At 36.3% G+C, this 72,089-nt stretch overlaps 1 protein-coding gene and 1 pseudogene across 1 annotated transcript; both read left to right on the top strand.

Moving 5' to 3' along the window:
- The first annotated feature begins 28,544 nt into the window (after positions 1-28,544).
- On the top strand, positions 28,545-31,466 carry LOC132270391 (receptor-like protein EIX2). Its single transcript, XM_059771577.1, has one exon. It carries the CDS (start codon positions 28,545-28,547, stop codon positions 31,464-31,466), a length of 2,922 nt encoding a protein of 973 aa, XP_059627560.1.
- Positions 31,467-35,679: 4,213 nt separating this feature from the next.
- On the top strand, positions 35,680-38,243 carry LOC132270392 (receptor-like protein EIX2; annotated as a pseudogene).
- Positions 38,244-72,089: the final 33,846 nt, after the last annotated feature.

Consider the following 72,089-nt stretch of genomic DNA (forward strand, 5'->3'; position numbering starts at 1 on the left):
AGGGATAGTATGTTCCTGGTGTTTAGTACTAGCAGTGATGGCTAGGAAATGTGTCGTGAACGACAGTTTGAGGGTGGTTAAGTGATGTGATGTGAGTCATGTACTCAGGTGTTTTTATAGATGTTTAATTTGAGCAGCGCTTTGAGGGCAAGTGTCGATATTGTCGTGGAATTACGTGATTAGGGAAAGTGAATGTGGGACTCCATTAAGGAATAAAGGGATGATTGACTTGGTTTTGAGGTCTTAGGCATGCGATGGTCGTAGTGTTTATTTTGACGAAGTAAGACTTGGATCAAGTAATATTATGAGTTGTTTACCTGGTATGGGTGTTATGAGGAATTTAGAGATCTCTCGTGCTGGTCGAGGTTTATGACGTTTGGTGCCGTGTTGTTTTTACCTTGTTACGAGTTGTATGATTGAGGAATGATTGAGATTCTTAGTACTAGTATGTGATTGTATAGTTGTTGAGGTTATGTATAGCGATGGATGGATAATGAATGGATCTCATGGTTGTTTTGTATACTGTGTGAGACTATGTTTTAGGTTTGGACCTGAGGATAGGAACGATGTCTGTGTTGAGGTCAAATTGAGGATGAGAATGGCCTAGCCAACCATTTCTCCTGAATCAATCCCTCTTAGCACGATGTTGGGTCAAAGGTCAATGGTTGTTTCGAGTTATCATAAATAGTAAGAGTATGGTATTGGGTGTTGTGTCAGTGTCATGGTGTGGATTCAGATGGTTTGTCTCGGGTGACGAGGTGTGTTAGGTGGGACCAAGTATCCAATCCATTTGATTATTGAAGATCTTGTTTTGAGGATTTGAGTCCTAGGTACAGGTTAGTACGTTTTATTGTTCTGGTGACTCGTGATTATATAGTCATTGGGAGATTCATTGTTTAGTCCTCTTGAGGTTCTTAAGTGTAATGATTGCCGAATAGTGCGGTTGGTGGTCACTTGTGCCGTTATGTGGTAGTGTAGCTATGTGGTGGATAGCTAGTGCTTGGCCTGATAGGGACGCGTAGATTTGAGTTGAGCTTGATTGTGTGGTGGACGGGGTTCCTCATTTGGGGTCTAGTGTGTCATTTGAAGGATGAGTTGAGATAGGATGTTGTCATGTTCAGGGGTCTTGTGACCATTCTACTTTCGACTCCGAAGCCTTGTGTAACAGTGTGGAGGGGACCGGTGTTGGTTTTAAGTTGAGTGTATAATTCAGCGGGTTTTGTGTATGATGTTGTGAGTGATGGAGTATCCTTATAGGGTGGTGAGCATTAGATTTTTCTAACTATAATGTGTGATTGCCTATTGGCTTCTGGTGTCAAAGGCAATAAGATTGTGGAGTTCTTAGTCTTGGGGTTTTGTGAGGTGTTCTCGGAAGTGTGTGGCTGTGGGTTTCCATCATTAAGGAGGGTAGATTTCGAGGACGAAATCTTTTAAGGAGGGTAGAATGTAATGTTTTCGATTTTCGCCATTTTTTACTTTTATTTTTTTGAATTTTTTTTTATTTTTTGAAGCTATTTTCATCATTCCTTATTTTGCATGCCAGACACTGTAGAGTGTGTTGGGTATGTCTGAGAGTTGGTTGGGGCATTTCTTTAAGTTTAAAACTCTTGGAAATGCAAGGGTTGCCATTTCGGCATTTTTTCAGTTTTTCGGATCGGAAAGTCTCGTGTGGGACCCGCTACCAGAATTTTTGCATACAGGAGTTTTGTTTGGGTCCAGTTGCACCTCATTTATTTTATTTTATGTGTATATCTGGTTGTGAATTGTTAAGTGTATATATGTATATATATTTGTGGTGAAAAAATAAAGTAAAAAGAAAATTTTATTAAAAGGAAGTGGGACCCACCATTTTAGATTTTCTTAGCCATGAGACCATCTTTTTGGTCTCATTCTTCTCTTCCTCTCCCGACACTACCTCTCTCTCCCTCTTTTCTTTTCTTTTTTGTTTTCTTTTTGCTTCAGGCTTCAATCTTCAATTACCTTTTCATCTTTTGGAATTTTTTTATGCCGTTTACGGAAAATTGAAGAGCACGACGAGATCTACGGTTTGATTGAAGCAATTCTTCATTTGGTGCACCTTGGAATTTCAAATTTGGGGCTAGGAATTGGGCAATTTTTGGGGGTTTTCTCTCATTTGAGGTAAGGGTGTTCTAATACATGATTTCTTATGCTTTTTGTGAGTTAATTCTTTATAAATTGTTGAATTGCATGCTTAATAAGTTTAAATTCTTACAAATGATTTAAATACTAAATTTGGAAGGTGTGCCTATATGAAAGTTGATACAATGTGTATAAGTATGCCTATGTGTAATGGAATTTGTGTTTTGTATCCATAATTAGCTTGAATATTTGCAAGTTACTTATGTGTTGTGACGATGGCCGTTCCTGTACGCCAAAATAATATAGTGAATGTGCGGTTCAAGAAAAGCCTTTTAGGTCAAGTTTAAATTTATAAAAACCACTACTACTAACGTAGCAAGAGTGAGTAGAGATCGTCCCAAGGGATTATACGTGTTGGAATTTAACTTTGGCTCTAGTGGATCACAAGATTGCAAGGGAGAGATTGATTATTTAACTACACTAAAATTCATTTAATTAAAATGCAATTAAAATAAAACTAAGTTGAGACAGGGATTTAAGAGATGAGAAGTGAGGTCTTGGGTCTATTGGAATTGCCACCAAGCTTGTTCACCAAATCACACACTTTCAACTAATTTGGGGAAAACATTATTGTGAACAAAATGCGACTATCAATTGTAATATTAAGCATGGACAATCAAATTCAATAATGTATTGTCTACCTAACCAACAAATAAACCAAGTGCAGAACAACCCATTAATTCTAAGCGTGACACATCAAACTAGTCACAATTGTAGCACACATCAATCTAGAGAATCATAGAATTTGCCACAATAAGCCATGGAATATCAACTCAAGTATAGATTATCTACCTACCTACAAGCATAAATTAAATTATAGAACAACCCATCAAGTATAAGAATAATCCATCAAATTAATTGACAAACTCATCTAATAAAACCCATGTCTAGCCTTCACTAGATTCTCAATCAACCACACATAGACATGCAATTAATATAGAAAAACTAGTGTAGAGATCAATTCCCAAATAATCACACATAAGACAATATGTAATCACAAAGAGAATCAATAGGAAAAATTAAACCATATGAATCATGTGAGACATAATTCCCAATTTAATCACACATAGACATGTAAATAAACTAGAGAATTAATAGGAACAATTAAACCATAGAAATTTACTAAGATTCATTAAATTCACAAGGCTAGAACATTAATCACGAGATATTATTCCCCAAAAAGTATAAAAAGATAGAGATTTAGATTACAAACTTGGGGCTCATCCAAGCCCCAAGGAGAAGTTTAGCCAATCATGGAGGAGGTAGATGTGATCTTGGAACCCTCAAGGGCAATCCCCAAATATGGCTCCATCTTCTTCCTCTTCTTCTTTGTTGAATTCTAGAGAGAGAGTGTGTGTAGATGTTGAGATGTGTTCTTGGAGCCTCCACTCTTCTCTTTTCTTCTAACCCTAATCTCTAACTTTTTTAGAGAGAGAAAATAAAATTACAATGTATAAAATTGAAGATAAAAAGATTTATTACAAAATGGTTCAATTCCCTTTAAATACAAGGTCCTTTTCTTAGTCACTAAGTCAGAAATATAGCCCAAAAATATCTAATCCCGCAACTATGTGGTAGGTAGAAATCGGCGCGCTTGGGAATTAGAAAGCTCACTGCCAGCATATTTTTGATCAATCAGACTTTTCTTCGATCGATCAGAGTTTATTCGATCGATCCAACTTTTGATCAATCTGGGCTCAGTTTTCTCAAATCTATCAGACTTTTCTCAAATCTGTCCAACTTGGCAGTTTTTCAGCATTAGCCTCTTTTTGCTCCAAATTCTTATAAAGACATAGTTTAACTCCAAAAAGGCCTTAAGAAACCATTTCTAGCACGTTTTAACATTACTGGCCTAAAAAGGGAAATAACACGAAATTAGTCTAAAACGGAAAAATAAGATAGATTAAAGTCCTAAAATACTCGAGCTTAAGGGGTTTAAAAGCGCACTTTTTAGAACTTATCATGTTGTATATGTGAATTATGGGACAATGTGCTAGTTGATAAATTGTGTAATAACATGTTTATGTGAGATGGATTTACGCTTTGCATGCTTGATATGCTAAAACAATGTTGAAGGGAAGCACGAGTTACCTATTTTAGAGATTTAAATTGCAAAGCATGTGTGAAATTATATGGTTGAATTTATGATTAGAAGCATGAGGCATTCATGCATCCATTGGGATAAGAGAAAGGGAAAAATGTTTTGAAAGCAAATGAAATGATTTTTGGGAAGATGGTTTGAAAAGTGTTGAGAAAATTGGACGCCTAGGAGGCGCCTAGTGATCCGTTGTATTAATGTAATCCAGAGAAAAGATGATTTGAAAAGTGTTGAGAAAACTGGATGCCTAGGAGGTGCCTAGTAGTCCGTGGTGTTAATGTAATCTAGAGGGAGGTTGAGCTACCTAGGCCCAGACGACGGCATAGAGGTGCCATGTGGTCAGTGATTGTTAGCCAACCCTCTCCTCGTCATGCCATAGAGGTGCTATGGGTCGGGTTGCATTACGATTAGTATAATAAAACGGATTTGTTTTGGGAATAGGAGCGACATTGTATGCCATGGCATTTCATTGACATATATTGTACACTTGGTGATTGGATGACTTGTGCATGTATCTGTTGATGTTATCGTTGCTTTGCTTATTTCCCCGAGATAGGATCCTGTTCTCTCGTATCCTATTCATTTTATGGATTCACGGGGTTATAAGAAGTGTGTCTGAGACACTTCCTACTAAGCTTTATGCTTACCCCTTTATTATTAACATTTTTCAGGTTTGGGCAAAGAAGTGGCGGACGACAATCCACCACCTGTTCAGTCGGGTTGACGGACTTGGGCTTTTGTAGTTGATGTGTATTTTACTCCTATTTGTTGTATATAATATTGAGGAACATTTTGTATCATCTACATGGTTGGAGAAGGTCTTGAGACCATTCATTTGTATTTTGCGGTCTCCTTATGATTTCAAGAACCGTGTAAGGCCTTAACGCCATATTTTTGATGTATGACGGATTTGCTTAATTTTAATAGTGTATTGGACTCATGGATGGCCTTATTTTATTTTAGTACTACTTAGTTGTGATAGGTTTATCATCAAATGGAAGAATTGGGACAGGTTTGGGCTTTGAGTCTGGTCACTAAAGGACCAAAGTAGTGTCAAGGAGCATAAGATTTCAATTTTGAGTTTTCTCGGGCATTTTCAGGGTTCTGAGCATCCTGAACCGGTTCAGCCCCATTCAACCTGTTCAAGGGGATACAATGGTTATCAAATGGGCATACTACCCATCTTGAACAAGTTCAAGACCCTTGAACTAGTTTAAGTCCTCCAATGAGTGTATTTTGGTTGTCAGCTTATCAGCCTTGATCACTTGGCTTCAGATGGTCAAAACTTCTTTGTTCAAAACCCAAATAGGGTCATTCTTGAGTCCATTTTCAAGGATTTTGAGTTAGCTTTCCAATGAGACCAACCTAATCCTCAAATTCCATCCATGTTGAGAGTTATGGTCATTTTAGTGGGACAGTGTCAGAAATTCCCTTGAATCGGGTAAGGGTACTTTTGGGAACTCATATCCGGTGACAGTGGAACCTCACCGAGCATCGTGGAATGACTAGAATAGTTGTTTTAAACCTCATTTGACTAGTTTAAGGATAGGTTATCCTTTCATATTATACAAAGACCATTTTACCCCTAGTATATCCTCGGGTTCGGGTAAGGACCCTGTTAGCAATCCGGATCCCTGGTTTGGGTCTTTACACTAAGTGTATGGTTATAAGCCTTGGTCAAAAAGGTTTGGTCCTTACTTGACTAAACGAAGTCTAAAAATGTCCCTTTTTGCATATATACACCACAAACATGTCACAATGATATAATTAAGCACATAACCACATAAATATACACCACATAATAAATATGAAATGTAATGATCCTGAAAAATAGTCCTGAGAACAAAAAATCCGAGTGCGGGACCCACCTGGGACTTCCCGGCCCACAAATCTGAAAAATGCCAAAATGACTCAAAATACATTCCTAAGTCTAAAATCAAAGAAATTCCCCAAATCACTCTCGGAATGTAACAACCCAAACCCAGGGGTCCAGATCATTATCCTGGTCCTTGACTAAACCCAAGTCATCTAAGGGCAATACGGTCATTTTAAATATCAAGTAATAACACTCCGAAATTAGCGGCTATGACCAAACAAGTTTAAAAAAAAAAAAAAAAAAACATCCGAATAAAATCAGATCATTCTTGGTCCTACTTCACCCCCAAATAACCACAAACAAACTCCGACTGCGCTACTCTGATAAACAGCAAACAAAACAGATCAAAACTACCTCAAAATCTACATAATAGGTACTCAAAATTTTGTAAAAGATTCATCAAGACAGCAATGCTGAGTTAGAGGTAAAAAATTCTGGCAGCAGTTAATAGAAAATTTGTTTAAAGTCGAAACGGAGCAAATCAAAATGTTTTGGAAATTAGACTCGGCGTATAACATGATTAAAGCATTCTCAGAAGATATTGCTTGTAACAATTTGAAAGGAAGTATACAAAAATGTTTTATATATTTTAGTGACATGACTATACAACAAAACTCAATTGGTCAAATGTTATATGCCCTGGTACATTCATTGACAACTCTTTCACAGGCATTTGGAAGAATGCATTGATTGTAATGAAAGGAGAATTGGTTGGATATAACACTATACTTCACTTGGTAAGGTGCATGGACCTTTCAGACAACAATCTATCATAAGAGATCTCTATGGAATTGATAAGTCTCCTAGGGCTTCAATCATTGAATTTGTCATATAATCTTTTGACAGGAAGGATTCCTAAGAATATAGGTGCTTACTTGAATTTATTGATTTCTCTATAAACTATATTTCTGGTGAAATCCCAACAAGCATTTCAAGTTTGAAATTCTCAAGTCACTTGAATTTATCTAATAACTATTTGATCGGAAAAATACCTTCTACCACTCAGTTTCAGAGCTTCGATGCATCTAGCTTTATGGGCAACAATTTGTGTGGACCTCCACTTATCGACAATTGCAGTGTAGTGTTGTGAAATTACCCCAATCACAACACACAAATATAAAATAATGATGACAAGAAAAACAAGATATGTGAGTAATGAGAGCAAGCTTTCTACTAGAGATTGTAAAATTGTACAATATAGAGGATTACAAAGAGATGTCACTCACAAACCCTCAACCCTTTTGTACCCAATCACTCATATGGAAAATAATAATTCTCTCACACTACATAAGTGACCTCTCAAATACAATGAGAGTAACCTCTTCCCAAAGAGTTATTGCGCTGCTCGAATATCTTGTGTTGTTGATCCATGCTTTGATCAACCATGTATTTATAGGATTCTGCACCTCCTTTGTACCTCCTTCTCCAAGTTTCTAGTGTTTTCTAGCATGTGACTAGAGTACAAAGTCAAATTTTGCTTGCATACCATTTAATCACATTTCCACATCTTACACCATTCTTCTATTACCTTCCAGCTGTTTCTAGAAGCACCTTTATTTTTCCTTGGTCTACAAAGATTGCTCAATGTGTCTTTATATAACCAAATGTAGCAATTAAATAATTCTTAGCCATAAGTCCAAAAAATCTCCCCCTTGGCTAGAATTTCATAAGTCTTCAAATGCACAAGACTCCTACTTGTAAATCCACAAGTAGTCAATTGGCCTTCTGTATACCAGCTATACATAACCCAAACCAAGTAATAACAAACCCCACCTTAATTCCACGGCCAATACATACATGCAGCTGTACCAAGTCAACATGATCAAATGACTCTGAAAGAGAACCTCGATGAGACCCCTTCACAAGCAGGAATTTCATTCTCACCCTCATTTGTTTGGGAACACATCTCTTTCATCTTTATTGCGTCCACCAATGAGACCTGTCACAAGATCATGCTTTCACATGCCCGTATCCATTTAACAATCGAAGTTTGAGTATCATTAGTACCCTTCACCAAATGATATAATCCATCACTCTGTTCAACTCACATCAACACTATGCAGCCCTTCAAAACTTTCATGACTCCCCCTGCAATGGAGCACTTGCAGTCTTTGGAATCCAACCCGCTCAAGGATATTAAATTACACCGCTTCCATGGCACGTAAGCAACGTCTCCCAAGGTGCGTTCCACTCCATCAAACATCTTGATTTTCACCGTTCCCACACCCTTTATGGTACAAGTATCACCATTGGGCATAGTCAAAGAACTACTCTCAAGTCCTTGAAACGAATCAAAATATTCTTTTACAGAGCAAATATGATTTGTAGAACCCGAATCTAATATCCAATCATATCGAGTTAGAGTGACACCTTTGGAAATTGTGAGAAGATCTCCAAAGTCTTCTTCTAAAGCATATGCAGTAGATCTATCATTCTTGCCGCTATCTTCCTTTCCCTTTTTAAGTGGACAGTCTTTCTTGATATGGCCCCATTCACGGCATCTATGGCACTGCTTGCCCATTTCCTACCGATGATCTAAACATGTTGTTGTTAGATCTACGGTGATTGGCGTGTCGTTGGACAAATACTCAAAGATGTGGAAAAAATGCAGTGTGGCCAAGTTTAAATTTATAGAATGCCACTACCACTACTAACTATTAATGTAGCTAGAGTAAGTAGGTATTATCCCAAGGGAAATGAGCGTTATTCTTGGAATCAATGTTGGATTAGTTGGTCGAATGATCAAAAGAGAGTTGTTTGGTTGAATTATACTACACTTTAAACTAAAGAAATACAATGTAAAACAACTAAAACAAATGAGGTGTAGAGAATATGAGAGAGGAGTCTTGGGACATAGAGTTCACCATTAAGCATTACCTTCCTAGACATTCAATATTTAATGGATTAAGGGGATTGTGTGTTGTAAATGAACGTGTGTGCCATTAATTGAAATATTAAACATAGATAGCCAAGTAAGCATACATGTGTAGTCAATCTAGTGAGTAGCACAACATATCAAATTAAGCCATTAATCCTTCTACAAGTCCACAATTAATGCACATTCATTAAATTAGAGAAATATACTACTTGCATTCATAAGCATGGAACATCAAACAATAAAAATGAATTATTCACCTATCTAAGAAAGTAAGGCAATTACACTACAATTAAGCTAGTGACATGAAAATTAAACTAATTAAACTAAGGAGGTGGCACAATCCATCAAGAAATAAGTATGAACCATTAAATAAACCACAAGAGTAATCTATTTAAACACCATACCTTGACCATCACTAAATTCATAATATCAACACACATAGAAATGCATCAATGTCACAAAATCTAGAGATAAACACATAAACATTCATTTTAGCATACATAGACATATGGATAATATTAAATGATCAATTGGAAGTATTAAACTACACAAATCATTGTAGGAATAAGATTTATATATATATGATGTCAAGACATGAAATATAACACAAATCCCCATTAATTACAAAATATCAAAGTCTAAGAGGCATGCTTAGGGCTATCTCTAGCCCCAAGAGAATGGTTTAGCCACTCGTTGATGTTGTCATCTAACCCTTAAGGGCTATCTCTATGGTAGAATTCATCTTCATCCTCTTATGTTCTTGGCAGAAACCCTAGATAAGTGGAAGAACTTTCCCAAATTGTATATTTCTCTCTCTAATCTCTTGCCAAGTCTCTCTCTAAAAACTCTAACCTAGTTTCTAAAAATAGCTCAAAATCCTTATATAGGTAGCTTAAATGTATTACCTAATGGTCAGACCTCGTGCATTAGGACCTCCAAATGATTGCACTACGAGCACACCTTTAATTTGGCTTGAACTCTGTTTTTCACTCAACTTGCAGTAATTCGATCGATCACATGGTTGCTCGGATCGAACGAACCATGGCAGCACACTTTTTGAACAAGGACAAGGCTGAGATATTTTTGGGAAAAGGACAAAAGTGATAGGTGAGGATAAGATCAAAAGGGTTCGATCGATTGAAGTAAAGGTTGGATCAATCGAATAAGAAATTTTCCTGAAGATAAGGACAAAAGGCTTGATCCGTCGTGGCATGGTTAGAACGATCACAGTGTGATCGATCGTATATTGGTTTGATCAATCGGAGAAGGCTTTTTCACCACTTTGCTTCCACTTTGCTCCTTTATTCCATTAGGCTTGGATTGCTTCTTTTAATGTTCTAATTCAGCTGAATTGACTTATTTTGGAGATAAGTGCCTAAAAAGGAAAATAACATAAAATTAGACTAAAATGGGAAAATAAGATAGAATAAGGTCCTAGAATATTCAAGCTTAAGGAGTTTAAATGCGCACTTTTCAATGCTTATCACACCCCCAAACTTAAATATTGCTAGTCCCTAGCAAGGAACTACAAAGAAAACAAGGAAATGAACAACTATACAACTATGAACTAGAAAGTAATAAATGGATAATACCACTTTCGTAGGCAACACGATTGCATTTAGCATATGCAACAAGCCTTTTAAACCCCTAGGTTACCCCTAATGGACGAGTGAAGTCTCGTGAGGGTTTCCAGAAATGATACTCACAAACATTAAGCTCTTTTTCACTAAAGAGGCACCAATATTCCAAACAAGCATTGGGAGAAAACTACCTCAAGTATGCAATTTTTCATCCATTTCCAAGCAATCTCCCAAAATTTCAACATTAAGCAAGCAAGTATGGTCCTCTACACATCAAGACAATGACCATGTAAGTCAAAACAACTCTAGAATCCTTTTTAAGTGAACCGACATCAAATATATTGCTATCTAAGCCAACTAAAGAAATGATCACATCCGGCGTCAAACTAGCACACAAATCTAGTACCGATCATCAAGACAAAGAATGGACCTTTTATTAAAGCTTTATATAACTAGGTGCACTTATTCTTTCCAATCGATTTTTTTTTTCCTAACCCTAAGGATCAAAGATGGAAGCATAGTGCAATGTGTTGATTTATTAAGCTTTCTAGCGATCCATGAGATCGAGCGTTAGATCAATGACTCCCAAACCTGACGGCTTTAGGGCATTAGGTGTTTAAACACTCCTAAGGACTTATAAACTCAAATCAACTAGGTTACAAATCAAAACAACCTCCATCTAATCATTTCCCACTTCTCATCTTTGGGAGAAGTCCTCATTTTTTTATTTGCTTTTGCAACAACTTTTTTTTTTTTTTTTTTTTTAACCTAGAGTTTAGGCCCTCCACCTTTCGACGCAAGAAATTCAGTGCTTGATGAGGCTAGAATCCCGGCTACTTAGTGAAAAGGGGTTGTTATTCACCTTTGTCAAAAATGAAAGCTTTCAATGCACTACTAGCTCAATTGGGATATAACCAAATCAATAATCAACAAAGCTTGTACCCCACAAATGAATGCTAGTGTGCGCCTGTGCTAGTGTAGAATTCTAGAGTGAATCTCAAAAGAATCACAAAATTAAGATGAAGTGGACCACAAATGCAAGCAAGATATCAATCTTTTAAAAAAATTACTCCTAAATGGCATCCACAAAGCATACAAGGAGTATTGCACTCTCAAGTTAAGCAATTTTTAAATTATAAACAATATTATCCCCAAAAGATCAAAATTATCATTAAATTAGATCTCAAACTCAATCATGCATTTAAATCTCAAACTTAAGTAGAATACAATAAAGACATCTTACCCCCAAACTTAAACCACACATTGTCCTCAATGTGCAATCAGAACAATGGAAAAGATGGAAAAAGTATACCGTATTGGCGAAAGCATGAAGCCAGGCAAGGATCCAATATGAAAAAGGGTCTCCCCCAAACTTGGAATCAACAACCTATTTGAATAACCACACTAGCAAACTCATGTCAAATATCAAACAGGATAAGAATAATCAAATCATGCATTCTAAGGAAATATAACACAAGATAAAAGTGAGATATGAGATTAAGCTCAATAGAAAATATGAAAGTAGCATGACTACACATAAGGGCACAATGGTGAAAAGTTTTTATATTTTTCTTTTTATGAAAGTATGTACAATGAAACAAAATGCAAGAAAAATAAAGAAATAAAAATGAAAACGAACATGTACTATACAAGAGATAAAAGATACAATGTCTTATGTGGATGCTAAGTTTAACATCTCTAGAAAAAACAAATATGCACACAAACAGAAATAAAAAGGCAAGTAAATAAAAATGCAAGAAGTAAAAATGCAAGGAAATAAAGAATGCAAAGAAATAAATTTTTTTTTTTTTTTTTAAAAAAAGAGAAAAGTAACAAAATAAAATAAAAGAAAATGATAAATGTAAAAGAAAATGAAAAATAAAAATAGAAAGAGAAAAGACTCAAAAAGTCAAAGGGGCAAAGCTATGATCGATCCTGACTTGGATCGATTTCGATCTCTATCTCGCACGATAGGACAGAGGCATGAAATTTGCACAGGTTTAAAAAAATTTCAAAGTTTGAAAGTGAGATCGATCACAAGGACAATCAGATCGATCGAAATGCACTTGGAACGATCGAATAGAAAGTTTGTACGATGGACAGAGACCTAAAATTCTACAGAGAATGTTAAACGATGGAATAGAGACATGAAAATCTACAGAGAATTGACTACGGAGATGTTCAATAGATCCAGGGTACACTTGTGATCAATCGAACTGGCACCAAATGCCTAATTTTGAGCTAAAAGTGCAAAAAATCCTATACTAAGCCCCAATGATGGTAACAAGAATGGAGAATGAAAAATGGATAGAAGAATGTACACAAGAATGAAAAATAAAAAGAAATAATGGAGGAATAGAGTTTTAAAACTCTACAAAAAACTAGTGTTTAACGTCTTTAGCAAGACATTGGGTCAACTAACTAATCAAAAGAATAAAAAACCGAATATAAAACATCCTCATTGATCCTTTTTTTTTTTTCATTTTCTCATTTAATACCTCACTTACAACAATGAAGTCATCCTCCAAAAGAATGACTTGAAAAGAAAATAAAGGGATGATTTCTTTCCTTTCATCCACGGTTTTGAAAACAAAAATAATTATGGTTGGCCTTGCCTGATTTTTGTGCTCTTGAAGTGCATTCAAATAATTACTTCCTTTGCAAATTGGTAAGTCAATGTCTTTCAAAGACTCAATTGGAATTTGAAGAAATACCTTCTCTTAATCCTTTTTCTTTCCTCAAAAAATCACCATCTCTACACCTTCCAAGTTAACTAATGAGTCCATTGGAGAGTTTATTTCATTTTTGGAGCTTTCAAGGTCAACACCACAATTTTTATACATTTCAAAAAGGTATGTCTCAAGAGGGTCTTTGGAGATAAAAGAAAGAAGACCCTCTTCAACAAGTTCTTCCACCTGTTCTCCTACCTCTATAGTGGTCACTGTCTCCTCGCTCTCTAAAGTATCAAAGGCCGAGATAAAATCATGATCAAAACAAAGAAAGTCCTCATTAATCATGTTATGCTCTATTAGACTAACCATTGGTGGACTCATTAACTCCTCAAATTGCTCACTTGCTACTTCTTCCTCTTTACTCTCATCATCCTCATCTATATAAATTGAAGTTCTTGATGAGAAAGAGTACTTGCAATTTGCTCAACTTGAGCTTCAAGCTTGGCTAAGATTTGAGAATGTGAAAGAATAAGTCAAGTTTGTGAATTAAGAACATCAAGTAAAACTAACACTTTTTCTTGAAATTCAGGAAAGTACCTTGAAGGTGGTGGAGTTGGTTCATCATAAAATGGTGAGGGAGGGCAATAGTCATAAGAAGAATTAAAAGAGTGATCAAGTCCATGATAAAATGATGCATGTTGAACATTGGACTCAATCTTAGAAGGATTAAAATATAATGGAGGGGCATAAGGTGAAGGGAAGAAATTCCCCCCCCCCCCCCCCCCCCAAACTTGGATCAAACAATGGCTCCATTCACATTAAAAATCCAAATGCAAGAAAAACTTTTGGCCTCCACACGGGCCAATGCTTGGACTTAAAATAAAGAAATGAAATTAGCCTCAACAAAGGCTATCACAAACATGCAAAGAAGTGCACAATTAAAATACAAGAGTTCCAAGAATTGCTCACAAAGGTCCTTAAGTAACTTCAAATTTTAATGTTAGTTTAAACTCCAATGATTGCTTCAAGTTCCAAAGTTTGCCTTTCTTGTAGTTAAGTACCTAATTAACAAATAATATCAACAATGAAAAATGAATATACAATGGAAAATAAAATAAAAATAGAAGCAATCAAATGAACACTATTGTCTAGTCTAATTCCAACAAAACCGTTAATCCCTGGCAATGGCGCCAAAACTTGGCGTGTTGTCAGACCAATGCTCAAAGATGTGGTAAAAATGTAGTGTGACCAAGTTTGAACTTATAGAATGTCACTACCACTACTAACTTTAATGTAGCGAGAGTAAGTAGGGATCGTCCCAAGGGAAAGGAGCGGTATTCTTGGAATCAACATTGGATTAGTAGATCAAATGATCAAAAGAGAGTTTGTTAGCTGAATTATACTACATTTTAAACTAAAGAAATGCAATGTAAAACAACTAAAACAAATGAGGTGTAGAGAATATGAGAGAGGAGTCGTGGGACATAGAGTTCACCACTAAGCATTACCTTCCTAGACATTCAATATTTGATGGATTAGGGGGATTGTGTGTTGTAAATAAAAGTGTGTGCCATTAATTGAAATATTAAACATGGATAGCCAAGTAAGCATACATTGTGTAGTCAATCTAGTGAGTAGCATAAAATATCAAATAACTTAGATTAGAGAAATATACTACTTACATAAATCCATTAATCCTTCCATAAGTCCACAATTAATGCACACTCATTAAATTAGAGAAATATACTACTTGCATTCATATGTATGAAACATCAAACAACAAGAATGGATTGTCCACCTATCTAAGAAAGTAAGGCAACTACACTACAACTAAGCTAATGACATAAAAATTAAACTAATTAAACTAAGGAGATGGCACAATCTATTAAGAAATAAGTATGAACCATCAAATAAACCAGAACAGTAATCTATTTAAGTACCATGCATTGACCATCACTAGATTCATAATATCAACACACATAGAAAAACATCAATGTCACAAAATATAGAGATAAACACATAAACATTTATTCTAGCATACATAGACAAATAGATAGAATTAAATGATCAATTGGAAACATTAAATTACACAAATCATAGTAGGAACAAGATTTATATATATATGATGTCAAAACAAGAAATACAACACAAATTCCCATTAATTACAAAACATCAAAGTCTAGGAGGCATGCTTAGGGCAATCTCTAACCCCAAGAGAATGGTTTAGCCACTCATTGATGTTGTCATCCAACCCTCAAGGGCTATCTCCATGGTAGAATTCATCCCCGTCTTCTTGTGTTCTTAGTAGAAACCTTAGATGAGTGGAAGAACTTTCCCAAATTGTATGTTTCTCTCTCTAATCTCTAGCCAAGTCTCTTTCTAAAAACTCTAACCTCTTTTCTAAAAATAGCTCAAAATCCTTATATAGGTAGCTCAAATGTCACACCCAATAGTCAGACCTCGTGTACTAGGACCTCCAAATGATTACACCGCGAGTACACCTTCAATTGGGCTTGAACTCCATTTTTCACGCAACTTGAGGCAGTTCAATCGATCACATGGTTGCTCGGATCAATCGAACCATGGCAGCGCACTTTTTGATTAAGGACAAGGCTGAGATATTTTTATGAAAAGGACAAAAGTGGAAAGTGAGGATAAGATCAAAAGGGTTCGATCGATTGAAGTAAAGGTTGGATTGATCGAATAGGAAATTTTCCTAAGGATAAAGACAAAAGGCTCGATCCATCATGGCATGGTTGGAACGATCACAGTGTGATCGATTGTAACTTGGTTCGATTGATCGGAGAAGGCTTTTTCACCACTTTGCTTTCACTTTGCTCCTTTCTTCCACTAGGCTTGAGACTGCTTCTTTTAATGCTCTAATTCAACTGAATTGACTTATTTTGGGGATAAGTGCTTGAAAAGGGAAATAACATGAAATTAGACAAAAATGGGAAAATAAGAAAGGATAAAGTCCTAGAATATTCAAGCTTAAGGGGTTTAAATACTCACTTTTTAGCGCTTATCAGTGATCTGCCATCTTTTCCCGTTTTTCATCCTTTCCCGGTAAAGATGTCCTTCATTCTACTCTGTCAAAGAGTGAAGCTACCTTTGGCATCAAACCTCTTTACCTTATATTGTGAAGCAATATTACTGACCATGATCATCACAAGTGCCCAAGACAAACAACACCAGTGTTATGACAAAAAATCTAAATCAAGAATTTTTTATCAAACAACTTGTGTAAGCCTATGGCTCTGATACCAATTATTGTGAAATTACCCCAATCACGACACACAAATATAAAATATTGATGACAAGAAAAACAAGATATGCGAGTAATGAGAGCAAGCTTTCCACTAGAGATTGTGAAATTGTACAATATAGAGAATTACAAAGAACGACGACAATGATGATAATAAGGAATAAGAACGATGATGATGATAATAAGGAAAAAGAACGACGACGATGATAATAAGGAATTGCATACAAAATTCTCATTTAACATCCACCATGGGATTTGAATGTTAGAGTTTCTTGCACTAAGCTGCAATGATTTTTGAGGGATTTAAGTTTCAGGTTTAATAAGATATGTGAGAAATATAAGTAAAATGTGGCTTTCAAGGTACAATTTTAAATTATTTATGGGAGATGTCTGATTTTAGAAGTCGTTATTTGTCTTAAAACCATGGATATTTGACCCCATCTGCAATTACGGAATTTTCATCTTTTTCATAGCCACAACCACTACATATAGATGTGGATTTGTAGAGGTTGAGAATTGAATCTGCAACTTTGGCTAATGAGGGTTCAGAGGGCCTTAGTCTGCATGCTTTGAAACCAAATGCAATAAGAGATTATCAATTCGATAATATAAACAAGAGAGAGCAAAGTTTGGCTGTGGGGATCCAACACAGAAGAATCCATAATGGATTTGAATTAAAAATTTGAGGATTCTGATGTTTTTTTAACAATAAAGAGATCATAACATGCAATGTCAAAACATCTGTCTAAGCATTTGTATTGGTTCTCATAGAAGAAGTTTGAGCAGCCGGAAAGCCAGAGGAATTGAAGAAGATTTTTTCGGAGATGAAAATTTTGAAGTGTTCAACAAAAAAGGTGGATTCTTTCTTTTGTGAAAGAGATTTCCTTTCTCTTTCGAGTTCGAGAACTCGGAGAAGTGACCGCCCAACTAGGGGATTACCCGTTCCAGAAAATATCAGAAGACTTGAATAATTCTCTCCATCAATAATCTGTTGAGACTCTTTACTGAAATAGCAATCCTCATATTAACGTTTGACTCTTTACTGGAATTTCTTATTATAAAATAGTTTTCTCCAAGATTAATCAATGCAAACAATTACTCTATATGGTCTAATAGCTCTTCATATCTTCAATGCCCGGAATGAACATTTAAGTAGTTTATTATTTTTTTATCAATGGAATGTAGAAAAATAATATTTTCTATGTTTTTATTTTACTTTTCCTTTATATTCTCTTATTTTTTCTTTTATTGAACAATTATTAAATAGTCACCAGATAAAAAAATAAAATAAAATAAAAAAATCATTAATTCTAATTGTCATTCAGCCATTGGACATTAATACCCAAACTTGCACGGTGGGCTATGATGACTCGAAGTGTGTCACTAACACAAACATCAATGACTCCAGAGTAGATTTAGTCATTCCACAAGACAAAGAATTTATGGAATTGCGAAGTTTGGTGTAACTAGGAAGATAGTAGTGAGTGAGATGGATCCCATTATGATATTGATATATCGATTGTTGGATGACAAGCACGTCCCTAACACCCGTCAATAGGGAATGGGTTCTATTTCATTAATAATATTTGACTTTTACATAGAAGATTGATCCCGGAAACTTAAGTCCACACTCTTACAATAAAGCATTTGGTTGTAGTGGGGTATGGCTTTGGCACAACTTGCCCATGGATAAATTTAATAGCTTAATATACTGGAAATTAGAAAATTAAATTATTAAGTGGTTCGAGATCATGTGGTCCTAGTCAATCAAGAGATGCTTGTATATACCTAATCTTGCACCTATGAATCCAAGTTTATCACAAAACATAACATAATAATAGAATTAGCAATTTGCCAGCCAAGTCAATGTTGTCATACACTTGTATCATTATCTCATTTTACTTTGGTCAACGAAGCTCAATATCAAACTAAGAAATCATAATTAAGACCCAATGGAGACTTAAAATATATATTCCCCCTAACAATGGGGACTTAAAATGGAATTATGAAAGCATTTTGCCCGGGTCACACGTAAAGACTTTTGACAAAGCAGTCATGTCTAACTTATATGGACAGACTTTGTAATTGTGAAGACCTTAGTGCAATTGGAAAGAACGTAGCCAATGAATGAGATGAATCCTATTGGGAGTCGAAATTAACATGTCTTAGTTTATGGTGTTAGGCGCTGAATGTAATATATTTTAACCCCTTTACTTGCATGTTTATTCTCTTAATAATAGTTTATGTGTGATTTTACATTGTTTTTATTTATTTCACGGCTTTAATTGTAAAATCAGTCAAGACCAGTGATTCTGAACTTTAAAAGATGATATTTCGTGGGACTGAGCAATGTTAAAGATCTAAGTCTAATTAGACTTAGAAAATAGTCCAAAAGAAGCCACAAGTGGATGAGAATGGAAAGAAGAAGAAAAGGAAAAATCCTTCTTCAAAAAGAAAACTTTCGCCAAAGTGGGTAACTTGAACTCGTTTTGGTAATCTGGCTGTATCTCTTTCCTTAAGTGTCAAAACAGCTAAACTTTTTGCTTAGATTGAAAGGAAATTCGAAGAGCTTCAATTTTGTATTTCACGAGAATTCCATAAAACAGCTATTTACCTTGTCAAAATTGGCCTGGAAGTTTATACAAATTTTGGAGTCCTTATTTGATAGAATTTCTATATATATCTTCTATATGAAAAAGGAAACTTTAGGGCTGATCTTTTATTATTTAAAAGGAGTTCTTTACAGCATTGAAGGATGTACAATGAAGCTTATGGCTGAGATCAGAGGAGACGCATTCAGAAGAAAGAAAAGATCAATTCATGGCGGTGAAGATGTCTTCCTCACCATGAAGAATTCCACTCCAGTCATGCTTGGCTAAACGCTTTGCTAGGGTTATGATGTAGCCCTAACTTAGCACACTGGTTTGATTGTATTTAATTATTGGAGAAACAATTTTTATCATACATGATTGTGTAATCTATAGGATTTTTAATTGACTTTTCAATAAGAATCAGTTTTAGAGTTTTAATTCAATTACAAATATTTTTTTATCTTGTCTTAGATGTTTTAATCTTGTGATTGAATACAACTCATTCACTTCTTGTAGTTATGAATAAGATGATTACACAATGGTATTCCCCTGAATATAATGTTAGAGATTTGATGAATTATGCTTAGAAAAGATAGACCATGCTATACCCTAGAGTAAGTAGATAGGTAGATAGTTTATACTAATCGAAGATAATCCATGCTTAGCTTTAAATTATAGTATTTTCTAGCTCAATTAATATGTGCTTATAGCCATGATTAATTCCCTGTGCATATTATATGGTATATCTCCAATAAATTGATGCAATTAACTGGTGGTGCGATGTTAGTGGTGAAGTCATACCCCTAGTTTTCTCTCCTCTATTTTCTACATCCTATTTAATCATTGTTCTTTAGTTTATTTTATTTTCTATTTAGTTAATTTAGAATAAATCATCACAATTCGATTATCCTACTTTCAAGTTAATTTAGAATTTAAGAAATCTGTTGACAAACTTATTTTACACAAGTTTCTTGGGTACGACACCCTTACAAGTAAACCCTATCTGTATAGATTCGTACACTTGCGAGTGGTACATATAAATCTCACGACAAGTTTTTGGCGCCGTTGCCGGGGACCTATTTTAGTTCTTGACAGATAATATTAAATTCTACAATTAATTTCAACTAGGATCTTAGTTTAGGATTTTAATTTTATTTAATTTATTTTTTTTTATTTTGATACTGTTTTCTTTTAATTATTGCAGGTGACATTATATGCTTGGAAGACGTTCTTTGTCACTCCCTTAGCTTCCGTTAGACCTAAAAATTGAAAGGACTCTCAGAAACTTGAAGAAAGATTTTGAAGGCTTTAGAAAGGAAAAGATGGCGGATGATCCACCAGCTGCAGAAGCAGTTCACTGTTTAAAGGATCACTACGAACCAGGTGCATACAACTCTTCATCTGCAGTTTGGTATCCTCAAGTGAGGGCCCCTCACTATAAAATTAAGGCAGTACTCTTCAATTACTGCCTTCTTTTTACGACCTATCAAAAGAGGATCCATACCGGCACTTGGATGACTTTGCAGAGGTGTGCAGAACATTAAAGATACAAAGCTTTGACAATGATGTGCTCAAGCTACACCTTTTCTCCTTTAAGGACTGGTTTAATTCATTGCCAACAGACTCCATCACTACGTGGGCTGAATTGTAACAAAAGTTTTTGAACAAGTACTTATCCATGGTGAGAACTACTCAATATCTAGATGCTATTACTCATTTTGCTCAAGGGCTTAACGAGCCTTTTCATGAGACTTGGGAAAGATTCAGAGACCTCCTTCGAAAGTGTCATCATCATGACATGCCAAAATGGTAGCTTGTCAACTTCTTTTTTAAGGGGCTCAATGAGGCACAAAGGTATATGGTGGATGCCTATTGTGGAAATTTTATGCTAAAGAGTGTAAAGGAGGTATGGCAGCTTTTTAAAAATATATCTGATAATTCTACACAACATGTCTTACCTCCAGTAGCAAGACCTCATACCATCTTGAGGAGAGCAGAAAGTGTGAATGAAACAAGAATAAATTAAGGGATAGTGAGCCAAATGGAGGCATTAAGCAAGAGGGTGGATCAATTGATGACTTCACAGTCAAATTTTATTCCTCTTTCAACTAATGCTCAAGGCTTTGAAGTGTGTTCTTTTTGTTCCAGTCCAACTCACTATGTGTCCAATTGTCCAAGTGCAGCTCAGTATTCAGAAATTCCACAAAAGCAAGTTAATGTTACCTATGGAAGGCCAGAGGTAATATGTTTTCAAACACTTATAATCCGGCTTGGAGAAACCATGCAAACTTCTTATGGAGAAATCCAGCCACAGGGACATCAGCTCTTCCACCTCAAGTACCTCAAGTATAAGGCAATTTTCAAACTCCAGTTCAGACTTCAAATCCTCTGGGATTCACTCCTATGAATGCCTTTAGTCAACCTCAACAATTCTTACCAATGCTCGAGAAAATGATGGCAAAGCAGTTAGAGCCAACTAATCAGCTTGTGCAGTCTCATTCTCAATCCCTTGCCAAGTTAGAGACTCAAGTTGGCCAACTAGCTCAAGCCTTGAACAGAAGAGAGGATGGCAAGCTCCTAGTCAACTAATGGCTAATCCAAGAAGTGTGCGTATAATTGATGACATTAATGGCCAAGAAGTCCACCATGAACAAGTGCAAACAATTACTACTCTGAGAAGTGGTAAGAGAGTTGAAAACAATGTGAAAGAAGAGGAAGCAAAGAAAGATGAAAATTCAAAGAAAAAACTTGAAAAGAAAAAGGAGCGTAATGAAAAAGCACAAGAAGTACCTCCAACTACTAAACCATCTCTCGAGCAGAGGCATGTAGTTGTGCCATTCCCTCAGAGACTACAAGAAACATCAAAGGCAGCGAAGCAAGCAAGCAAACTTCAGGACATAATGGAGATGTTCAAACAGGTGAAGATTAATCTCCCATTGCTTGATGCAATTCAGCAAATTCCAGCTTATGCCAAATTTCTAGAAGATATGTGTACTCAGAAGAGGCATTCAAATAGCCATGTTCCTAAGAAGGTGCTACTAACTGAGTAAGTCAGTTCCATAATTTAGCATTACACTGCTCCAAAATTCAAAGATCCATGCGCTCCAACAGTTTCATGCACAATAAGGAACCATCAAGTAGAGCGAGCTTTCCTAGATTTGGGTGAAAGTGTAAGCCTTCTCCCTTATTCGGTTTACTTGCAACTCGGATTAGGAGAATTGAAACCTACCTCAATTATTCTCTAATTGGCAAATAGGTCAACCAAGTAACCCTGTGGTGTCATCGAAGATGTGATCATCAAACTAGATAAATTTTACTTCCCAATTGACTTTATTGTGCTAGATACCGAGCCAGTTCCGGAGCTAGGGAGTTACATTCCAGTGATCCTTGGTCGTCTTTTCCTTGCGACAGCAAATGCAAGCATAAATTGTAGGAATGGCATCATGGACTTATCTTTTGGCAATATGAAGATGCGCTTAAATATTTTTAATGCCAGTCAATGTCCTTCAGAGATGGCCCCATTTGCTTTGACAAAAGATCCACTAGAAGCATGCATATCTTACCTTGATGCTGAGTCATTTAATATTGACAAAAGCATTGAAGAGGTGAATTTCATTCTTGATATGGCCAATATCCATAATATTCCACCATGGAAAATTCCTATTGAGCCACTTCTACCATTGTCAAGTGAACCACCTATGCCATCTGTAAAGTCTCCACCAGTGCTAGAGCTGAAGTCGTTACCTTCTCATTTGAAGTATGCATATCTTGGCCAGAAAACACTCTTCCATTGCATAATTCATTCCCAAATAAGTAGTTATTTCAACTTCAGAAGGAGACTCCACCATGGTATACTGATATTATGAATTGGAAGGCGTCAAGAAAGAAGACCATTCGGCTAGATCGAAAGGATTAGTACACTGAGAATTTTGTGGCCACGGAAGTAGTTGAGTCCGTCACTTGGATGGATCCCATATACTCTACCTAAACATCTAAGTATCACATCGCCTATCGATGTTAAATGTAGGAATTGTGGATAGGATTTTTTTTTCATTTATGTATTTTTTTTTTCTCTTTAATTTTATCTTTTGTTTTAGTAGATTAGGACGATTTAATGTGTTTCGTAGGATTTTTAGTTACTTGTGCAGGATTATAAGTCGTGCTTGTTTTGAAGAAAAAAAAATATATATATATGGCATACAAAGAAATTTTTTTTGATTGGAGTAGAACAGAGCATTTTTTTGAGTCAAAACGTCAACCAAACCGCCTACGTCTTTTAAATCGTGTAGATCTCGAAAAAAATACCCAAAAAAAAAAAAAAAATTCGTCCAAAACAGACCTCCGATGCCGAAGTTATGGCCATTTGAAATTATTGTTAAAAAAAAAAGGAACCAGCACCGGGCAACCATGGCCCGAAATAACAATGATCGTCGTCTGGTGAATTTTTTCAGTGCGGTAAGACGATGACCGTCACCCATGGCGATGCAGCAGCAACCAGCAAATATATATATATATATATATATATATATATATATATATATATATATATATATGGCATTTCCAGCGATCCCCATTGCCGCGCTGCCAATCTCTTTTCCGGCAACACACCCAGGTGGAATAATGGTGTTTCAGGTAGCCCGGAAGAAGAAGAAAAAAAAAAGGTAGTTTTACAAGCTGCAGGCAATAAATTTTTCAAGGGGCAGTTTTGGCTTTGCTTAACACTTTCCCTAATTTCCTTCTCTCACCCACTGCCCATCATCTTCAATTCCACCATTCCTTGCACAATTCCATCATTCCATCTTATCAAATTTAATAAATTTCCTTTCCATTCCTACTCCTTTTCTACAACAATCTATACATAACCCACCATTAATTTACCTCATTTCATTCAATCCTTACATTCCATATTACCACAATCCATCATCCTTATAAAATTCAAAACCCAAACATCAATCTTCATAAATTTCTCTACACCACCTTTCCTACCCACATTAAAAATCCTTCACCATACCCACTTCCATTACCATTACTTGATTGCCCATATTGTTTGCACAAATTTGGAGAAAAATAAGAGATTCAAGGCACATTATCAAGAAATGGGTGAGATGTCCCAACTCAGAGCTGAAATTCAAGAAATTCGTCAGGATCAAAGGTCAAAGATGGCCATGATGCGTGCATTTATGATTCACTACAGGCTTAATCCCGATGCTCCACTGGCTCCATTTTAGCTATCATGTTAAGTGCTTTCGTTCTTTGTTTTTATTTTCTTTTTAGTTCTTATTTTTCTTGCTTTTGATTTTTGCCTAGTGAGGACACTGTTCAATTCAAGTTTGGGGGCATAGCGTACTCTACTAATTCAAAAAATAAATAAATAAATAAATTCAATTCTTTTTCTTTGGCATATTAACTTTAATTCAAGTATTTGAGAATTGTTGGGGGGATTAAGACACTTAAGTACTTTTTTAAATTGTTTCTGAGATTGTCTTGAATCCCTAATTTTTGTGCTTTATTTTATGTGGGTTCCATTATCTAGTATAATAGGAATTTTAGTAACTGTCGGTCCTGATGGATTTCACATACACACTAGAATTTTATCTACGGGTATTTGTATTTTTGGTTGAATTCTAATGACTATGGATGGATATGAATTGGTGAACTTTGAAGGTTATTACTATGGCATAGATATTTTAAAAAAAAGAATCATAATTTCGTAACCCTTTCATGGAGTAATCGGGGCTCAAGTCTCATATACACAGAGCGTTCGCATGAAGAAGTGAGGGTAAGGATAAGTGAAAAAAAATAAATCAAGAAATAAAGAAATAAATAATATTTTGCTATAGAAAATAACTTGAGAAAAGATCTGAGAAATTGAAGTTATAGAAGTTGGGTTCAATTGAAAAAACATTACTACATAGGTGATTTGCTAGTTCACAAATTTCACAACATTGGGGACTTATTTTGCTATTGTTCTTGTTAGATAAGTGTGTGGGAAACATTGAGATGAAGTATGAAAATATGGATTAAGGAGTACAGTCAGATGATAATTTTTAAAGTACTTTTGTGTAATCTTCCCCTTAGATTATTGTGATGATATGAGAATAAGTTGATTGCCAGAGGATTGAATTTTGTTGTATATTTGTGGGTATCATCTCTGGAAACCCTCACAAGACTTCACTCATCCACTAGGGGTAACCTAGAGGTTTAAAAGGCTTGTTGCATACGCTAAATGCAATCGTGATTCCCACGAAAGCGGCATTTATATTTTCTTTAGTTTTATTGCTATGGGACAAGCAATAAGTAAGTTTGGGGGTGTGTTAGGCGCTGAATGTTATACATTTTAGCCCCTTTACTTGTATATTTTATTCTCTTAATAATACTTTATTTGTGATTTTACATTGTTTATTGTTTTTATTTATTTCAGGGCTTTAATTGTAAAATCAGTCAAGACCAGTGATTTTGAGCTTTAAAAGATGACATTTCATGGGACCAAGCAATGTTAAAGATCCAAGTCTAATTATACTTAGAAAATAGTCCAAAAGAAGCCACAAGTGGATGAGAATGGAAAGAAGAAGAAAAGGAAAAACCCTTCTCCAAAAAGGAAACTTTCGCCAAAGTTGGTAACTTGAACCCGTTTTGGTAATCTGGTTGTTTCTCTCTACTCGAGTGTCAAAACAGCTACATTCTTATGTGAATTGAACGAAAATTCGAAGAGCTACAATTTTGTATTTCACGAGAATTCCATAAAACAGCTTTTTACCATATCAAAATTGGCGTGGAAGTCTATACGAATTTTGGAGTCCTTATTTGATAGAATTTCTGTGTATGTGTTCTACGTGAAAAAGGAAAATTTAGGGCTGATTTTTTATTATTTAAAGGGAGTCCTCTACAGCATTGAAGGTTATACAGAGGAGCTTGAGGCTGAGATCAGAAGAGAAGCATTCAGAAGAAAGAAAAGATCAATCCATGGCGGTGAAGATGTCGTCCTCAACCATGAAGAATTCCACTCCAGTCACGCTTGGCAAAACCCTTTGCTAGGGTTGTGATGTAGCCCTAACTTAGCACACTGGTTTGATTGTATTTAATTATTAGAGAAATAATTTTATCATGCATGATTGTGTAATCTATAGGATTTTTAATTGACTTTTCAATAAAAATCAGTTTTAGAGTTTTAATTCAATTACAAATATTTTTCTATCTTGTCTTAGTTAGATATTTTAATCTTGTGATTGAACATAACTCATTCACTTCTTGTAGTTGTGAATGAGATGATTACACAATGGTATTCCCCTGAATATAATGTTAGAGATTCGATGGATTATGCCTAGAAAAGATAGACCATGCTACACCCTAGAGTAAAGTAGATAGGTAGATGGTTTATACTAATCGAAGATAATCCATGCTTAGCTTTAAATTATATTATTTTCTAGCTGAATTAATATGTGTTTATAGCCATGATTAATTCCATGTGCATATTATATGGTATATCTCCAATAAATTGATGCAATTAACTGGTGGTGCGATGTTAGTGGTGAAGTCATACCCCTAGTTTTCTCTCCTCTATTTTCTACATCCTATTTAATCATTGTTCTTTAGTTTATTTTATTTTCTATTTAGTTGGTTTAGAATAAATCATCACAATTCGATTATCCTACTTTCAAGTTAATTTGGAATTTAAGAAATCTGTTGACAAACTTATTTTACACAAGTTTCTTGGGTATGACACCCTTACAAGTAAATCCTATCTGTATAGATTCGTACACTTGCGAGTAGTACATATAAATCTCACAACATATAGTTTACTTTATTTTATATTTTTAAATACGCGCAACCGGATCGTCCGCAAATCACGTGTATCATTCAAGTTCAGATATTTTGCTCTCTGTTAAAGTCAAAATTAACAAATTGGGAGTTTACGATTGACACGTCGAAGTTTAGAGTCGAAATTAACATGTTGATGTTTACGCTATATCCCAAAAGATCACTTATCTATTTAGTTATTCGTGCGGGCTGTGGTGGTGTGGTGGTGTTTAATTCTCTAGTCTAAGCAAATGATAATTCAAATACCCACTAAAATAATAGCATGTCTCATACATCCCCTCACCCCAACCTAAAAAAAATAAAAAAATACAACAATAAATTATTAATTTTAGAATGAACTTCATATACAAAATTGAAAATGGACCCAAAAACACCATTGTGATTTAATTACTGGCGCCCAACAAACCCTACTGTTCGATGGAACCACCTACTTATACATATAATAAATAATCAGGATAGATTCCCGTTAAGTGCAAATAATTCTTTAGACGGGTGTAGGGAAAAAAAATAAAATAAAAATACAATTTAAAATTTTAGAACATATAAATAAAATTTGAGGGCCCTAAATGAACATTTAAGTAGTTTATTATTAGCTTTTCAACAAAATATAGAAAAATATTTTTTATGCAAAAATCTAAAAACTTAAAATGAAATTATGGAAGCGTTTTGCCCAAACAACACGCAAAGACTTTCTGCAAAGCCTATAATGTATTTGTTATGAAAAGATTAGTGAAGCTTGTGTGATAACAAAATTTAAACATTTTAATTGGTCAATTCCTATTAGTTAGTTAGTGATGGGTCTAAGTGGAACTCATATCACGTGTCATGCACTCTCAATTTTATCCAATTTTTCTCGACAGAAGTGTTAGACAACATACTCTAACAAGAAGAATCAGGGAGATTTCACATGACTTTGTAAAAGGTTGATGGTTTCAGAATCATCACCTTAATCATCAAATGTTGACAACACCTCAACTACTTACCTGATACGGTGATTTGTAGGTTGTTAAAAATAATTAATTCCTTTCTTTGAAGTTGGTAAAAAGAAAATTATTAGTGATGGGGATATCCTTGTGCCCTTGTATTAAAATGAAGCGTGTATGATAACAAAATTTAAACATCATTTAAAAGAATAAGTTTCGATTATAAATAATTCGGTAAACATTTTAATTGATCAATTCCAATTAGTTAGCTTCTACGGTAGTAAGTGTACTGCAATTTATATTGTACATTCTTAGAAAAGTCTTGTTAGTGTTCATGCTCGATCATTTCCCAAGCAAAGGTCTAATCACCATGAACTCTTTGAATTTCGAAGTCGTTGCCCCCACAAACAGACTAGACCGACACGTAATATGCTTCGCGAGCGATAGGATCTGGCACCTGCTGCTATAAATACATTGGAAACAACAACTCTGATCATGTGGTTTGCGTGGAGAGTGAAAGACAAGCCCTTCTGAGATTCAAGCAAGATCTAAGCGATCCGTCAAATCGCCTCTTCTCATGGGGTGCTGATCAATCAGGAGGGGATTGTTGTGAATGGGTTGGAGTTGTCTGTAACAATCTAACAGGCGATGTTGAGGAGCTCCACCTTTGAAATCCTCTGTTCATGTATAATGATGAATATGAATTTGAAGCTCTTCAGAGGTCTGTGCTGGTTGGTAAGCTAAACCCATCCTTACAGGTTTTGAAGCATCTGACTTACTTGGATCTTAGCGGCAACAATTTTAATGGGATTCAGATTCCAAGCTTCATGGGTTCCTTTGGAAGCTTAAGATATCTTAATCTCTCCTATGCTGGATTTGGAGGTGTCATCCCGAGTCAACTAGGAAACCTCTCTGGGTTGCACTTCCTTGATCTTCGGGATAATTTTGAAGGAGTGATTCCTCATCAACTGGGGAACCTCTCTAATTTACACCATCTCAGACTTGAAGGTTGGGGCAATCTATATGCTCACACTCTTCAATGGATTTCTGGTAGTTCCTTGTTGCATCACCTTTATCTGGAGAACGTGATCCTCAACAAAGCACATGATTGGTTGCAGCAAATTAACATGCTTCCTTCTTTGATAGAGTTACACTTGGTCCAGTGTGGGATTGATCACTTTCCTCCTTTACATATTGTTAATTTTATTTCTCTTGCCGTCCTTGATCTTTCTGGTAACCCTTTTGAATCCTTCATCCCACCTGATTGGCTGCTTAGTCTTCGTAGCCTTGATCATCTCAATTTGGGATCATGTGGTTTATATGGATCAATTCCAAGTGGTCTAAGAAATATCACCTCTCTTAGATATCTTGATCTTTCTAGTAACGATTTTGAATCTTTGATCCCTGATTGGCTGCTTAGTCTTAGTAGCCTTGATCATCTCGATTTGAGATTCTGTGGTTTATATGGATCAATTCCAAGTGATCTGAGAAACATCACCTCTCGTAGATATCTTGATCTTTCTGATAATCTCCTCAATTCTATAATACCTGAGTGGCTATCTAATTTCAGTCATCTTGAATATCTTGATCTGTCAAAGAATTTGTTCCCAGGGGGATTGCCAAGATCCTTTAAAAATCTTTGCAACTTGAAAGTATTCAATCTGGCAAGTGTCGAACTTGGTGGTGATATATTGGAGATTTCAAACATTTTGTCTAGTTGCATTTTAGATGAAATAGAAACTCTAGATTTAAGCAAGAATAAACTTTGGGGCCATTTTCCTGAACTTGGAAAATCTAAAAAATTGGTCTATCTTGATCTTTCTGATAATTTTCTTTCTGGTCAACTTCCAGTGTCCTTGGGAAGATTATGCTCTCTGAAGTATTTACGTCTTTATAACACTAATTTGAGTGGACCTCTCCCTGAGAGTCTTGGTCAACTTGCACAACTTGAGAGTTTTTTTGTGTCACAAAATTCATTAAAAGGTGTCATCTCTGAAGTCCACTTTGCCAACCCCACAAAATTGAAGTTTCTCGATGGATCTCGGAATCAATTGTCCTTGAGTGTCAGTACAAATTGGGTTCCTCCATTCCAACTTCGGGAATTGTTATTTAGGTCATGTCGGTTAGGTCCACAATTTCCTCATTGGCTCCACTCACAGAAAAATTTATTGATTCTAGACATGTCGCATACAGGAATTTCGGGTACCATTCCTAGGTGGTTTTGGAACTTATCATCTCAGATTTCAAATTTAGATTTATCTCACAATCATATCCATGGTGAGATTGTAGATGAGCTTTTAGCTGCATCTATGCCATTCACTACAATTGACATAAGTTCCAACCACTTAAATGGTACACTGCCTCGTTTGTCGGCAAATATATCAACACTAGATCTTTCAAACAATGCATTTTCTGGATCTACTTCTTACTTTCTGTGTTACAAGATGGATGAATCTAAGAACTTGCAGTTTCTTAATTTAGAAAGAAATCTTTTGTCAGGAGGACTGCCCAACTGTTGGGCAAGTTGGAATAACTTGGAGTTCATAAATTTAGCAAATAACAATCTAAGCGGCAAAATTCAAAGCTCCATGGGATCTCTAGATTTTCTCCAATCATTGCATTTTCGAAACAATAGCCTATATGGAGAAATACCTCTGTCACTGCAAAATTGCATAAGATTAATGGCTATTGATTTTGGTGAAAATGGATTTTCAAGAAGTATACCCACATGGACAGGAGAAAGGCTTTCATATCTCAAGATTCTTATCCTAAGATCAAATAAGTTTCAAAGCCACATTCCTAAGAAACTTTGTGCACTCAGTTCACTTCAAATCTTGGACCTTGCGCATAATAATTTTTCAGGAAGTATACCAGCATGTTTCATGAATTTGAGCACTATGGCCATACAACAAAACTCAAGTGAACAAATGTCATACCGGCCTGGTTCTTTCACTGCATTCTCTTTTGAAGGTTTTTTAGAGAATGCATTATTGGTAATAAAAGGACAAATGCGTGGATATAGCACCATTCTTCAACTAGTTACGAGCATGGATTTTTCGAACAACAATTTATCAGGAGAGATCCCTGAGGAATTGACGAGTCTCCGGGGGCTTCATTCATTAAATTTGTCATATAATCTTTTGACAGGAAGAATTCCAAAGGATATTGGTGCTATGGAACAACTAGAAGCCATTGATTTCTCTATGAATCATCTTTTTGGTGAAATCCCTCCAAGTATATCAAGTTTGACATTCCTAAGTCACTTGAACTTGTCCTACAACAATTTGAGTGGAAAGATACCATCAAGCACTCAACTTCAAAGTTTCAGTGCATCCAGTTTTGTTGGAAACAATCTGTGTGGGCCTCCAGTTAATAACAACTGCAATGCTAATGATACACCCTCTACAATTCAAAATGGAGCATGTAAAAGAGGCAATGAATTTGAAGTGGATTGGTTTTATATGAGCATGGCACTAGGATTTGTGGTGGGATTTTGGGTGGTAGTCGGTCCATTTTTGTTTAACAAGTCATGGAGATTTGTATGCTTTCGGTTCATGGACAACATTTGGTATATGTTTCATGCTGGTACATTTTCACGTGGATGATATGGTATACATAAATAAAGAAGTGTAGATCTTTTCTACCTATGTAATCTAATATATGATTTTCTTCGTGTGAAGTTGATTGAAGTATTCTTGCATCTTCCTCTTACATCAATTCCCTATCATCATCATCAATGGAAACAACAAGCAAAAGAAGGTAACAAGTCACTTTAACCAAATGAATGCCCCAAAAAATTTTGAGAGATTTGTCATATATAATTGAAATGCACAAGCTGCTTGCACACAGTTGCAATTACTTTTTTTAAGAGCTAGGTTTTGAAATCTCAATTCAATTTAATTTTAGGAGAGATATGAGTGATTTAATTACCTTGAGAGGCGAAATAAGTTTAATTATATCATCTCGAGTTACGAACCCAATTCATGGTGCTGAACTTGAATCTTGAATTCCACTTTTTTACTCTGATCCTTTGATTATTGGAAACTTTAATGATTAGACGTGAGATTAAGGTTGGATTTAAATCAATTAGAAATGTAACCCAAAATTTTAAGTGCATGCATTTTTTTCTCTTGACAAGAAATTCATGCAGCTATTTCAGGATTTGAATCCCTGAAATACCACTAAGCTACAATGTGTCTTGTTTAAGTTATTGCATTTAAGTGAGATGTTTACCACTTAATTAATGGGACAAAGGTCAACCCTACCGACCACTTATGTGATCCAATCTTAAATGCACAAATAATTCTTAATTACAAAATCCGGAAAATGAAGAAAAAAAAAGAACAATAATTTTTTTTAAGAATAAATATAGTCACCCTCTCTTATTTCCTTATTTATCAATTTCTTGATTTTCTAATTATCAAATGGTGGGACCGCCTGTCAACCATATGCACCATGGTATCAAGAATAATGCATTTCTCATGGGGCCAGATCACTTTTGAAGACAGTGAATTATGTTTAAGGGAAATATAATAAGTTTGGGTTTGGTTGCATAGAATTAGAATTGAATTGAATTTTCAATTTCATGTAATTGACATTCAACAAATTCAATTCCATATACATTTGTTTTGGCCAATTTTAGAATTCATGTAGAATTGAATTACAATTTTAATTCTTTGTTCGGATTAAATTGAAATTAAAAATACAAAAATAATTATGTCCTTTTGTCCTACAAGTTGGGATAAATTAAACAAACACCCACAAAAAAATAAAAGGATTGTTCTCATATTCTCATACTTGATCGATCAATGGTTTCCATATTTATATACATACACGTTGGTGTGGCCGGAGGTCGCACTACCACCATAAAGTTTGGAGAGTGTGTATTTTAAGGCGAGGGCCAAGAGTTTTACATTTATAGAAGCCACTACTACCTTCACTAAAAATATAGCTAGGGCGAGTAGGGATCGTCCCAAGGGATTGTGAGGATCGAACAAGGTTGTGGAATCGCTATTAGGGCTAGTAGGTCGAATGATCAAAAAATTGGTTGGTTGGTTGATTAGAGAGCAACTAAATTGAATTAAGTAATAACAAAAGAATGCAACTAAGAGTAAGTAAGAGAGAGAAGAGTCTTGGGGTTTAGAGATCACCACCAAGCAATGCATTTCTATACCGTTGACAAGTGACTAATGAGGGCAAATGGTGTGTTGCAATATTGGTGTGTGTGTGTGTTTGGATGATTCAACAAGTAAGGATGACTAGTTAAGCATGTATTGTCTAAACATCATGTGAAAGGCACAATATATCTAAGCAATGAAGCATATATTGTCTAAACAACATGTGAAAGTCACAATAGATCAAAACAAGTCATTAATCATTTCATTAAGCTCACAATCCAAATACAACACGAGGTTAGAGACATATGCTACTTGCATTCAAAAGCTTAGATCATCAAACAACAAGCATGGATTGTCCTCCCATTTAACACTACACTACAACTACACTACATCTACACTACTAGCAAGAAAATAAACAAGGGGAGAGGCACAATCCATCAAGGAATAAGTATAAACCATCAAGAAAATCACAAGAGCATTCCATTAAGCACTATGTTTTGACAATCTCTAAATCTATAGCATCAATACACATAGACATGCATCAATAACACAAAATCTAGAGACAAGCACGTGAACATCTATTTTAGCATACATATACATATGGATAGAATAAAATGATCAATTGAAAGTATTTAACCACATAAATCATTGAACAATCAAGATCTATATATATCAAAGTCTCAAAACATTTATTACAACACTAATCCCTCAATAATACACAAGATTAAGATATAGAAAGCATGTTTGGGGCTAACTCTAGCCCCAAGAGGATGTCTAGCCACTCATAGTGATGTTACTCCAACCCTCAAATGCTAACTCCATGGTTGAAATCTACTCCTTGTTGATGAAGAACTCCAATGGTGTCTCTAGCCTACTCCTCTTTTTCTTCTACACTAAGAATAGCCTCTCAAATTGTATCTACCAAATGCTAAGTCTCCCCCCCCCCCCCCCCCCCCAAAAGTGCATCATATTCCTTTTATAGCTAGGTCAAGTGACACACCAAATGAGCTAAGGTCGTGCAAAGAATATTCTCTAATGATTGGATAGAGGATGGATTGAATAAGCTGGCTTTTTAACTTTTTCGCACTAGAGGAAGTTCGATCGATCGAACCTTGGACTTGGATCGATCGAACTGGCTGAGATCCATCGAACTTAGGCTGGATCGATCCAACTGGTTGAGCTTTTTGGGAAAAGACAAATCCGAGATATTTTGGGAGACATTTTTGGGAAAAGGACAAAAGTGGTTAGTGGATGGTACAGCTGTGGATGAGATCAATCATTTGAATAAGGACAAAAGTGTTCGATCGGTCGAAGGGTAGTGTTGGATCGATCGAACTTTGGACTTTTTGCTTTTGGGTCAAGGTTTAGATCTATCTTGAAGTGCTGAGATCGATCAGTGTTCGATCGATCGAACCTTGAAGTTGGATCAATCGAACTTTGCTGCTTCCCCACCTTTGGTTTCATTTGCTTCTTTCTTTCTCCACTTTGCTCCTTTCTTTATTTAATCCTAGAATTGCTTCAATTAAGCTCTTATTTGACTGAGTTAGCTTATTTTCGGGATAAGTGCCTGAAAATGGAAATATTACGAAATTAATCTAAAACGGTAAAGTAAGATAGATAAAGGTACTAGAATGCCTAAGCTTGAGGGGTTTAAATACGCACTTTTCAGTGCTCATCACACGTTATATATTTTTTCAGTAAATGTGTAATGTGGAACAACATATATATAGGTTCCATTCTCTTCCAAAACTAACATAACCTCCGACTTTGTAGAATCAAACTCAACTTATTGACCAAATCATATTTACAATTTTCATAAAACTAAAAGGAAGGTAATGACAATGATTATAAATTAAACAAATGGTGATGAAAACAAAACAATATGCAATTACTCAAGCGGCGTAAAATATAGGAATTGGCTTTAATAACACCTAATTAACTAATTTATGTGTGCGCGTGTTGTGTGGTTGTTTTTAGTTTTTAATTTAACATTAAATAATAAAGTTAAATTTGTTATTTTATAGCCCGTTTAATGGGTCGGATACGGATATTGGACAATGTAATTACTTTTTATGTTAAATTATAAGTTTATCCTTTTATCTACCACATTGGTATCTTCCCTGCTACAAATTACCATATATGATTACCTACCATATTAGTATATACAAGTTACTTGTTCATCACTCACCTAGCCCAAACCTTCTCTTATATATAGGACCTTTATGTAATCTTCATTATAACGACCCAAACCCAAGGGTCAGAATCGTTTACCGGGTCCTTATCTGAACCCGAGGTCTTCTAAGGGCACTATGGTCAATTCTAAGGTCGATACATAATATACGTGCCATCCCAAGGCTAAAAAAAAGAAAAAAAAAAAATTGAGATTACTAATTTAAAAGTTGTCAAAACAGTCCACTAACCCATTCAAACTTGTAGAGGAGTGTCGTCTTCCACTTCCTTCCCATGACCTGAAAAATGTAATAATATGATAGGGTGAGCCAACCGCTCAGTAAAAAGTGTCTAAGATCTAAGCGATCCGTCAAATCGCCTCTTCTCATGGGGTGCTGATCAATCAGGAGGGGATTGTTGTGAATGGGTTGGAGTTGTCTGTAACAATCTAACAGGCAATGTTGAGGAGCTCCACCTTTGAAATCCTTTTCTTGAAGCTATATTTAGTTATGATGAAATTAAAGCTTTTCTAATGTCCATGCTGGGAGGTAAGCTAAATCCATCCTTACTAGATTTGAAGCATCTGACTGACTTCGATCTTAGCGGTAACTATTTTGATGGGATTCAGATTCCAAGCTTTATTGGTTCCTTGGGGAGTTTAAGATATCTTAATCTCCCCCGTGCTGGATTTGTAGGTGTCATCCCGAGTCAACTAGGAAACCTCTCTGGTTGCACTCCCTCGATCTTCTGGGAGATTTGGAAGGAGTGATTCCTCATCAACTGGGGAACCTCTCCAATTTGCACTCTCCCAGACTTGAAGGTTATGGCAATCTATATGCTCATACTCTTCAATGGATTTCTGGTAGTTCCCTGTTACAGCAACTTTATCTGAAGAACGTGAACCTCAGCAAAGCACATGATTTGTTGTAGCAAATCAACATGCTCCCTTCTTTGGTAGAGTTACACTTAGTCCATTGTTGGATTTATCACTTTCCTCCTTTACATATTGTTAATTTTACTTCTCTTGTTGTCCTTGATCTTTCTCGTAGCCCTTCTGAATCCTTCATCCGACCTAATTGGTTGTTTAGTCTTCGTAGCCTTGATCATCTCAATTTGGGATCATGTGGTTTACGTGGATCAATTCCAAGTGGTCTGAGAAACATCACCTCTCTTGGATATCTTTATCTGTCCAACAATCTCTTTAATTCTACAATACCCAATTGGCTATCTAGTTTAGCCTTCTTGAATACCTTGATTTGTCCCACAATTCTTTTCATTCTACAATACCTGAGTAACCATCTAATTTCAGTCATATTGAATATCTTGATCTGTCATGGAATTTGTTCACAGGGGGATTGCCAAGGTCCTTTAAAAATCTTTGCAACTTAAAAGTATTCAAACTGGCAAGTGTCAAACTTGGTGGTGATATATTGGAGCTTTCAAACATTTTATCTAGTTGCATTTTAGATGAAATAGAAACTCTAGATTTAAGCAACAATAAACTTTGTGGCCGTTTTCCTGAACTTGGAAAATCTAAAAAATTGGTTTCTCTTGATCTTTCTAATAATTCTCTTTCTGGTCAACTTCCAGTGTCCTTAGGAAGATTATGCTCTCTGAAGTATTTAAACCTTTATAACAATAACTTGAGTGGACCTCTCCCTGGGAGTCTTGGTCAACTTGCACATCTTGAGAGTTTTTTTGTGTCACAAAATTCATTACAAGGTGTCATCTCTGAAGTCCACTCCGCCAACCTCATACTATTGAAGTATCTCAATGGATCTGGGAATCAATTGTCCTTGAGTGTCAATCCAAATTGGGTTCCTCTATTCCAACTTCTGGAATTGTCATTCAAGTCATGTCGATTAGGTCCACAATTTCCCCATTGGCTTCACTGGCAGAAAATTTTAGTGTCTTTAAACATATCCCATACAGGAATTTTGGGTACCATTCCAAGGTGGTTTTGGAGTCATCTCAAATTTTCTATTTAAATTTCTCTCACAATCATATCCATGGTGAGATTGAAGATGAGCTTTTAGCTGCATCTATTCAATTCACTGCAATTGACTTAAGTTCTAACCACTTCAATGGTAGACTGCCTCGTTTGTCATCAAATATATCGACACTGGATCTTTCAAACAATGCTTTTTCTTGATCTATTTCTCACTTTCTGTGTTACAAGATGGATGAATCTAAGAATCTGCATCTTCTTAATATAGAAAGAAATTTTTTGTCAGGAGACTTGCCCAACTGTTGGGCAAGTTGGAATATCTTGGAGTTCATAAATTTAGCAAATAACAATCTAAGCGGCAAAATCCCAAGCTCCATGGGATCTCTAGATTTTCTTGAATCGTTGCATTTACGAAACAATAGACTATCTGGGGAATTACCTTTGTCACTGCAAAATTGCACAAGGTTAGTGGCTATTGATTTTGGTGAAAATGAATTTTTAGAAAGTATACCCACATGGATAGGAGAAAGGCTTTCATATCTCAAGATTCTTATCTTAAGATCAAATAAGTTTCAAGGCCACATTCCTAAGAAAATTTGTGCACTCAGTTCACTTCAAATCTTGGACATTGCACATAATAATTTTTCGGGAAGTATACTAGCATGTTTCATGAATTTGAGCACTATGGCCATACAACAAAACTCAAGTGAACAAATGTCATACTTGAGCGCTATGGCCATACAACAAAACTCAAGTGAACAAATGTCATACTGGCCTAATATGACCATTACATCCCCTGTTGAAGGTTTTTTAGAAAATGCAATATTGGTAATAAAAGGTCAAATGACAAATATAGCATCATTCTTCAACTAGTTACGAGCATGGATTTTTCAGATAACAATTTATCAGGAGAGATCTATGAGGAATTGACGAGTCTCCGAGGGCTTCATTCATTAAATTTGTCATATAATCTTTTGACAGGAAGAATTCCAAAGGATATTGGTGCTACAGAACAACTAGAAGCTATTGAGTTCTCCATGAATCATCTTTTTGGTGAAATCCCTCCAAGCATGTCAAGTTTGACATTTCCAAGTCACTTGAATAAATTCAATCACCCTGTCTTATTTCCTTATTTATCACTTTCTTGATTACAAATTATTTGTGCATTTATGATTAGACCACATAAGGAGTCTGTAGGTATAACCTACTCACCGGTTAAGACAAAACTTGTCCTAATTAATGAACCATTCATTTTGAATTATAATATCCCAATATTTATAGACTTTATTGGCAGAACTTAAATGAGCCATAATAAACCAAAGGCCACTCATCATTATAAATAGGAGACTCTTGTTTATATATAATCTCCCGTCTCACTCTAACTTTTCCTCTCCTTTTTTTTTTTTTTGATTTCTAGTGTTTGTAATTATTATATATACTTGATCGATCAATGGTTTGCATATTTAGATACATACACGTTATATATTTTTCCAGTAAATGCGTAATGTGGAACAACATATATATAGCTTCCATCCTCCCCCAAAACTAACATGAACTCCAACTTTGAGCAATTAAACTCAACTTATTGACCAAATCATTTTTACATAAATGTCTTATTAAGACATTCACGTACAACTATCGGTAATTAAATCACAACAATATGCACATTCTAATTTCTAAATTTCATTCAAATTTAACACCTCGCACTCACTCATCGAGGAAACCTCATGGAGTTCCCTAATTGATTCATAACGTAAGCTCTTGAGTAAGCATATATACATGCAGCATTTTAGAAATCAAGTTACTAGTTCAACACAAAATAGCATCTCATCATCGAGTGTTGTGTTGTGTTCTCTGTCACTATTATTAAATTTTCTAAATGTAGCGAACTTTGTGTGGCTTTGTCAATGCGTGGCAGCCCGGCCACTGGACCAATACATTCCAATTGAATAAAACACCAAGATATACGAGAAAAACCCCTTCAAGTTGAAAAATTATAAGACAAATTTGAATAATATCTTTAACAATGTAAAATAATGAGGTTACAATTGATCTTCTCTAAATTAAACTTAAGGGTTTAGAAATGGCATAATCATTAAGGAAATATAACCTTTTGATGCCCACAGAAACAAGCTTCACCAAAATAACATAAATTCTATCAACAAGAACAAACAAATCTCACCGGTGTAGAGCTGAACAGAAAACACCGTAAAAGAATCAAAATGAAAATATGATCGATGAAGATGAACTTCCTAACATCAAAGCATTCTGCCAACATTTCACCCTAATTTACCAAAATTTCACAATTTCTCTCTTCTGGGGCCAAAAACTTTAATAAGCAATATAATATATTACATATATAATTTTTATTAGCAAGAAATTTATGCACCCTTTTGTCCCCTACGCAACTCAAACCCTCCCGTCTCTTTGATAATATAGTATATTTTTTCCTAATTCCTCCACGGTAAAGAGGTTAATAAAAGAACTTTCTAATAGGATTTAACATCCAAATGGACTGCCATCGGTAATGAGTTAATTGAGCTCTCCCATGTGGGAGAGAAACCCTAACACCCACTTCATGCCTAATGTAGGGCCTAGCAACTCCATGAATGGTCTGGCATGATCTTCAAGTCACAAAAGCTTCAATTCTTTTATAAGAGGATGGATGAGTCTTCATTCCTCTTTCACAAATTTAATGAATGGAAGACGTGCAGGAAGAAAGAAAAAATTTCGTCCTAAATATGGACGGAAAAAATTTCGTCCCTCCAATATGAACTGAAGAAATGAAAGACTATTATAAAAAAATTTAAATTACAAAATTTTCCTTATAATTTACCATATTTCTTCCCTTCTCTCCTAAAAAACAAAATAATATATTATCTTATTCTTTTTACTTCTATTAAACCAAACAAAAAGAGGGAATGATATAACCTCTTTCCTAGAGATTGTCATTCATCTATTATTATCTCTCTTTCATTCAATTTTTTTCCTTCGTATGAACAACAAAACATAAACTTGAAAGAAATAAATAAATGGTGGAACCAAAAATCATTTTATTAATTATATCCCGTTGACCTGCGGATTCGATGGTGGCAAACTTTGAAATTTGATTTCCTCTACATTTAGCCTTCAAATGATTCTCTTGCATCAATTTCCTATCTTCATCATCAGTAACACAAACAACATCAAAATGACAGGAAAAGAGAACACGAGTGAAGCAGATTTTTGTAATCATATAACTTACCCTCCCAAATAATAGATGGACGAGTGACATAAAATGTCATGTGGAGGAAATGATGACAGAGGATTAGTTTAACCATTCTAGAAGAAAATGTGTTTTTGAACCTAATTACCTTCACTCTCTTTTTCCGAGTGTGGCAAAACACCCTATGATTCATGGTTAGGAGAGTGGCTGACAATGAATGTCGGAAAGCGAGTACATCAACTATGAACGATGTATCTCCTTGTGGTTGGATAATTTTGCCATGAGGCGCAACCAGCAACAATAGCCAAAGCACATCCACTCTTCGTGATAGCACATCTTGAAATTTTTGGACAAAAACCCTATTTTTTCCTGGAAAAGAAATCGTCATTAGCAGCATGTTGTTTCAGTGAAGAATAAAATCATATAACCTGTCAATTCTGGAGGTGAGGCATGGATGCATTATGATAGAAGTGATGGTGCTTCTTTAGCTAACAATTAATAAATTATAAGAAATTGATTAGGCAAGCAAAAATCAGGAAAAAACACAGAAGTCTACATCATTGTTAATTATTATTACAAATTAAAAAATAAAAATAAAGACAGAAAAACCTCATTTTTGTTGTCCTCTTCAAGTAATCAGTAGTCCAATAACAGAGTTAAGGAAAATTTCTACATTTGTGCAGTATGTTTTCCGTATTAAAGCAAAGACAGTCTTAATTCCAGCCTAAGACAGTCTTAACGAAAACTCAGACAAAAATATTTCTAATATTAAATTAGATCCCTCATTCAATTCTATAAAGCATTTTCCCAACCATTTGTTAGACAATCAATGATCAGTTTAATTGCAAGGAAGACAAAGGTAAATATACCGAACCCCCGCACCAGTAACGAAGTTGACAATGGGCTTTTTAGGCTGTGTATCATTCTGATTTTTTTTTTCCCCAGAAATGTCAGAAAATCAAATGTAACATATGGGTATATACATACCAAACCATTTCTTATAAACCATGAGCTTTATTGCCAAAGGCGCAAAAAACAAAAAAAAAAAAAAAAAAGGTGATAAACTTCAAGTTCAGTAGATGATCATCACAAATCAAGGAACGGAACAACAACAATTGTGGACAATCAACTAATAAACAATCCAACGCATACGAAAAGATTACCGAAGCAACTTTTTACTAAACAAATCACAGTGGGTGCACAAAAACACACCTCTTCATTCATATACAATGCATTTATCTTGGAAATCTGGAATCATGCTGCAACAACTGGATCATACATGTTTATCAAAGTGGAAAAAGAAGGCAATGTTAAGATCATGGTTTGTACTCGAGAAAGTTTATAACACTGTAGCAGATTACTAAGCATCGTAGACCAGTACATTGACATTTACAAGCTAAAACAAGAAAGAACTCATAAGACATTCAAAAAGATCTATACTCGGAAATTTTTACATTGTGGACAATCAACTAATAAACAAATCACAGTGGATGCAAAAAAGCACCCCTCTTCATTCATATACAATACATTTATCTTGGAAATCTGGAATCATGCTGCAACAACTGGATCTTATATGTTTATCAAAGTGGAAAAAGAAGGCAAAGTTAAGATTATAGTAGATTACTCAGCATCTTAGACCAACGTTGACATTTTGAAGCTAAAACAAGACTGAATACATGAGACATTAAAAAAGATCTATACTTGGAAATTTTTACATTGTTTCCAAAAAATTTGGCACTGTTGCATACAAATAAATACGCGACATCTTCGCCCGACATCTGCTGGGCGAAGACGTCTTGTATTTGTTAGTACAGGTAAAAAGTTGACTTAAGTAACTTTTGAATAAGAAGAATTCAAAACCCCATTCATCCCATGGCCGTCTCACTTATTAGATATTTCCTTTGTCTTTATCTTTCAAAACTGCTTTGATGCTAGGAAGATGAGGAAATTGGAATCTAGAAGAGCTGGTACTTTGAGCTGTTCACAATAGTTTTTGTCTTCTGGCCTTTACGGTACATTCAACATTTACTGCTCTTCAAAAAATTCCAAATATCCTATCATCTAATAACCATAAAGGACTCTTCACAGTTCAACTGCCTTGACCGTCTAGTCTAAAATGTAGGACTGCTTAGAGTTATTGGTCCAAGAAAAACATAATTGGTCCTAACCAGAGAAAATTTGAGCGCGACAGTAACTAATCATACTGTCCTCCTTATGCTAGCCATTCACTTATCTCAATATTTTGCGGTTAGAGGGAGTACTATTGGAAAGTAACTGCATCGGGATAGGTAGTTTTTGGCCTTGAACCTTTCCTAGTGTATTACTATCGGATTTACTGGCTAACCAGTGAGCATGATGTCTTGAACTATTCAGCCGTTGATGTAAACCAAGACAATAGCAAACACATAGTTCCTTCCCGCACAAGTCGGTTCTCACGGTTGTGTTCATATGGCCCTGAACAACTCCTGATATTTCATGAGTGCTCTAGAAAACTTAGCCTTAGAAGTTCTCATAGAAGCGGCCCCACTTCACACTCATATAGGTAACTTCTTATTAAGCGTACCCTACTATACTCCACTTGAATTTTCAAGGTATAAGAGTCATTAAAAACATAACTTATCCTACTCATCGCTGTAGGTAGCACTGTCTCATCATAGAAATGGGTAGAAGATTAAATCTTCCCAGTGCTTCTGGTGAGCCATTCAGAATTTCTGTTGTCCCTTTGAACCTAGATCTTGGGATCTCCAGTCAACTGGGTTGGGTTTCCATTAAGATGACTCGTTAGCTTTCGGCTTTAATCCCATTCCCCTCGATGAACTATACACTTACTCTCTTGTCAAACCTTTTGTAAACGGATCCGCTAAATTATCTTTTGACCTGATATAATCTATTGAGATTATCCCACTTGAGAGCAATTGTCTGACGGTATTACGTCGTCAACGTATAGGTTGAGACTTACCATTATACATATTACTTTGTGTCCTTCCAATTACTGATTGACTATCGCAATGTATACATATAGCGGGCACAGGTTTAGGAGAATATCTTCTAAGAAATTATGAAACCACTCAGCTTCTTCACCAGCTTTATCCAAAGCAATAAATCCAGATTCCATAATGGATCTGGTAATACAAGTTTGTTTTGAAGATTTCCAAGATATAGCACCTCCTCCAATAGTAAAGACGTAGCCACTTGTGGATTTAGAATCCTTCGTATCTGATATCCAATTAGCATCACTGTATCCTTCAAGTACTACTGGATATCTAGAATAATGTAATCCATAACTTATGGTATATCTTAAATACCTAAGAACCCTGTTTATTGCAATCCAATGGTTCTTTCCTATATTACTTGTATATCTACTCAATTTAGTAACTGAGTATGCTATGTCTGGTCGTATGCAATTCATCAAATACATTAAGCTTCCTATAATGCGAGAATACTCAAGTTGTGGTATGCTAGGACTAGTATTTTTCAATAAATGAAGATTTACATCAACAGGAGTCTTTACAAGACTACTATCTTCTTTATTAAAATTTTCAAATATTTTCTTAATATAGTGAGATTGAGATAACACTAGACCATCTGATGTTCTAGAAATCTTAATTCCTAATATGACATCAGCTATGCCTAAATCTTTCATATCGAAATTTTTGGTCAACATCTTTTTAATAGTTTTGAATATAACATTATTACTACCCATTATTAGCATATCATCCACATATAGGCACACAATGACATGTCCATTTTGAGTGCTTTTCACATAAACACATTTATCACACTCATTAATTCTAAAACCATTTGACAACATCACTTTGTCAAATTTTTCATGCCATTGTTTAGGTGCTTGTTTCAATCCATATAAGGATTTTACAAGCTTGCACACCTTCTTTTCTTTTCCTGGAACTATAAAACCTTCAGGTTGTTCCATATATATTTCCTATTCTAATTCACCATTCAAGAATGCAGTCTTAACATCCATTTGATGTATTTCTAAATTTTGCAATGCCACAATAGCTAGTAACAATCTAATAGATGTTATTCGTATGACTGGTGAATATGTATCAAAATAATCCAAGCCTTCTTTTTGCCTATATCCCTTAGCAACTAACCTGGCTTTATATTTATCAATTGAACAATTAGGTTTCATCTTCCTCTTGAAAATCTACTTATACCTTAAAGGTTTAGTCTCAGGAGGAAGATCCACCAGTTCCCAAGTATGATTTTGCATGATGGATTCAATTTCACTATTTATGGCTTATTTCCATAAAGGAGCTTCAGGAGAAGACATAGCTTCCTTATAGCTTTGGGGCTTATTCTCCAATATATATGTTAGAAAATCAGGACCAAATGGCTTAGACATTCTAGCTCTTTTACTACGTCTAGGTTCTTCCTTATTTTCATCATCTATAGACTCTTGGTCTATATTCTCTTGTATATTGTTATTAGCAATATCATGATTTCTTTTAAGATGATTTTTACATGGAAATATATCCTCAAAGAAATAAGCATTCCTTGACTCAATAATTGTATTGACATGGATATCAGGAATGTCTGATTTATGTACAAGGAAACGATATGCACTACTATTCTGTGCATAGCCTATGAAAATACCATCAAAGGTTTTTGGTCCTATCTTAACTTTCTTAGTAGTAGGAACCGCAACCTTAGCTAGATACCCCCACACTTTTAAAAATTTATAGGAAGGTTTTTGACCTTTCCATAATTCATAAGGTGTCATATTATTTTCTTTTGAAGTATTTTATAGAGAACATAATTAGCAGAAAGTAAAGCTTCCCCCCACAAATTCTGGGTTAAACCAGAACTTATCAACATAGCATTCATCATTTCTTTTAAGGTACGTTTTTTGCGTTTAGCAACACCATTCTATTGCGGTGAATAAGGAGCGGTAGTTTGGTGAATAATACCATATTTTGATCAAATGTCAGCAAATGGTACTTCGTATTCACCACCTCTATCACTTCTAAACGCCTTTATCTTTTTGCCAAGTTGATTTTCAACCTCATTCTTGTAATGTTTAAATATTTTCAAGGCTTCATATTTACTTCTTAACAAGTATACATAACAGTATCTTGTGCAATCATCAATAAAAATAATGAAATACTTTTTCCCACCTCTAGTTGGCACAGATTTAAAGTCATAGATATCACTGTGAAATAATGCTAGAGGTTCAGTACTTCGCTCTATAGAGTGAAATGAGGTTCTAGTCAATTTTGCTTATACACATGTTTGACATTTTTTATTTAAATCAATACTAAATTTAGGTATAAAGTTCATGTTAATTAATCTACGAATCGTATCATAATTAACATGTCCTAACATACCATGCCACACATCAGATGACTCAATCATATAAGCAGAAAAAGCATTAGCTTTATTATTATTTTTAATAGCTTTGGGTACAACAGTCATTACATTGAACTTAAATAGTCCATTACTTAGATACCCTTTACCCACGTATACCCCATTCTTAGTTAGCACTATGATACCCCTCGATTTTAGAGCCACGGGTGATCAAGTCCGAGCACAGATCCAAGGGATACCAAACAATTAATATGTAAACAACAAGAATAAAAAACTGAATTAAGAATAAAATAATAATGCGCTGAAAGAAAACTAAAATGAAAATCCTCGAACTTTAAATAAAAAAATAATATAATTTAAATCCGTATAACTCGAGAATCCACCTAGTGGACCCCTAATTCCAAATCTTTAAATAAATTTACAGAATTAAAATCCAAAACCAAAATAGAAAGCAAATCCTATGTAACCGAAAGAGTGAATGTCTCTATCTGCATCAACACAATCAAACTCTAAGCCTGGTACTGGCGAATACCTGAAAAATAGGAGTGGGTCAGGCCCACATGCAAGTTCCAATCTACTACAATCCGTACATAAACCCGATACGTAGATACATCCTAGATAGCTCGGCAATATCTACAATAATCCATATATATATATATATATATATATATATATATATATATATATATATATATATACACACACACACACACACACACACTATAGGATGCTCACTAGCCTATAACATAGTTCAGCCTGGATAGAAGGCGACATATAAAACACGTTTTTCAGCGGCCAAGTACCTAGGCCTACCAGGGAACATTAGCTATATCTAGCTACTCAACCTTTGCAATATACGCACCCTAACCGTGATCAGGAGACTCAAGCTAATATCATGGTACCATAAATATATATATAAATTCCTTCCTAATGCAGAAAGATAAAATAAACATCCGTTATGTCGTTCGACAATTTTAGTTGACAGGACATGTATCCATGTAGGAGTTAACTATTTTACTTAATCTATTCCGTATGTATGAAGGGGTAGGACTTAGCTTTTTGACCTAATCCATCCCAGATATGTCACCGTCCCATACCGGTACATATAATGCAAATGATCCACAAATGATGCACATTCATTAGAACATCAAACATATCCAGAAACCAACATAATAGAAATCAGATATTATTAAGATCCTATCATGCATCCAGTATATGATTATAATCATAAATCCTTCCTTTAAATTGTTAAAGTAATGATAAACAATTTAAATTATCCAATTCTATGCAATTGATCGAGTATAAATTTTAACAGTTCATCAATTAACATCCATAGCACAATATAATGACAAATGGAGTTATAATTGTGCACATTATACTAGACTGCCAAAAATACCTCCATACTAGTCCAGTTCATTTGCTAAAACAAAACTAGTAATCACAACCTATATCATCCTTGACAGCATGCTAAGTAATGCTTAAATTACATGACGTCCCTTTAATCCTCACTATAAATCATGTGTCTGATATAACGACACTCAGAAATCTACACGGAGCACATCTTATGAAACCCCAAAAGTATTCCCATACAAATCCATTTAGTTCGCTAAAATAAAGCTAGCAACTAAAACTCCTATAACCTCTGTCGGCATGCAACCTATTAGTTAGAATTACATAATGACCCTAACCATAGCACAAACAACCTTCTTGGAACTAAAACATGTCATTTATATCATTGGTATAAAATCCTAACACTTACCTTTATAGCAGTTCATTTAATTTGCTAGCCAACCAACGATTCCAGTTCTCCTTCCTTCTTGACAGTGTTGAACATTCATATTTTAAAATTTATGTTGTCCATTCCCATTACCTGAATCAATACATCCTAGGTCATAAAAATACTCCGTACACCATTTAAGAACCCCCACGAAACTCCAGAATTACCTTTTTTGCCCCTGAAGTATCGAAAAATTACCAGAAATACCCCCGGAGGGGTTTCTGTTCAAAGAAGCCGGCTCCCCGCCATAGGAGCTGGCTCTTCATCTTCCAGAGCCGGCTCTCCCTCATGGAGAGCCGGCTCTACCTTATTGGGAGCTGGCTCCCTCACTTAGGGAGCCGGCTCTCTTCCCTTGAGAGCCGTCTCTGCTCCATTGTTTCGTCTCTGCTTCGTCCAGTTGCCGTCTGTGCTTCCGGCGAAGTTCAGTGTTCTATCCCAAACCTTGTAGCATTCTTAGAGTTCTATTTATGTTCCTAAATTCTTAGAAACCCTTCATAAACCTTTGTGATTTAATTGACCCAAAACTTACAGCATAACAAAACAGTTTATACAAAAACCATAATTTTAGTTAACAAAACAAACGAACAATCTAGGGTCAGATAACATGCATCACTATTCCATTTTAAAGTTTAATTTACACCCAAACCATCCCAGAAACTCCTCACATTCCTTTATGAATTAATTTACAAGAGTTTAATACATAACCCAACCAGTTTATGCAAGGAAAGCAAACTTCAGGTATTTATACGTTAATCAGTTTACAGTCCGGCAAACATGCATCTAACATCAGTTTTAAAAATTAAATTAATTCCTGGAGACTATATAGAATGCACATAACACAAGTTTATAGGAAAGGAATAGACTGAAACTTGCCTCACGATTCCGGTTTGAAACCTTAAGCGTCGTCTCTAAGTTTCAGAATTCTCCAAGTCTGTTTCCCCTTTGCTCTTCTCTACTCACAGTTCCCTTCCTCTATTGCTTCTTGGTTCCATCCAGAAACAACCCCTCTGTTCTTCCTCCAGTCTTCCTCCTTTAGCCTCACAGAAAATCACTTATAGAGCCTCTGTTTCCGTTCTCACAAATATTACGTGAGTGGGATTGTTCCCAACCCTAGCAGACTTAAAAGAAAATATATATAGACATCCCAAACCCTAATCTGCGTAATTCTATATCTACCGGGTTTAATTTAAAACCTAATATAAGTCTGCATCCATACTACATAAAAAAAATAAAACCCTAATCATATATTATATACAAGACCAAATAAAACAATTAATTTAGACAACTAAACAATTAAAATTAAACAATTACTCTAAAACAAATACACAATTAAAATTAAACAATTACTTTAAAACAAATAAACAAGTAATTTAGAATCAAAAACAAATACAAAATTAATTTAAAATAAAGAACTAATTAAACAATTACGCAAATGAGCACATAAATCACATAATGAAATAAAAATGCAATAAAATCAAATTTAAATTCCCATTGTATCCCTTTTGAAAACTAGGGGTATTACATTCTTCCCCCCTAACAAAAGGAATTCCGTCCTCGAAATTCACAAAACTCTAAACTAATGACCTTGCAAAATTCATTTCCATTTTTTTATGTGGCACATCCTCTTGAGATGAGCCCCACCAAATTCCAGCATGTCTAACCATTTACCAAGTGTCTATGTATAAGCAATAGCATAAATGTACAACTCCTAGGTTGTATCGATCAACAGAAGAAGCATTAGCTTTATTATTATTTTTAATAGCTTTGGGTACAACAGTCATTACATTGAACTTAAATAGTCCATTACTTAGATACCCTTTACCCACGTATACCCCATTCCTAGTTAGCACTGTGATACCCCTCGATTCTAGAGCCACGGGTGATCAAGTCCGAGCACAGATCCAAAGGAGACCAAACAATTAATATGTAAACAAGCAAGTATAAAAACTGAATTAAGAATAAAATAATAATGCGCTAAAAGAAAACTAAAATGAAAATCCTCGAACTTTAAATAATAAATTAATATAATTTAAATTCGTACAACTCGTGAATCCACCTAGTGGACCCCTAATTCCAAATCTTTAAATAAATTTACAGAAGTAAAATCCAAAACCAAAATAGAAAGCAAATCCTATGTAACCGGAAGAGTGAGTGTCTGTATTTGCATCAACACAATCAAACTCTAAGCCTGGTACTGGAGAATACCTGAAAAATAGGAGTGAGTCAGGCCCACATGCAAGTTCCAATCTACTACAATTCGTACATAAACCCGATACGCAGATACATCCTAGATAGCTCGGCAATATCTACAATAGTCCATATATATATATATATATATACACACACTATAGGATGCTCACTAGCCTATAACATAGTTCAGCCTGGATAGAAGGTGACATATAAAACACGTTTTTCAGTGGCCAAGTACCCAGACCTATCAGGGAACATTAGCTATATCTAGCTACTCAACCTTTGCAATATACACACCCTAACCGTGATCAGGACATTCAAGCTCGTATCACGGTACCATAAATATATATATAAATTCCTTCCTAATGTAGAAAGATAAAACAAACATCCGTTATGTCGTTCAACTATTTTAGTTGACAGGACATGTATCTATGTAGGAGTTTACTATTTTACTTAATCTATTCCGTATGTATGAAGGGGTAGGACTTAGCTTTTTGACCTAATCCATCCCTGATATGTCACCGTCCCATACCGGTACATATAATGCAAATGATCCACAAATGATGCACATTCATTAGAACATCAAACATATCCAGAAATCAGCATAATAGAAAACAGATATTATTAAGATCCTATCATGCATCCAATATATGATTATAATCATAAATCCTTCTTTTAAATTGTTAAAGTAATGATAAACAATTTAAATTATCCAATTCTATACAATTGATCGAACATAAATTTTAACAGTTCATCAATTAACATCCATAGCACAATATAATGAGAAATAGAGTTATAACTGTGCACATTACACTAGACTGCCAAAAATAACTCCATACTAGTCCAGTTCATTTGCTAAAACAAAACTAGTAATCACAACCTACATCATCCTTGACAGCATGCCAAGTAATGCCTAAATTACAGGACGTCCCTTTAATCCTCACTATAGATCATGTGTCTGATATAACGACACTCAGAAATATACACGGAGCACATCTTATGAAACCCCAAAAGTATTCCCATACAAATCCATTTAGTTCGCTAAAATAAAGCTAGCAACTAAAACTCCTACAACCTCTGTCGGCATGCAACCTATCAGTTAGAATTACATGATGACCCTAACCATAGCATAAACAACCTTCTTGGAACTAAAACATGTCATTTATATCATTGGTATAAAATCCTAACACTTACCTTTATAGCAGTTCATTTAATTTGCTAGCCAACCAACGATTCCAGTTCTCCTTCTTTCTTGACAGTGTTGAACATTCATATTTTAAAATTTATGTTGTCCATTCCCATTACCTAAATCAATACATCCTAGGTCATAAACATGCTCTGTACACCATTTAAGAACCCCCATGAAACTCCAGAATTACCCTTTTTGCCCCGGAAGTATCAAAAAATTATCAGAAATACCCCCGGAGGGGAGTCTGTTCAAAGGAGCCGGCTCTTCATCTTCCAGAGCCAGCTTTACCTCATGGAAAGCTGGCTCTACCTGTGACGGCCCAAGGTTTTTCAACCCTGTGCGTTTGTGATGAACCGAAAGATGACCTGTTAACGGATCTGAATTGCGGAAGCAAAAGATAAACGACATCCCTAGGGACACAACATGTCTCTAGGACACCAAAGAGACCCTCGATGAGATCATAGAACCCAAAGAAAACAAATGTGGAAACAAGACTTCAAAAATGGACAAAAGGAACCCAAGGGTAAAATAGTCATTTCTATCCTAAAAGTGAGTACTACCAAGCACACCGTTGGAAAGACAACGAAAAATTAATGAATTTAGACTCAAGAATCACTTGATTCGGAGTCCAGACGGCAAAGATATCAAATCTTGAAGTCGAAGGAAGAAAAGCCCTATCCCGGTTCGTGACAAAGACTAACACCCCTCCACTAAAACTGGAATAACATGAGATACCAAATGAATATGAAACTCTAATTGGTACCATTGGAAAGCTTATTTTGATATGGTCAATTTAGACTCAAGAACGGACCAATTTGGAGTTAAAACGAAGAAGATATGACAATTTGAAGTTGGAGGTGCAGTGCTGAACCAAGACACAAAAACACCCTGTGAACAGTACTTCGAGTGCTCGAACTTAGGACTTCGAGTGCTCAAACAGTACCTGCCCGAGGCCAAAAGTTTCTGCCCAAACTTCGAGCGCTTGAACTCCCATTTAGAGAGCTCGAACTCCTGTAGCTGCACCTGAAATGCGACCTTGAAATGCCATTTTGAGGACTTTCTGGGACTTTTTTGGAAAAAAAGTTGTGAAGTAACCCCCCTTAAAATCATGTTTTCTGGTCAACCATGTCAAGACCAACATTTGTTTTTCAAGTGAAATACCAAAAATGCCATTGAGGTCTCATTTAGCAAAAATATGTAAATGAATGCTACTCTAAGTGTTCATTTTTTCAAGAATGGTGTTGTGTGCCAAAGTGAACATACACATATATGTAAAATGACTAAATACACATGTTCCAATAGCTCATGGTCACATAACATGTCATATACAAGATACAACCTTTCAAACCTCGAATTCTCCTCATTTCATAAGACAACTATGGGATTAAACTAGAATACATGTGATATAAATGTACAGGGCACTTGGCCTCATGTTATGCTTACAAAATAGACATCTTCAAGTGTTCTTAGATATACAATACACATCAAGGAAGCCATTTTAGCTTCTATAATACCATACATCCATGGTATACAAAAATTAACATCCAAAAAGGAAGGCATGCTAAACAAGTGTATGTCAATATACAAAAATGCTTCAAATAACTCAAAATCTTCTAAGGATGATGAGCATCCAAGAACATGGTCTCTTTACCTGAAAAATAACCCAAACCACTAGGGTGAGTAATCAAGTTACTCGTAGGAGAAGCATATGCGTATACCCTAAAGTTTCAATATCATTGCAAGATTAATATAGACAAATACAAGGGAGCATTCCACTTAACGTCTATGTTCAAGGTGTTCTAAGGGATCATCTTAAGCTAATTTAAATGTTTCTTAGCAACACAATATCAAAATGGATGTATTTAGCAAAATCAAACCGCATATAACAAAATTTACAAGTTACAAATAGCATTGATTGTCAACTTGGAAATGAATGCGAAATCAAAAAAAGTAGAATCCTTGGACACCTAAGCTCGGAATTCTGCCGAGACCTCAACGGTTATTCCGGGCATTAACCCGCAGGGAAGACCACCCTAAGTGCGCACTATCTCGATTGGGGAGAACTCATACCTCCCGCACTAGAGCCAAACTCTAGCCATGTTACTAGTAACCATGTCCCAAGAGAATCCAAAGTATATATCAAGTTCAAAACTTATATATAGATAACAAGGCATATAAACCACCTTCCATGCACAAGTACTTTGAAACCATACAAACCATGTCCTAGGGTTCTAAGTCTAGAATGACATGATAGATGACAAGTTCTTAACATGATATTATGCACAAAACAATATCATTAACTTACCAATTTAAGCATGCCTCAACAATAAGCCATATATACTAAATGTTTGCATTTTAGCAAATAGCTTCAAAAACAACCATGATTATCAATAGTAATACACTAGAATGCAGGATTTCCATCACAATAGCATGGTAATTCAAATCATTAAGAATTCTATACAACTTCAACAATCCTACTCAAGATATATACACAACATACATGCTTGATCAATGAAATCCTAAGTCAATCATAAGGATTTCCCTATAGTATGCAATACTACAATTCTAAAAGCATGTATACAATATATATTAAACCTCAAAAGATTTCAAAACACTTAGAAAATAAACATACTACCACCCCTACCTCAATAGAGAATTGTATCTCTATAATCCAAGCAACCAAGCACTAAATGGAAAACAAGTTTAGGGTTAATAAAGAGGAGAATGAGAGGAAACTTTTACTGGTTAAGGTTTTTAGTCTAAGATGAATGGAAGGGCACCAAAATTGAAGAAAAAAGCTATTAACCAAGCTTTTCTCCAATGGTGGCTAGGTTAGAACTTTGAAAAACTAAGGAAAATGAAGAGGATAAGTGAAAAATGGTGAGTGGAAGGGCTAGAGATCCTCCACTCACTATGTGCTCTTACACTACTTCTCACATACACACAATGCAAGACTAGATCATGGCCTTACACTTGTCACTAATCCAATGCCTCTTCCAAGACTTAATCCTAAGCTTACACTTGTCAACAATCCAATGCCTCTTCCAAGACTTAATCCTAAGCTTACACTTGTCAACAATCCAATGCCTACATGTGCACCAATCTAAGGCCAACACATGGATGAATCTCCACCCACCAAATGTCAAAAGATCATGGTGCCAAGTCTCTTCACCTAAATGCCAACAAATGGCTCCATGAGAGTGTGACACTTGTCACACTTTCCAAAAATTGCAAAATGGTCCTTTTTCAAAATATCCTCTAAAATAAATTGCAAAAAGGTCCCTCAAACGAAAAATAATAATTTTGCATAATTACACTAAAATCCCAAAAATTATGTATAATTACACTAAAGTATGCATTCATGCCCTTTATGAAAAATAAAAGCAACTAGCATGCTCTTTAACAAAAGTGAAAATACCAATGTCATGAAAATCAAGTATCATGAATGCATGCAAAATCGGAATCAAATCCGAACACCCAAAGTGAGGTTAAGCGAGGAAAAACGATAAACGAGTAAAAGATGAAAAAAAAGAAAATCACCAAAAATGAAAAAGGAGGAAAAAGTCCGGGTCGTTACAACCTACCCTCCTTAAAAGGATTTCGTCCCCGAAATCGAGCTGTACCTGAAAGAGAGAACAAATGGGGATACCGAGAGCGAACCTCCTGCTCGAGCTCCCAAGTAGCCTCCTCAACACCATGATGTCTCCACAAAACTTTAACCAATGGGATGGTCTTGGTCCTGAAAACCTGCTCCAATGAATCAAGAATCTGGACTGGACCCTCCTCGTAGGTCACATCCTCATCAACAACAACATCAGTCTACCGTAAAACATGCGATGGATCCGGCTCATACTTCCTCAACATAGATACATGAAAGACATCATGAACTCTATCCAGGTCTAGCGGTAATGCCAAATGATAAGCAACTTCACCGATGCACTCCAAAATCTGAAATGGCCCAATGAACCTATGAGACAACTTGCCTGTCTGTTTAAATCTCAGAAGTCCCTTCCGTGGAAAAATCTTGAGAAAGACATGGTCCCCTACCTCAAAAGACAAGGATCTCCTCCTCTTATCAGCATAACTCTTCTGTCTGCTCTGAGCTGTAGCCAACCGCTGACAAATCAACTTGATCTTCTTTGTAGTCTCAATGACAATGTCGGGACCCAAGGCGACTGTATCACCTACCTCGGTCCAACAAACTGGAGATCTGCAAGGTCTGCCATACAACACCTCAAAAGGTGCCATGCCAATACTGGTCTGGTAACTGTTGTTGTAGGCAAACTCAACCAAGGGTAAGTAGTCTTCCCAACTACCCCCAAAATCCAAAATGCAAGCCCGTAGCATATCCTCTAATATTTGAATGGTACGCTCTGACTGACCATCAGTCTGAGGATGGAATGCCGTGCTAAAGTGAAGCCCTGTGTCAAGAGCCTCTTGAAAACTCTGGCAAAAGTGAGACGTGAACCTGGGATCCCTATCCGAAACAATGGATACTGGAACCCCATGAAGCCTGACAATCTGCCCCACATACAGTCCACTAAGTCTCTCTGCATCTTCCGTCACTGCGATAGGCAGAAAGTGAGCCGTCTTAGTCAATCTATCAACAATGACCCAAACGACATCATTCTCTGCCTTGGATCTCGGAAGTCCCGTCACGAAATCCATAGTGATATGCTCCCACTTCCACTCTGCCACTTGTAGTGGTTGCAACAAACCTGCCGATCTCTGATGCTCCGCCTTCACTTGCTGACAAGTAAGGCATTTAGCCACGAACTAAGAAACATCCCGTTTTATACCCTTCCACCAAAACTGTCTCCGCAAATTGTGATACATCTTCGTACCACCTGGATGAATTGCGAGTCGAGAATGGTAAAAATCCCGAAGAACATCGTCACGACAAGATAAAGGGACAAATATCCTCCCCCTGTACCTGAGACCACTGTCTGAATGCAAGGTCCAACCCTCTACATTCCCGCCGCCTGAAATCTGATCGTGGATGGACTTCATCTCCCCATCCTCCTGCTGTGCCTCAATAACTCTGCCAACAAGAGCCGGTTGAGCCACAAGGCTAAATAAAATAGCCGGTAAAACATCCTCATACAATTGCAAACCAAGATCTGCAAGCTCTTCTAGCATCTTCCATCTGTGAATGGAAATGCTAGCAAGAGTACCTCGCGACTTCCTACTCAATGCATCAGCCACCACATTGGCTTTCCCCGGATGATACTGCAACACAAAATCATAGTCCTCCATGAACTCAACCCATCTGCGCTGTCTCAAATTCAAATCCTTCTGAGAGAAGAGATATTTGAGACTCTTGTGATCGGAGAAAACTTCGAACTTCTCCCCATACAAATAGTGTTTCCACCCCTTAAGGGCAAAGATAACTGCTGCCAACTCCAAATCATGTGTCGGATAGTTTAACTAGTGAGTCTTCAACTGTCGAGACCCATAAGCTACTACCCATTCAGTCTGCATCAGAACACAACCTAAACCTTCCCGTGAAGCATCACAATAGATCACACAGCCCAAACCACGTTCAGGTATGATCAAAACTGGAGCTGATGTCAACCTGAACTTTAACTCCTGAAAAGTAAAATCACAAGCCTCATTCCATATGAACTTGACTCCCTTGTGAGTAAGTCTAGTCATTGGTGCCGCTAAACGAGAGAAATCCTGAACAAATCTCCTGTAATAGCTGGCTAGGCCAAGAAAGCTCTGAATCTCAAACACTGTCTTCGGCCGCTCCCAATCCATTACAGACTCAATCTTTAATGGATCCACAGCAACACCGCCCCCTGACACGACATGTCTAAGGAACTTCACCTCCGGTAGCCAAAATTCGCATTTCTCGAACTTGGCATACAATTGGTTATCCCTAAGGATCTGCAAAACTGCTCTCAAGTGATACTCATGCTCTTCTCTTGAAGCTGAGTACACGAGAATGTCATCAACGAACACCACCACAAACTTATCAAGATAGTCACTGAATACACTGTTCATCAAGTCTATGAAAGCTGCTGGAGCATTGGTCAAACCAAATGGTATCACCAGAAACTCATAATGGCCATACCGTGTACAAAAAGCAGTCTTGGATATATCCTCATCCTTAACCCTTAACTGATAGTAGCCCGACCTCAAATCAATCTTCGAAAAGCATGTCGCTCCTTTCAACTGATCAAACAAGTCATCGATCCTAGGCAAAGGATACTTGTTCTTGATCGTGGCTTGATTCAACTTGTGATAATCGATGCAAAGTCTCAAAGACCCATCCTTCTTCCTCGCAAAAAGAACTGGTGCTCCCCATGGTGAAGCACTAGGACGAATAAAGCCCTTAGCTTTCAAATCATCTAACTGACCCTTCAACTCATCAAGCTCTGCCGGTGCCATACGGTACGGTGCCATAGAGATGGGTGTCGTGCCGAGAATGACATCAATGGCAAAAACCACTTCCCTTAAAGGAGGTAACTCTGTCAGTTCCTCTGAAAAGACATCAACAAACTCCTCAACAACTACCGGAAGAACACGGCCTAAACTGCTATCCTCGTCAACTAACAAACTAGCCAAGTAGGATCTGTGGCGACTCCAGTCACCAATGCTGAAAACCATTGCCGGGTGGGAATCGCTCCGATCTCCCACAAAATGGAAACAATCTCCCTTAGGAGTGCAAACAAACACCCTCCCACGGAAGCAATTGATCGTAGCCCAGAAGAATGACAACCAATCCATCCCAAGAATGACGTCAAAACCCGTCATGTCAAGAACAACAAAATCGAACTCTAAAGTCCGTCCAGCTATCTCAATAGCATAACCTCGACAAACACGATCCAAAGACACTGGGCCCCCTACTGGTATGTCAACACAGAGAAAACTATCCCGAAGTGTGACCTCCAGACCCAATGAATGTGCAAATGATGCAGAAATGAAAGAATGTGATACACCCGTATCAACAAGAACTCGTGCCCAAGAACTAAAAACTGGAAAGATACCTTGAACTGAAGAGGTGCCTGCGGAAGCATCCGCTTGTGGAAGAGCGTAGGCTCGTCCCTGAGTCACTGAGCCCTGTTGTGAATTGCCCTGATAGCTTGACTGATGTGTAGAAGCAGTAGGTGTAGAACCTCTGGCTGGATAAGTGCTAACTGGCGCCACTGCTTGTGGTGCCTGAGAAACTCTGAAACCAGACTGAACCACTACAGACTGTGCCAGTACCATCTGTGAATCTGTGCCACTACGTGACTTATTCAATAACTTTGGACAATCCTTCCTGAGATGACCTGGCCGTTTACAATAGAAGCAAGCTCCCTGCCCTATCTTTGTAGAAACTGAAGTCTGATTGGCCTGTGCCCAAAGCTGTGGGCAACGAGGCTTGATGTGCCCCGGCTGTTGACAATGGTAACAAACCACTCCCTGGGTTGATCCCGAAGATACATGAACTGTGGGTGCAGAATGATTCTGCTGTGATGCCCCCTGTGAGTGAGTACTATTCCCTACCTTAGCCTTCTTCCACTGACTCCCAGAAGATGATGGATTATCTCCACGAGGCTGCTTGCGTGAACTCCTGATCCATAACTGATCCCGTTCTTCTGCTTCAGCTAGCATAGCCCTCTGAACCACCTCTCGGTAAGTCCTCAAATCAAGAATTGAGACCCGTGGCCTGATATCAAGATGTAGCCCATCCTAAAACTTCATTGCTCTGGCCTCATCTATTGCAACCATATCCTCGGCATAATGAGAGAGAGAAGTAAATCGCGTCTCATACTCAATGACATTCATAGTGCCCTGATAAAGACCTGCGAACTGTGTCCTCATCTCCCGCCTCATAGCCCTAGGAAAAAAGCGCTCGAAGAACAAACCCCTGAACTCATTCCAAGTCATCAACTCAACATTGTGGACATTGGTCATAGACCTCCACCAGATATCCGCATCCCCCATGAACAAAGAAGCAGTCAAAGAAATCCTCAACCTGTCTGTGGGTACTGCCATACTGTCTAACTTGCGAACCATAAGGTCCAACCAAGCTTCTGAGACTAGCGGATCTGAACTCCCTGCAAATGGATCAATCTTAACCCTCTGAAGTCGCATAAAGTACTCTAGCGCCTCATTGACAATTGGTGCCGGTACGGGTGCTGGAATCTGTATCCCTGCCACCTGTCTGAGTATCATCTCCTGTAGGGATTCAGCAATTCCCTGAGTGATACCCTGAGCTACTTGCTCCTCGTAAGTCTGTTGCCCGCGGCGGATCAGCATCTGTGCCACGAACTGGAATCCTGGGCCTCCCCGGACCCCTCGTGAACTCTGTGTCAGCCACCTGCTCCTCAATGCCCTGACGTGAAAACTCTCCACGCGTGACAACCATGATTCTAAATGTGTAAAAGAAAGGAAGACAATAATAACACAAGTTATTATGACTAAATGCAACTCATACTATGAATGCAATGAAGCAAGAAGCAAGACTAGGTATGCAACATACTATCATGCTAAAGCAATTAACAAAAGCTTCTAAAATAGTTAAGCACTTAAACAGATAAGCATACATGTCAAACAAAGGCACTCTTAACCACATAGGCATATAAGCACAAAGACATGTCATTCTACTAAGCATGTTATCACGAAACATCTAAACATGATATAAAGTCCAAACATGTTATCAAAAGCATGTGAATGCATCAAAGTACATCAACAAAAGCATAATATGCACCCAAAACCCGTCGTCCTAAGGTGTTCAAACCTAGGAGCTCTGATACCACTTGTGACGGCCCAAGGTTTTTCAACCCTATGCGTTTGTGATGAACCGAAAGATGACCCGTTAACGGATCTGAATTACGGAAGCAAAAGATAAACGACATCCCTAGGCACACAACATGTCTCTAGGACACCAAAGAGACCCTCAATGAGATCATAGAACCCAAAGAAAACAAATGTGGAAACAAGACTTCAAAAATGGACAAAAGGAACCCAAGGGTAAAATGGTCATTTCCATCCTAAAAGTGAGTACTACCAAGTACACCGTTGGAAAGACAACGAAAAATTAATGAATTTATACTCAAGAATCACTTGATTCAGAGTCCGGACGGCAAAGATATCAAATCTTGAAGTCGAAGGAAGAAAAGCCCTATCCCGGTTCGAGCCAAAAACTGACACCCCTCCACTAAAACTGGAATAACTTGACCTACCAAATGAATCTGAAACTCTAATTGCTACCATTGGAAAGCTTATTTCGATGTGGTCAATTTAGACTCAAGAACGGACCAATTTGGAGTTAAAACGAGGAAGATATGATAATTTGAAGTTGGAGGTATAGTGCTGAACCAAGACCCAAAAACACCCTGTGAACAGTACTTCGAGCGCTCAAACTTAGGACTTCGAGTGGTCAAACAGTACCTGCCCGAGGCCAAAAGTTTCTGCCCAAACCTCGAGCGCTCGAACTCCCATTTAGAGCGCTCGAACTCCTATAGCTACACCTGAAATGCGACCTTGAAATACCATTTTGAGGACTTTCTGGGACTTTTTTGGAAAAAAGTTGTGAAGTAACCCCCCTTAAAATCATGTTTTCTAGTCAACGAGGTCAAGACCAACATTTGTTTTTCAAGTGAAATACCAAAAAAGCCCTTGAGGTCTCATTTAGAAAAAATATGTAAATGAATGCTACTCTAAGTGTTCATTTCTTCAAGAATGGTGTTGTGTGCCAAAGTGAACATACACATATATGTAAAATGACTAAATACACATGTTCCAATAGCTCATGGTCACATAACATGTCATATACAAGATACAACCTTTCAAACCTCGAATTCTCCTCATTTCATAAGACAACTATGGGATTAAACTAGAATACATGTGATATAAATGTACATGGCACTTGGCCTCATGTTATGCTTACAAAATAGACATCTTCAAGTGTTCTTAGATATACATTACACATCAAGGAAGCCATTTCAGCTTCTATAATACCATACATCCATGGTATACAAAATTAACATCCAAAAAGGAAGGCATGCTAAACAAGTGCATGTCAATATACAAAAATGCTTCAAATAACTCAAAATCTTCTAAGGATGATGAGCATCCAAGAACATGGTCTCTTTACCTGAAAAATAACCCAAACCACTAGGGTGAGTAATCAAGTTACTCGTAGGAGAAGCATATGCGTATACCCTAAAGTTTCAATATCATTGCAAGATTAATATAGACGAATACAAGGGAGCATTCCACTTAACGTCTATGTTCAAGGTGTTCTAAGGGATCATCTTAAGCTAACTTAAATGTTTCTTAGCAACACAATATCAAAATGGATGTACTTAGCAACATCAAACCGCATATAACAAAATTTACAAGTTACAAATAGCATTGATTGTCAACTTGGAAATGAATGCGAAATCAAAAAAAGTAGAATCCTTGGACACCTAAGCTCGGAATTCTGCCGAGACCTCAACGGTTATTCCGGGCATTAACCCGCAGGGAAGACCACCCTAAGTGCGCACTATCTCGATTGGGAAGAACTCATACCTCCCGCACCAGAGCCAAACTCTAGCCATGTTACTAGTAACCATGTCCCAAGAGAATCCAAAGTATATATCAAGTTCAAAACTTATATATAGATAACAAGGCATATAAACCACCTTCCATGCACAAGTACTTTGAAACCATACAAACCATGTCTTAGGGTTCCAAGTCTAGAATGACATGATAGATGACAAATTCTTAACATGATATTATGCACAAAACAATATCATTAACTTACCAATTTAAGCATGCCTCAACAATAAGCCATATATACTAAATGTTTGCATTTTAGCAAATAGCTTCAAAAACAACCATGATTATCAATAGTAATACACTAGAATGTAGGATTTCCATCACAATAGCATGGTAATTCAAATCATTAAGAATTCTATACAACTTCAACAATCCTACTTAAGATATATACACAACATACATACTTGATCAATGAAATCCTAAGTCAATCATAAGGATTTCCCTATAGTATGCAATGCTATAATTCTAAAAGCATGTATACAATATATATTAAACCTCAAAAGATTTCAAAACACTTAGAAAATAAACATACTACCACCCCTACCTCAGTAGAGAATTGTATCTCTATAATCCAAGCAACCAAGCACTAAATGGAAAACAAGCTTAGGGTTAATGAAGAGGAGAATGAGAGGAAACTTTTACTAGTTAAGGTTCTTAGTCTAAGATGAATGGAAGGGCACCAAAATTGAAGAAGAAAGCTATTAACCAAGCTTTTCTCCAATGGTGGCTAGGTTAGAACTTTGAAAAACTAAGGAAAATGAAGAGGATAAGTGAAAAATGGTGAGTGGAAGGGCTAGAGATCCTCCACTCACTATGTGCTCTTACACTACCTCTCACACACACACAATGCAAGACTAGATCATGGCCTTACACTTGTCACTAATCCAATGCCTCTTCCAAGACTTAATCCTAAGCTTACACTTGTCAACAATCCAATGCCTCTTCCAAGACTTAATCCTAAGCTTACACTTGTCAACAATCCAATGCCTACATGTGCACCAATCTAAGGCCAACACATGGATGAATCTCCACCCACCAAATGTCAAAAGATCAAGGTGCCAAGTCTCTTCACCTAAATGCCAACAAATGGCTCCATGAGAGTGTGACACTTGTCACACTTTCCAAAAATTACAAAATGGTCCTTTTTCAAAATATCCTCTAAAATAAATTACAAAAAGGTCCCTCAAACGAAAAATAATAATTTTGCATAATTACACTAAAATCCCAAAAATTATGTATAATTACACTAAAGTATGCATTCATGCCCTTTATGAAAAATAAAAGCAACTAGCATGCTCTTTAACAAAAGTGAAAATACCAATGTCGTGAAAATCAAGTATCATGAATGCATGCAAAACCAGAATCAAATCCGAACACCCGAAGTGAGGTTCAGCGAGAAAAAACGATAAACGAGTAAAAGACGAAAAAAAAGAAAAATCACCAAAAATGAAAAAGGAGGAAAAAGTCTGGGTCATTACACTACCTTCTTGGGAGCTAGCTTCCTCACTTAGGGAGCCAGCTCTCTTCCCCTGACGGCCGTCTGTGCTCCATTGCTCCGTTTCTGTTTCGTCCGGTTGCCGTTTATGCTTCCGGCGAAGTCCAGTGTTCTATCCCAAACCTTGTAGCATTCTTAGAGTTCTATTTATGTCCTAAATTCTTAGAAACCCTTCATAAACCTTTGTGATTTAATTGACCCAAAACTTACGGCATAACAAAACAGTTTATACAAAAACCATAGTTTCAGTTAACAAAACAAACGAACAATTTAAGGTCAGATAACATGCATCAATATTCCATTTTAAAGTTTAATTTACACCCAAACCATCCCAGAAACTCCTCACATTCCTTTATGAATTAATTTACAGGAGTTTAATACATAACCCAACCAGTTATGCAAGGAAAGCAAACTTCAGGTATTTATACGTTAATCAGTTTACAGTCCGGCAAACATGCATCAAACATCAGTTTTAAAAAATGAATTAATTCCTGGAGACTATATAGAATGCATAGAACACAAGTTTATAGGAAAGGAATAGACTGAAATTTGCCTCACGATTCCGGTTTGAAACCTTAAGCGTCGTCTCTAAGTTTCAGAATTCTCCAAGTCAACCCCTCTACTCTTCTCTACTCACAGTTCCCTTCCTCCATTGCTTCTTGGTTCCATCCAGACGCAACCCCTCTGTTCTTCCTCCAGTCTTCCTCCTTTAGCCTCACAGAAAATCACCCGAGACCCTCTCTGTTTCTCTCAAGACCAATCTAGAGCCTCTGTTTTCCTTCTCACAAATATTACGTGAGTAGGATTGTTCCCAACCCTAGCAAACTTAAAAGAAAATATATATAGACGTCCCAAACCCTAATCTGCGTAACTCTATATCTACCGGGTTTAATTTAAAACCTAATATAAGTCTGTGTCCATACTACATAAAAAAAATAAAACCATAATCCTATATCATATACAAAACCAAATAAAACAATTAATTTAGACAACTAAACAATTAAAATTAAACAATTACTTTAAAACAAATACACAATTAAAATTAAACAATTACTTTAAAACAAATAAACAAGTAATTTATAATCAAAAACAAATACACAATTAATTTAAAATAAAGAATCAATTAAACAATTACGCAAATTAGCACATAAATCACATAATGAAATAAAAATGCAATAAAATCAAATTTAAATTCCCATTGCATCCCTTTTGAAAACTAGGGGTATTACATTTTTCCCCCCTAACAAAATGAATTCCGTCCTCGAAATTCATGAAACTCTGAACTAATGACCTTGCAAAATTCATTTCCGTTTTTTTTATGTGGCACATCCTCTTAAGATGAGCCACACCAAATTCTAACATGTCTAACCATATGCTAAGTGTCTATGTATAAGCAATAGCATAAATATACAACTCCTAGGTTGTATCGATCAACGATCCAATCTTACCCAATAGTTAGCGAAGGGTAACCATCCCTGTTCCTCCAAGTTACATAGAACAGACGCATAAAATTCCCATGCATCCAGTGCTAGCTATTTAGTAACGCTAAACAATAGGCTACAACCTAAATCGAGAAACAACATCCTGGAAAAGTCAGTGTAATACATAAAACTGACCTTCCTCCCAAAACATTGTTTCCAATACGAAAGTCCTCCCAATAACCATTTCCTGATAGAAAACTCTCATGTACGAGTTCAACTATCTACAAAATCCGACTGCCGCCTCCAAACCGTGCGCAATCATTACCAAAACAGAGTATTTTTCTTCGATGTATCCTTAAAGAAAGACAAGGTCCTACTATATAACCTTGCTTCCATGCCCGTCTAACGAGTGAGAGATCTGCCCACATACTATCCAAAATCCCAAACTTGTCGCACCAACCTCCTTGTGCCAACAATAGCACTGACAATAACTGAAGAGTTAAGTAACGCTTTCAATTACCCAGGCTAACCTAGTATATATATCCTAAGCATATTTGCCATGATCACATATTATATAGCAATCTAATTTCCTGTATAGAGATGCGAAGCATAGTTGTTGGTCGAACACCTTCAAAACTCCATTGACATAGCAGTGTTTAACTCCTATAAGAGATAACCACATACTACAACTCCGTTATCAGTGCAATGTAGAACTTGACATAACACTCCAAACTAAACACCACTAATAGCGATGTCCACCATCAAACATGCTGATCCACAACTGTTAATCCATATGGAATTAAAATTCCAACCAATGTCGGTACTTTCTACCAACCATCCACCTCTTGATTAGTCCTACTTCCCTATTGATATAGGATGCGGCTAAAACCTCCAATGATATCCAAGCCTCAATTTTCCACCTTGTTAGCAGGTGATACACTTGGAGATAGTGATATACATGTCTTTATCCATACTGGCTCACCAAGATGAACCGAGTAAGTCATGCTGTAACTCTTATCCATTTGACTATACCATAAAATTTATGAATTTTATATCTCAGTCATTCTAACCTTCCTAGAATCGGAAAAACAACTACTGATCCTCCTTCTGTACCCTATCTCATCGGAGTAAGGTACTCTTTCCTATGGGGTCAGCCCAAGTATTCTAAGTTGACTACTTCCATGTCCTTGGTAATAGCAAGTGTTATTATTTCCACATGCAAAAACTCAATTGCCTTCAAAATAACCACCAAAGGCTCAATTACCATAGCGGTTAGTAAAAGCATCCTCCTCCCAATTCCCTCCACTAGACGTAACTTAATGCAAAGTGTGAATTACCACAACTATCCATCTAAGCCGTCTTGTGATCCATGCTATTCGTAGGAACTGATTTTTACCAGTTCCAAAATAGACAAAGTGAAGCTGATTCAATTTATCAGTCAAACCATAACCCAACCAGAATCCTGACCCTTGGGTAGAATCAGCAATCTCTCATCTAAATCTGTGGAACTACTCCGTCAGTCCCGCTCTAGCAAGAGAAATGGCCGCAAGGATCTATTGATCTCTGACGGTCCACCTAGATTATTTACCAGATCTCAGACTTTGAGACAAATCACTCTGTCCCTCCTCCTACCTATCTTCCAGACATCTGCTACCTCTTGCGAAACATCACGTTTCCTCCAATACCCCTAAAGAACTAAGAGTTGTGAACCTCAGTCCTTACATCCTCCTTCCAGTTTGTCTAATGAAAGTATTGTTAGTCTGGTAACACCAGCTTTCATAATTAGATGTTCGGTCTCATTTTCTAAGTCTTTGACATCTTATTTTTCTAACATAAGTAAGTGTCTATTAGACATCCTGTCTAATTGCAAACGCATATAAAATCCTTGCATCCTCTAAATAGTCAACAATTTCCGAGCAACAATTATTTGTTGCGAATTGTGACATAAAAAAAAAAAAAAAAAAAAAAAAAAAAAAAAAAAAAAAAAAAAAAATTCTATTATTTGTGCAAATGAAGTGACTTGCTTTCTCCTCGATACGCAACTGGCAACTCCTCCTAATGACACGCCCTCATGAATCAAATTCTTGATTAAGGATAAACTGATGAATACTTAATCCGTATACTATCCTCGGTCTGTGGCGTTCCAATAAGTACTTAAACCATTTCAAGATCCTCCTGCTGACTTGGGAATACCTTTTTAAAATTCCCGAGAAGCTATTCAGCAAAGTCAGTTCCTCCGATAAATCAGCGTGGCTTTAAAGTACATCAAATAAATCTAGATTATTTGACTCATACCGCGGGGTTAATTATCCCATCCTGAACACATACTATATCCGCGCATGTCTAGGGTCCTTAGGTTGGCTAAAGTTAGGTGTACTTACCAAATCCTATGACCACATGCCCCAAAAAAAATATCCTAGCGTAATGAACATTATTCCTCCAAAACGGTAGTTGACTGATCACTCACTTGTGTCCCCAACTAAACCGTATTCCCAAACTTGAATACTTGACGAAAAGGAAACACATAAAGCACACACAATAAAACACAACAAAACACAATAGAAACCTACCTAAAACATCGCTCCTTCTAGCAAAGAAAATCTCTTTTAGAAATCAACTTTACCTGATTGGTTCACAATCTCCTTTCTACAGTTTCGGAGGTAATCATCCAACCTCGAAACATAGCTCAAAACAAACTCCATTTGCCTCAGCAAATGCCAAAGGCTTAACCTTCATCCTCCTTATACACGGAATGCAAACCGTCTAATGTAGCTGTATAAAGCAACTTAGATCGTCAAAACCTAATCCCCATACTCCCCGGAACATGCTATATAATCTTTGCTTCATTCTGAGAAGAACTCCATCCGATTCCTGAACCCCTAAAGAGTTCTCTTTATCTACCTCGTTTAAAGGTAATACCCAAGGTTAACTATCCATCTCAACTTTATGAGTATCGTTCACTATCCTATTAGCGAACAAGATCACTTTCACGTGATCCTTGATTTTCAACATTCAACACCCTCTTTCTTGGATATGTTGAAATCTCCTCCACTAGAATTTTCTTTGGACTCCTATCCCTCGGTTGTCTCCTTTACGAGAATAACTGAAATCGAGTTGTTCCTGTTATGCGGTGACCTAAAATGCACTCCTATATCCCTCATTAGCTTATACTTGTAAAAGTAGCTCTAACCGACTACTAAACATTCAATCCCAAGTTCTGCTTCTGATAGAGAACTCGATAACGTACTCCCCTACTTCTTCGGTCTGATTCGCTGTCGCCGTGGACCCCATCCTCCTTCTAGTGTCAACCATTCCATACTTATAGAGTATAATTGACATCAGTTGCTCCTCCTAACGAACCATAAAAGAGTACAACGAATCTTAATATGGCTCTAAGTTTCTTTTTTAAGAGACGCAACGCGGAAGACTTCTAATGAAAGACACTCCTAAGGACATTAGAACCTGGAGTGCTCTAATACCAACTGTGATACCCCTCGATTCTAGAGCCACGGGTGATCAAGTCCGAGCACAGATCCAAGAGATACTAAACAAATAATATGTAAACAAGCAAGAATAAAAAACTGAATTAAGAATAAAATAATAATGCACTGAAAGAAAACTAAAATGAAAATCCTCGAACTTTAAATAATAAATTAATATAATTTAAATTCGTACAACTCAGGAATCCACCTAGTGGACCCCTAATTCCAAATCTTTAAATAAATTTACAGAATTAAAATCTAAAACTAAAATAGAAAGCAAATCCTATGTAACCGGAAGAGTGAGTGTCTCTATCTGCATCAACACGATCAAACTCTAAGTCTGGTACTGGCAAATACCCGAAAAATAGGAATGGGTCAGGCCCACATGCAAGTTCCAATCTACTACAATCCGTACATAAACCCGATACGCAGATACATCCTAGATAGCTTGGCAATATCTATAATAGTCCATATATATCTATATATACACACTATAGGATGCTCACTAGCCTATAACATAGTTCAACCTGGATAGAAGGTGACATATAAAACACGTTTTTCAGCGGCCAAGTACCTAGACCTACTAGGAAACATTAAATATATCTAGCTACTCAACATTTGCAATATCGCACCCTAATCGTGACCAGGAGACTCAAGCTCGTACCACGGTACCTTAAATATATATATAAATTCCTTCCTAATGTAGAAAGATAAAACAAACATCCGTTATGTCATTCGACTGTTTTAGTTGACAGGACATGTATCCATGTAGGAGTTAACTATTTTAGTTAATCCATTCCGTATGTATGAAGGGGTAAAACTTAGCTTTTTGACCTAATCCATCCCTGATATGTCACCTTCCTATACCGGTACATATAATACAAATGATCCACAAACGATGCACATTCATTAGAACATCAAACATATCCAGAAACCAACATAATAGAAATCAGATATTATTAAGATCCTATCATGCATCCAGTATATGATTATAATCATAAATCCTTCTTTTAAATTGTTAAAGTAATGATAAACAATTTAAATTATCCAATTCCATATAATTGATCGAACATAAATTTTAACAGTTCATCAATTAACATCCATAGCACAATATAATGACAAATAGAGTTATAACTGTGCACATTATATTATACTGCCAAAAATACCTCCATACTAGTCCAGTTCGTTTGCTAAAACAAAACTAGTAATCACAACCTGCATCATCCTTGACAGCATGCCAAGTAATGCTTAAATTAGATGACGTCCCTTTAATTCTCACTATAGATCATGTATCTGATATAAGGACACTCAGAAATCTACACGGAGCACATCTTATGAAACCACAAAAGTATTCCCATACAAGTCCATTTAGTTCGCTAAAATAAAGCTAACAACTAAAACTCCTACAACCCCTGTCAGCATGCAACCTATCAGTTAGAATTACATGACGACCTTAACCATAGCATAAACAACCTTATTGGAACTAAAACATGTCATTTATATCATTGGTATAAAATCCTAACACTTACCTTTATAGTAGTTCATTTAATTTGCTAGCCAACCAACGATTCCAGTTCTCCTTCCTTCTTGACAGTGTTAAACATTTATATTTTAAAATTTATGTTGTCCATTCCCATTACCTGAATCAATACATCATAGGTCTTAAACATGCTCTATACACCATTTAAGAACCCCCATGAAACTCCAGAATTACCCTTTTTGCCCCTGAAGTATCGAAAAATTATCAGAAATACCCCCGGAGGGGTTTTTGTATGGGAGCCGGCTATTCATCTTCCAGAGCCGGCTCTCCCTCATGGAGAGCCGTCTCTGCTCCATTGCTTCGTCTCTGCTTCGTCCGGTTGCCGTTTGTGCTTCCGGCAAAGTCCAGTGTTCTATCCCAAACCTTGTAGCATTCTTAGAGTTCTATTTATGTCCTAAATTCTTAGAAACCCTTCATAAACCTTTGTGATTTAATTGACCCAAAAATTACGGCATAACAAAACAGTTTATACAAAAACCATAGTTTCAGTTAACAAAACAAACGAACAATTTAGGGTCAGATAACATGCATCAATATTCCATTTTAAAGTTTAATTTACACCCAAACCATCCCAAAAACTCCTCACATTCCTTTATGAATTAATTTACAAGAGTTTGATACATAACCCAACCAGTTTATGCATAAAAAGCAAACTTCAGGTATTTATACGTTAATCAGTTTACAGTCCGTCAAACATGCATCAAACATCAGTTTTAAAAACTGAATTAATTCCTAGAGACTATATAGAATGCACAGAACACAAGTTTATAGGAAAGGAATAGACTGAAACTTGCCTCACGATTCCGGTTTGAAACCTTAAGCGTCGTCTCTAAGTTTTGGAATTCTCCAAGTTTGTTTCCCCTCTGCTCTGCTCACAGTTCCCTTCCTCTATTGCTTCTTGGTTCCATCCAGAAGCAACCCCTCTATTCTTCCTCCAGTCTTCCTCCTTTAGCCTCACAGAAAATCACCCGAGACCCTCTCTGTTTCTCTCAAGACCAGTCTAGAGCCTCTGTTTTCCTTCTCACAAATATTACGTGAGTAGGATTGTTCCCAACCCTAGCAGACTTAAAAGAAAATATATATAGACATCCCAAACCCTAATCTACGTAACTCTATATCTACCGGGTTTAATTTAAAACTTAATATAAGTCTGCGTCCATACTACATAAAAAAAATAAAACCCTAATTCTATATCATATACAAGACCAAATAAAACAATTAATTTAGACAACTAAACAATTAAAATTAAACAATTACTTTAAAACAAATACACAATTAAAATTAAACAATTACTTTAAAACAAATAAACAAGTAATTTAGAATCAAAAACAAATACACAATTAATTTAAAATAAAGAACCAATTAAACAATTACGCAAATGAGCACATAAATCACATAATGAAATAAAAATGCAATAAAATCAAATTTAAATTCCCATTGTATTCCTTTTGAAAACTAGGGGTATTACAAGCACAAACTTGTCAGATACAAAGACCAGCTTGAACTCATTCTTGCTTAGAAGTGACCTAAAGACCAAGTTCTTCCTGATGTCTGGTACATGCAGCACATTATTAAGAGTGAGCTCTTTCCCTGAGGTCATTAGTAGCTTGATCCTTCCTTGCCCTTCAACCTTTGCAATAGAAGAGTTCCCCATGTGGAGTTGTTCTTCATTATCTATAGCTTCATAGGTAGTGAACATCCTCTTTTTAGAGCTAACATGACGAGTAACTCCTGTGTCCACCCACCATTCTCTATTGTTGCTCACCAGGTTGATTTCAGAAACCACAGCTGAAAGATTTAGTTCTGACACATTAGTTGTTAACTTATCTTCCTCAGCAATGTGCACCTTAGTGGTCTTTTTCTTGGGGTTGTGTTGTGCTTTGCAGCTACGACAATCTTTAGCTCGATGTCCTAGCTTGCCACATATGAAGCACTTCCCAGTGAACCTCTTGTAGTTTCCATAGCTGGGACCTTCGCCAAAGTACTTCATCTTCTTATTCTTCTGTCCAGCTTCCACTATATTTGCCTTTGACACCATTGAAGAATTCCTGGCTTTCTTTTCAGATGTGCAGTTATCTTTTTCAATTCTTAGCCTGACAATTAAGTCTTCAAGCCCCATTTCCTTACGCTTATGCTTCAAGTAATTTTTGAAATCTTTCCAAATAGGTGGCAGCTTCTCAATGATTGAAGTTACTTAAAAGGATTCACTCAATATCATCTTCTCAGCATGTATCTCATGTAGGATCAGCTGGAGCTCCTTCACTTGGCTCATGATTGTCTTGGAGTCTATCATTTTGAAGTCCAGAAATCGTCCAACCACAAATTTCTTCAAACTAACATCCTCTATTTTATACTTTTTGTCTAGTGACTCCCAGAGCTCTTTAGCAGTATTTATTGGACTGTACACATTATATAAAGTGTTGTTTAATCCATTGAGGATGTAGTTTTTGCATAGGAAGTCTCCATGCTTCCATGTATCAACAGCTCCTAGCTTGGTAATGTCAGTCTCACCCTCATCTAGCACTGGAGCAGTCTCAGTTAGATACTTGCTTAGATTCAGAGTAGTAAGGTAGAACATCATTTTCTGTTGCCACCTTTTAAACTCCGCCCCAGTCAATTTTTTGGGCTTCTCCCCAGGACTGACGGGAACATTAGGCGTAGTAGTACTCGTACTTGCCATTTGTCTGATATATATTAAATATACAGACCACAGTCAAATTTACAGAAATAAAATAACAACAATATTTAAATAATTAAAGTATAGTATAAGCAGAATACATCTTAAGATTATTCTCCAAAAATACGGTCTAATTATATAATATACTATAGTA

The sequence above is a fragment of the Cornus florida genome, unplaced genomic scaffold, assembly GCF_030987335.1.
Source record: "Cornus florida cultivar Cherokee Brave unplaced genomic scaffold, ASM3098733v1 CherokeeBrave_3.0.0_Hap2_Chr08, whole genome shotgun sequence".
NCBI lineage: Eukaryota > Viridiplantae > Streptophyta > Magnoliopsida > Cornales > Cornaceae > Cornus > Cornus florida.

What these genes read in the sequence shown, in the direction of transcription:
- LOC132270391 (XM_059771577.1), top strand. Translation starts at nt 28,545, where the DNA reads ATGTATAATGATGAATATGAATTTGAAGCTCTTCAGAGGTCTGTGCTG.